Source organism: Salmo trutta, chromosome 9 (assembly GCF_901001165.1).
Source record: "Salmo trutta chromosome 9, fSalTru1.1, whole genome shotgun sequence".
NCBI classification, from domain to species: domain Eukaryota; kingdom Metazoa; phylum Chordata; class Actinopteri; order Salmoniformes; family Salmonidae; genus Salmo; species Salmo trutta.
The window spans coordinates 36,449,688-36,521,776 of record NC_042965.1 but is presented as its reverse complement, the minus strand read 5'-3'; the positions used below and the strand labels follow the sequence as shown (position 1 = coordinate 36,521,776).

At 41.2% G+C, this 72,089-nt stretch overlaps 4 protein-coding genes across 7 annotated transcripts in view; 2 read left to right on the top strand and 2 right to left on the bottom strand.

Moving 5' to 3' along the window:
- Positions 1–26,934: 26,934 nt before the first annotated feature.
- hscb (HscB mitochondrial iron-sulfur cluster cochaperone) lies at positions 26,935–35,378 on the bottom strand. The gene is made up of 6 exons (XM_029763599.1): positions 34,929–35,378; positions 33,358–33,454; positions 28,175–28,264; positions 27,594–27,738; positions 27,316–27,363; positions 26,935–27,182 (listed from the first exon to the last, which is right to left on the bottom strand). Exons 1-6 carry the CDS (start codon positions 35,282–35,284, stop codon positions 27,088–27,090), a joined length of 831 nt encoding a protein of 276 aa, XP_029619459.1. The 5' UTR covers positions 35,285–35,378; the 3' UTR covers positions 26,935–27,087.
- Positions 35,379–35,451: 73 nt separating this feature from the next.
- LOC115200487 (volume-regulated anion channel subunit LRRC8A) lies at positions 35,452–48,571 on the top strand. 4 transcript variants are annotated; one of them, XM_029763598.1, is made up of 9 exons: positions 35,452–35,555; positions 36,370–36,501; positions 37,452–37,831; positions 42,416–42,560; positions 42,757–43,920; positions 44,192–44,524; positions 44,708–44,893; positions 46,388–46,678; positions 47,570–48,571. In XM_029763598.1, the coding sequence occupies exons 4-9, from the start codon at positions 42,423–42,425 to the stop codon at positions 47,843–47,845; spliced, it is 2,388 nt and encodes a 795-aa protein (XP_029619458.1). In that variant the 5' UTR covers positions 35,452–35,555; positions 36,370–36,501; positions 37,452–37,831; positions 42,416–42,422; the 3' UTR covers positions 47,846–48,571. The 4 variants fall into 4 exon arrangements, with proteins under 4 accessions (XP_029619458.1, XP_029619455.1, XP_029619456.1 ...); XM_029763595.1 differs by having other exon boundaries at positions 36,370–36,464; positions 47,570–47,845; XM_029763596.1 differs by lacking the exon at positions 37,452–37,831 and having other exon boundaries at positions 36,370–36,464; positions 47,570–47,845.
- Positions 48,572–60,239: 11,668 nt separating this feature from the next.
- Positions 60,240–63,774, top strand: ppil3 (peptidylprolyl isomerase (cyclophilin)-like 3). The gene is made up of 6 exons (XM_029763594.1): positions 60,240–60,345; positions 61,776–61,850; positions 62,380–62,473; positions 62,793–62,860; positions 62,938–63,056; positions 63,368–63,774. Exons 1-6 carry the CDS (start codon positions 60,343–60,345, stop codon positions 63,492–63,494), a joined length of 486 nt encoding a protein of 161 aa, XP_029619454.1. The 5' UTR covers positions 60,240–60,342; the 3' UTR covers positions 63,495–63,774.
- Positions 63,775–67,548: 3,774 nt separating this feature from the next.
- Positions 67,549–72,089, bottom strand: part of LOC115199662 (collagen alpha-1(XXVII) chain B) — a 98,760-nt gene continuing 94,219 nt past the window's right edge. The window contains exons 54-60 of the mRNA XM_029761971.1: positions 71,656–71,709; positions 71,498–71,521; positions 71,321–71,386; positions 70,904–71,075; positions 70,499–70,608; positions 69,735–69,956; positions 67,549–69,469 (exon numbers count right to left, since the gene is read on the bottom strand). Of these exons, the coding sequence (XP_029617831.1) occupies positions 69,323–69,469; positions 69,735–69,956; positions 70,499–70,608; positions 70,904–71,075; positions 71,321–71,386; positions 71,498–71,521; positions 71,656–71,709 (795 nt within the window). The 3' untranslated portion in view covers positions 67,549–69,322. The remainder of the gene's footprint in view (positions 69,470–69,734; positions 69,957–70,498; positions 70,609–70,903; positions 71,076–71,320; positions 71,387–71,497; positions 71,522–71,655; positions 71,710–72,089) is intronic.

Here is a 72,089-nt window from a genome sequence, read left to right as displayed (position 1 = left end):
GATAACGCTACATTTCTTATTATCCAAATGTAAGATTAACACCTATTCCTACCCTCACACACTCTCATTTACATTCACACAGTACTGTTCCCAAAACATACTTCCCTCACACACTCTCATTCACAGAAAACACAAACAAAAAAACATAGAGGGGAATGAAACAGACGAGGAAAACCGGTTAGCACTGTTTTTAGAATTCAAAAACCCTGTCTATTTAAACAGGGAAACACATACCATTATCAAAATATTGCCTTATTAGTGGTCCCACTACGGGGTGTTGTATCCACACTGGGATATCGCCTACTGCGATTACTATGGTATAGATTATCTAATTGCGTGACACGGTCACAAAAATGTCAATCTTACCTCGTATTTTTTAAGTATCAGGATTAACAAAACACTTACAATAACACCTAACAATAGTAACCCAGGGCATACCTGTTTACCTCATTTAACAAAACATTTTATCAATTACATACACGTTATAATTAGACTTCGCCAGGGCCAGTGTCCTTTCAGGTGTCACTAGGCTCTGGTCCCTCGTTCCCACAAACCAGTCCTACTGTGATCAAATCAGTACCACGGATCTGGACTTTTGGTAGCCCGCAACTGGCTAATTAACAATCATGCCAAAGAATACCCCACTTAAGAACACTTATCAACTCAACTCAGTCCTGCTAGTTACCTCAGCTATGGTCCTCTTAAGGAAGACCTCGCTCTGAGCGTACCCTCAACGGGGGCTATTCTTTTTTTATTATTTGTATTTTTTCATTAGAATTTCATCACTAGTTGCTAGATTGTCCAAGCCTACCTCTCTCAGTACTCTGTCCGAGATCTGGTATCCCCCCGTGCCCGCTACCTCTCAGATCATAGGCGGCTCCAGCTGCTCAATAGTAAGCGTCCCAATTTCTGATCCCCTCTGCACAGTTTACGCAGATCTTCAGGAGCGGTCAACAGGTGAAGTTGCAGATCCCATCCTCGTCGCCAAAAATGTTGTGGAAATTCAGTACTGAGAGAGACTTAATCATTTCTTCAAACAATCATCTTTATTTAATATTGATTAATTATTGCAATAATGAAACTGTACAGTGAGTAAAGTTACATGTCACGTAAACAAGTCTGCATACTTGTAGCCTATAGTGAATTTAGTTTCAGTGTCCTGAATTGTGAATTCAGTGTTATAGATATTCATGAAAAAGTCCTTCTACTTACACTATATATAGAGAAGTATGTGGACACCCCTTCAAATTTCTGGATTCGACCTGTTGAGACAGCCACGAAGATAGGCCACACAAGATCACAGAACGGGACCACCGAGTGTTGAAGCGGGTAACCCATAAGAATCTTCTGTTCGCGGTTGCAACACTCACTACAGAGTTCCAAACTTCCTCTGGAAGCAACGTCAGCACAATAACTGTTCATCGGGAGTGTCATGAAATGGGTTTCCATGGCCGAGCAGCTGCACACAAGCATAAGATCACCATGCGCAATGCCAAGCGTCGGCTGGAGCAGTGGAAATAGGTTCTCTGGAGTGATGAATCATGCTTCAAGCAGTCCGACGGACTAATCTAGGTTTGGTGGATGCCAGGAGAACACTACCTGCCCGAATGTACAGTTGAAGTCGGAAGTTTACATACACTTAGGTTGAAGTCATTAAAACTTGTTTTTCAACCATCCACAAATTTCTTTTCAACAAACTATAGTTTTGGCAAGTCGGTTAGGACATCTACTTTGTGTATGACACAAGTCATTTTTCCAACAATTGTTTATAGATAGATTATTTCACTTATAATTCACTGTATCACAATTCAAGTGGGTCAGAAGTTTACATACACTACGTTGACTGTGCCTTTAAACAGCTTGGAAAATTCCAGAAAATGGTGTCATGGCTTTAGAAGCTTCTGATAGGCTAATTGACATAATTTGAGTCAATTGGAGGTGTACCTGTGGATGTATTTCAAGGCCTATTTCCAAATGCCTGAAGGTACCACGTTCATCTGTACAAACAACAGTACGCAAGTATAAACACCATGGGACCACGAAGCTGTCATACCCTTCAGGAAGGAGCCGCGTTATGTCTCCTGGAGATGAACGTAATTTGGTGCGAGAAGTGCAAATCAATCCCTGAACAACAGCAAAGGACCTTGTAAAGATGCTGGAGGAAACAGATACAAAAGTATTGTCATGACGTTGGCCTGTGGGTAAGGTTTATGACCCCCCCATAAATACCTTTCTCCCTTCCCCTCTCTTTCTGACCCTACTGAAGGACTGTTGAATAGCCTTTGTTAAATATAGAGAGTCTGGGAACATCAAACAAATGGGGAAAAGGAACCATATTTTGGTAATAAAACCAGTTGGAAATATGCTTTGGAACCTAATGAGTATGGATGTCAGTTCGGTTGTCATCTGAGACATTATGACTGACGACAGGACGACATAAACTGTACCTGGAAAAGTATACACCCTCTAGTTATCAGAGTCACATGGAATTGTTATGCAATTGAAATGTTTGATATTGAAATTGTTTGTTAGGAGATTAAATGTAATTTTAGCTTCCAATTGAGAGAATTGGGTTTTCATAAGGAAAGTGCCCTGCTTGATCAGTGGCCCGCCTCTGTGAAGAGACAGGGGTTATAAACGATGAAACACACCCTCCTCCCCTCACCACTATATAAGACAATGACGCAATGTAACCAGGAGTTCCACTACGTGAGGTCTGCAGCCTCTGTGTTACAAGGACACACATGTCAAGTACAGAACTAAGCCAACTTCGGCGTGAGCTTTGGTTGTGAATGATATGAACTTTGGACTTATTCACTACAGAAGTGATACTTCCTAGCTGTTGAGTTAGCAGCGGCCGCTGTAGACGTGGGCTAGGAAAGGACGGATGACAGATCCAGTCTAACACAAGACGAAGATACTACAACGTATCCAATTTACCAAAAGAGACATTCTTCCGAGGACAGGAAGATCCCTGTTGGCCAACACCGCCAGCATCTATGACCAACCTACCGAAGCGCAGCTCAGAGTAAATATTTATTGCATTTTCCTTTTCCAAATGGCCGGTAATTTAGAATGCATAGATAATGTATTTACGATAGCAAAGCTGTTTCTGTGTTCCTCAGTCTTCCCGCTCTTTCATTCAAGCCCAACCCCCTTTCTTTGTGTAACAAGCCGCCATGTCGTCTCCGTCCACCAGGGGAGTTTTCTGTATGACATAATTTGTATTCTTTGTATATGTAATTCTGTGTGATTAGTTAAGTATTTAGTAAATAAATAATTAAACCCAATTTTGTATTGCTGATTCAACTTGTTAGCCAGGGTTCGTGAAGATAACCAAGAATTTACAACTTTCACTATGAGACTGAAATAAGGTGAGGATTAAGATGACGGCTATCGATGTAAAATATACTAAGTCTTTTAAGAGTTTATTCGGAAGATAACGGCTCTATAAACGTTCTTCCGTGGTGCCCCGACTTTCTAGTTAATTACATTTACATGATTAGCTTAATCAGGTAATATTAATTACAGAGGAAGGATTTTATAGAATAGCATGTCATATCACTTAATCCGGCATAGCCAAAGACACGACAGTATCTATTTCCACAGTAAAACGAGTCCTATATCAAATAACCTGAAAGGCCGCTCAGCAAGGAAGAAGCCACTGTTCCAAAACTGTCATAAAAAAGCCAGACTACGGTTTGCAACTGCACATGGGGACAAATATTGTACTTTTTTGAGAAATGTCCTCTGGTCTGATGGAACAAAAATAGAACTGTTTGGCCATAATGACCATCATTATGTTTGGAGGAAAAAGGGGGAGGCTTGCAAGCCGAAGAACACCATCCCAACTGTGAAGCATGGGGGTGGCAGCATCATGTTGTGGGGGTGCTTTGCTGCAGGAGGGACTGGTGCACTTCACAAAAAAGATGGCATCATGAGGTTGGAAAATTATTTGGATATATTGAAACAACATCTCAAGACATCAGTCAGGAAGTTAAAGCTTGGTCGCATATGGGTCTTCCAAATGGACAATGACCCCAAGCATACTTCCAAAGTTGTGCCAAAATGACATAAGGACAACAAAGTCAAGGTATTGGAGTGGCCATCACAAAGCCCTGACTTCAACGCTATAGATATTGTCTGGGAAGAACTGAAACAGCGTGTGCGAGCAAGGAGGCCTACAAACCTGATTCAGTTACACCAGCTCTGTCAGGAGGAATGGGCCAAAATTCACCCAACCTATTGAGGGAAGCTTGTGGAACGCTACCTGAAACGTTTGACCCAAGTTAAACAATTTAAAGGCAATGCTACCAAATACTAATTGAGTGTATGTAAACTTATGACCCACTGGGAATATGACAAAATAAATAAAAGCTGAAAAAAATAATTCTCTCTAGTATTATTCTGGCATTTCACATTCTTAAAATAAAGTGGTGATCCTAACTGACCTAAGACAGGGAATTTGTACTTAAATTAAATGTCAGAAATTATGAAAAACGGAGTTTAAATGTATTTGGCTAAGGTGTATGTACGCTTCCGACTTCAACTGTATAGTGCCAACTGTAAAGTTTGGTGGAGGAGGAATAATGGTCTCGGGCTGTTTTTCATGTTTTGGGCTTAGTTCAATGAAGGTAAATATTAACCCTACGTCATACAATGACATTCGAGATGATTCTGTGCTTCCAACTTTGTGGCAACAGTTTCGGTAAGTCCCTTTTCTGTTTCAGAATGACAATGCCCTCGTGCACAAAGCGAGTTCCATACATAAATGGTTTGTCGAGATCTGTGTGGAAGAACTTGACTGGCCTGCACAGAGCCCTGATCTCAACTCGATCGAAATCCTCCAATCAGGCCCTTACGGTAGAGTGGAAAGATGGAAGCCACTTCTCAGTAAAAGGCACATGACAACCTGCTTGGAGTTTGCCAAAATGTGGAAAAAGTCAAGGGGTCTGAATACTTTCCGAATGCACTCTAGGTTGTAATGGCTTTTTTTCTGACTTGGCTTCTCCAGCGACTTTACCCATGCACCGCTACTGCAATGAACTTTTTCTAAACTAATTGTTGATAAACTAACACCATGGGGGTTGCAAATTCTGAATTAAATGAACACGTTATGAGAGCTGATGCTGTTACACTTTCTCAGTGTTAGGGAATGAACGTCTGTGGTGTTACACCAACTTATTCTTGGATGTTGATTTAACACTGAGTACATTTACATGAACCGCAATAATTTGATATTAAACTGAATATAGCAATATTCAGATTATGCAACTTTCTGCTTATCTCAATCGGCGAAATATCAAAATCAAAGCAAGCATACACCAATTAAAACACCTGGTTTTCTGAGCAATCTTTCAAATTATTACGACATGTAAACACCTTAATCGGTGTTCCAGTGACGTACTTTATCTGCTCATGTGCTAGCATCAGCTGAGCGAGCCTCTCTCTTTAGTGTGAGTACAGAGAGTTTGGAACAACTGCATATACAGTGGGGGAAAAAAGTATTTGATCCCCTGCTGATTTTGTATGTTTGGCCACTGACAAATGGTAGGTTTATTTCAACAGTGAGAGACAGAATAACAACAAAAAATTCCAGAAAAACGCATGTCAAAAATTTTCTAAATTGATTTGCATTTTAATGAGGGAAATAAGTATTTGACCCCCTCTCAATCAGAAAGATTTCTGGCTCCCAGGTGTCTTTTATACAGGTAACGAGCTGAGATTAGGAGCACACTCTTTTAAAGGGAGTGCTCCTAATCTCAGCTTGTTACCAGTATAAAAGACACCTGTCCACAGAAGCAATCAATCAATCAGATTCCAAACTCTCCACCATGGCCAAGACCAAAGAGCTCTCAGTCTCCAGACCTTAATCCCATAGAAAATCTGTGGAGGGAGCTGAAGGTTCGAGTTGCCAAATGTCAGCCTCGAAACCTTAATGACTTGGAGAAGATCTGCAAAGAGGAGTGGGACAAAATCCCTCCTGAGATGTGTGCAAACCTGGTGGCCAACTACAAGAAACGTCTGACCACTGTGATTGCCAACACGGGTTTTGCCACCAAGTACTAAGTCATGTTTTGCAGAGGGGTCAAATACTTATTTCCCTCATTAAAATGCAAATCATTTTATTACATTTTTGACATGTGTTTTTCTGGATTTTTTTGTTGTTTATTATGTCTCTCACTGTTCAAATAAACCTACTATTAAAATTATAGACTGATCTTTTCTTTGTTTACTTTTAAACTCGGACAAAACAGAGATGCTTGTTTTAGTTTCCAAGAAACAAAGAGATCTTCTGTTGAATCTGACAATTAATCTTGATGGTTGTACAGTCGTCTCAAATAAAACTGTGAAGGACCTCGGCATTACTCTGGACCCTGATCTCTCTTTTGACGAACATATCAAGATTGTTTCAAGGACAGCTTTTTTCCTTCTAAGTAACATTGCAAAAATCTGAAATTTTCTGTCCAAAATTGATGCAGAAAAATTCATCAATGCTTTTGTTACTTCTAGGTTAGACTACTGCAATGCTCTACTTTCCGGCTACCCGGATAAAGCTATAAATAAACTTCAGTTAGTGCTAAATACAGCTGCTAGAATCCTGACTAGAACGCCAAAATGTGATCATATTACTCCAGTACTAGCCTCCCTACACTGGCCTCTTGTTAAGGCAAGGGCTGATTTCAAGGTTTTACTGCTAACCTACAAAGCATTACATGGGTTTGCTCCTACCTATCTTTCCGATTTGGTCCTGCAGTACATACCTACACATACGCTACGGCCACAAGACGCAGGCCTCCTAATTGTCCCTAGAATTTCTAAGCAAACAGCTGGAGGCAGAGCTTTCTCCTATAGAGCTCAATTTTTATGGAATGGTGTGCCTACCCATGTGAGAGACGCAGACTCGGTCTCAACCTTTAAGTCTTTATTGAAGACTCATCTCTTCAGTAGGTCTTATGAATGAGTGTAGTCTGGCCCAGGAGTGTGAAGGTCAACGGAAAGGCACTGGAGCAACGTGAACCTAGCCGGTTCACCTCTCTCCACTGGGATTCTCTGCCTCTAACCCTATTACAGGGGCTGAGTCACTGGCTTACTGGTGCTCTTCCATGCCGTCCCTAGGAGGGGTGCGTCACTTGAGTGGGTTGAGTCACTGACGTGGTCTTCCTGTCTGGGTTGGCGCCCCCCCTTAGGTTGTGCCGTGGCAGAGATCTTTGTGGACTATACTCGGCCTTGTCTCAGGATGGTAAGTTGGTGGTTGAAGGTATCCCTCTAGTGGTGTGGGGGCTGTGCTTTGGCAAAGTGGGTGGGGTTATATTCTGCCTCTTTGGCCCTGTCCGGGGGTATCATCGTTTGGGGCCACAGTGTCTCCTGACCCCTCCTGTCTCAGCCTGCAGTATTTATGCTGCAGTAGTTTGTGTTGGGGGGCTAGGGTCAGTCTGTTATATCTGGAGTATTTCTTCTGTCTTATCCGGTGTCCTGTGTGAATTTAAGTATGCTCTCTCTAATTCTTTCTTTCTTTCTCTCTCTCTCTCGGAGGACCTGAGCCCTAGGACCATGCTTCAGGACTACCTGGCATGATGACGCCTTGTTGTCCCCAGTCCACCTGGCCATGCTGCTGCTCCAGTTTCAACTGTTCTGCCTGTGGCTATGGAACCCTGACCTGGTCACTGTGATTACTATTATTTGACCATGCTGGTCATTTATGAACATTTGAACATCTTGGCCATGTTCTGTTATAATCTCCACCCGGCACAGCCAGAAGAGGACTGGCCACCCCTCATACCCTGGTTCCTCTCTAGGTTTCTTCTTAGGTTTTGGCCTTTCTAGGGAGTTTTTCCTAGCCACCGTGCTTCTACACCTGCATTGCTTGCTGTTTGGGGTTTTAGCCTGGGTTTCTGTACAGCACTTTGATATATCAGCTGATGTAAGAAGGGCTATATAAATACATTTGATTTGAAATACATTTGATTTGAAATACAGGGCTTGAAGCAAAACAAAACCCCTTGACTCAAACTTAAGTCAATCTCAGATCGATTGTCTGTGGGACCAAGTTATCCTCCTCTTTCATGTATAAAAAGTCATGACCAACATGCATTTAGGGAAAGAGGATCATTTTGTACATGTATTAAACTGCAAGTTTTACCATTTCCTGTTCCTTTGCTTAGAGGGTTCGGGGTGCTCCCAGGAAGAATGTTTATGTAGATGGTCTGAGAAGCTCAGTTCTGGTGACTTTTTGAAAGGACATTCTACCCCCAAAAACGTATTAAAATACAATTATTCTGACCACATCTAAAATACAATTTCCACCTCCAGAAATGAGCCCAATAACATATTGGAAAAAATGATGTTTAAATTATTTTTACATATTGGACCATGCATATAGTGCATTGGTTGTGGCTAGATGGAGTACAGCTATAACTGGAAGTGACTTTTCGTTGCAGGTTAGGAGAGCATTTTAGATACGCCTAACCCTTTTCCTAACCTTAACGAAAAAGTAACTTCCAGTCGTAGCTATATTCATCTAGTCAGAACCCTATGCATTATCAATATTATTAGATGTGCCTATAGCAAAAAGCACTATCACCTGTAGCCCAACTGATTCAGCATAGTGACTATAAATATACTGATCAAAAATAGAAGCGCAACATGCAACAATTTCAAAGATTTAACTGAACTACAGTTCATAGAAGGAAATCAGTCAATTTAAATAAATTCATTGGGCCTAATTTATGGATTTCACATGACTGGGCAGGGACGCAGCCAATCAGAATGAGTTTTAAGATAAATAAGCTTATGCGTGTATGGAAAATATCTAGAATTGTTTATTTCAGTGTACATATATAGGCTAAATGCCAGTCATGATCGACAAATATAATGTAGGATAATTAACATTTACGTCTTAAGGAATGATTCTGTCGACATAGGCCTTTATGAGGCATGTCTTACTTTGTTTCAAAGAAGCCTAGCCAAAATCCAACCATAATGATTTAGGGAATTATATAAACACTTCCTCATATGCCATTGAAACCAGCATTTATCTCATGTTCTATTGGTTTTCAAATCAACTTTCTTTCATTGTCCAGTAGCCAAAGGCACAATCCTAGTCATATTAGCAACTCATGCTAGTTGTTGCATCTTTAGGTCTCCCCTCTTTCAAGATGTTTAACTGATATTTTCATATAGGTCACATGAAAGCACTAGCATTACTGCACTAGCACTACTGCTGCACTTATAATGTGAATAAATAATAGTTTATCGACATTAAGCTAGACATCTTCAGCTGTCGCATCAGCTTCATTGCTTTTCGCTTTTTTTATGTGCAGTGGTTTTATGAATTTGGGATCTATCATCCTACGGCTGTCCCAGAGTCTGTTTAGAATAATTATTTCTCACACAGAATGACACGTTTCTATGGGGGATAGAACATTGGCATAGACTAGTGATTTTGCTGTTCATTTACTCGTCTTGTCAGCTGAAGAAAAGTAAATGTGGACAGTTCTTCTAGCATATTCAAAGTGTGCCTCTGATTTTGATAAGCAGGATGCGCGCCGTTGCATCCCTGATGTGTCTGTCTTCACTTCTACTTCGGAGCTGCGAGGCCTGTGAGAAGTATCCGATCACGTGACGGGCATTGGCTAACAATAATTGAGATATCTGAGAGAGCCATTTGAGTGAAAGGTGCTTTGGTGCACACTGATTGGCAGCCATGAGAAGGGAATTATAATTATTATATTCAGCCTTATAAGGGCACAATGGCCACTTTGGCATGGATACCCCCCCCCCAAACTGGAGATTTTTATTGCAGATCTCATAAACAACCTCTCCAGAATTCCTGACAGAACTTTAACACCTGCATTTATTCCACCTTTCCTTAACTTTGTTTTTATACATTCTCATCCTCCCAGATCAGTAACAGACCAATGAAATTCATTAACAGCCTTTGGTGTCTATCGTGCTGTAAAGTTGCAGCAGAGCGGGGGCTGTGGTTGGCATGGAAACACGGGCTGTAGAAGGTTACAGTGGTGTCTAACCTGCTAGGACGCACGTACAAACAGGATAATTATTGTCTGGCTATCATCAGCACATAGAATGCAGGGGAAGTGTGTGTGTGTGTGTGTGTGTGTGTGTGTGTGTGTGTGTGTGTGTGTGTGTGTTGTGTGTGTGTGTGTGGTGGGGGGTTGTTGTTGATCTAAAAGCGAAACTTTCCAAATGAATGCATGGTGCTGACTGTAAATACCTGACTGTGTTGACAATGGCAAATAATGCAGAAAGATTACTATTCTCAGACACTATTAAAGTAATGCAATACCTTGAATACCAAAACACTTGAATGTGATTCAGCCTTTACTGCTCAAATGTTTGTATACTGATTTAATTTCAAAGCCACCAGCAACAACCGACAGTTCATCATTTCATAAGTGTGAGGTATAGTTTCTTCCTTTGCTATTGCTACCCCTCTAAGATGTAATCCAATACATGATTGCAACCGAAATGGCACCCTATTCCCTATATAGTGCACTACTTTTGACTAGCACCTGTCAAAAGTAGTGCACTATAGAGGGAATAGGGTGCCATTTGGGATAAACATGTTGACGTATTTACCTGAGACCACCACATGCACAGCATAAGAATTCACATAAACAGGTGTTTATCGAACTCCAGCTAGTACCACCTGCTGAAGTATCTTACAGGTGTGTGTGTGTGTGTGTGTGTGTGTGTTTTGTGAAAAGTGCCTGCACTTAAATGTATTCCAACAGACGTGGCACGGCTCTGAATGTGTCACTGATGAGATAACAAGCCAACCAGTAAACCATTTGCATCATTAGAGGCATGTGAGCTTGTCACACTCCCACCGTAAATGAGTCATAGTACATTGTGTGGCAACATTGAAATTCATCAGCCCCCTCAGTCTAGTAGAGCGGATATACGCTGTGTACAAAACATTAGGAACACCTAATAGTAGTATCCTTGTGTCTCCAATGAAAAACATTGCATCATGCTAAATAAAAGAGGTACAAAAGGCAACATCTGAGCCTGCTTTGAGAAATACTGTCTAGGTAGAAGGTGTCTGACGGAGCCTGACAGGAGAAATACTGTCTAGGTAGAAGGTGTCTGACGGAGCCTGACAGGAGAAATACTGTCTAGGTAGAAGGTGTCTGACGGAGCCTGACAGGAGAAATACTGTCTAGGTAGAAGGTGTCTGACGGAGCCTGACATGAGATATACTGTCTAGGTAGAAGGTGTCTGACGGAGCCTGACATGAGATATACTGTCTAGGTAGAAGGTGTCTGACGGAGCCTGACATGAGATATACTGTCTAGGTAGAAGGTGTCTGATGGAGCCTGACATGAGATATACTGTCTAGGTAGAGGGTGTCTGACGGAGCCTGACATGAGATATACTGTCTAGGTAGAAGGTGTCTGACGGAGCCTGACATGAGATATACTGTCTAGGTAGAGGGTGTCTGACGGAGCCTGACATGAGATATACTGTCTAGGTAGAAGGTGTCTGACAGAGCCTGACATTAGATATACTGTCTAGGTAGAAGGTGTCTGACGGAGCCTGACATGAGATATACTGTCTAGGTAGAAGGTGTCTGACGGAGCCTGACATTAGATATACTGTCTAGGTAGAAGGTGTCTGACGGAGCCTGACATGAGATATACTGTCTAGGTAGAGGGTGTCTGACGGAGCCTGACATGAGATATACTGTCTAGGTAGAGGGTGTCTGACAGAGCCTGACATGAGATTTCTGTCTAGGTAGAGGGTGTCTGACAGAGCCTGCCATGAGATATACTGTCTAGGTAGAAGGTGTCTGACGGAGCCTGACATGAGATATACTGTCTAGGTAGAGGGTGTCTGACAGAGCCTGACATGAGATTTCTGTCTAGGTAGAGGGTGTCTGACAGAGCCTGCCATGAGATATACTGTCTAGGTAGAAGGTGTCTGACGGAGCCTGACATGAGAAATACTGTCTAGGTAGAAGGTGTCTGACAGAGCCTGACATGAGATATACTGTCTAGGTAGAAGGTGTCTGACAGAGCCTGACATGAGATATACTGTCTAGGTAGAGGGTGTCTGACAGAGCATGCCATGAGATTTCTGTCTAGGTAGAGGGTGTCTGACAGAGCATGCCATGAGATTTTTGTCTAGGTAGAGGGTCTCTGACAGCCTGCCATGAGATTTCTGTCTAGGTAGAGGGTGTCCGACAGAGCCTGCCATGAGATATACTGTGTAGGTAGAGGGTGCCTGAAGGTAAGGAGACTAATCTCTCTCCAGAGGCTTGTGATTGCCACACCACTACGGTTAATATGAATGGTTGGTGGTTCTGTATTTATTCACACACCTCAAGTATCAATCAGTGTCTCTGCTTCCTGTCTTGCTTTCAAAGGCTCCCCCCAAAGCCCTGGACCACAAAGGCCCCTTCAAACAATATCTTCTAAGGTTTCAATGGAATGACCAAGGACTTTTACATCTCTGTGAAGTTTCCAGATCCACCAGAGAGCCTGCTGCTCTGCCAATCTTTAATTAAAATCTGACTATGCGCACCTGCAGGGAACACACATTCTTCAGAGGGAAGCGATATTGAGATATTGTCACCATTCCAGCTATTTGATAATTGTGATTATTGAATTTGCTGTGGCCATCTCACGTTTGGGATCGATTGCGGTTTAGCCCGCTATTAATTTGACTTAAGAATTCCATAGGATCTTTCTATTGATCTGAATGCAATGCAGGGTCACCCTGTGATCATTACCAATAAAGGAGGGAGAGAGAGCCAAGGAGGATGTTTTTGTGTTAACAGAAAGCATCCTAGTATTCATGGTGTGAGGACACGTGTGTAGCCTAGATGGTGTTAGTTGCCTGTATGCTGCAGTCTATTCTACTGTACCACAGCTAGCAGCTAGCAGGTGCTGTGTACATCCAATATGTAATCCAATATGATTTCAGGAGAAACACGCAGGAGATTTTGGAAAGGTAATTGATAAGGGGATTGCCTAACAACGGATTTTTTTGGAGGGGGATTACACGTTCCCGGGAAGCAAGAGGATTTAGAAATGAAGTGACGAGAGGATCTGAGTCACAGTGCACGCACACACACACACACACGCACGCACACACACACGCACACGTGCACGCGCACGCGCACACGCACGCACGCACACACGCAGACACGCACGCACACACACACACACGCACGCGCGCACGCGCACACGCACACGCACACGCACGCACGCACGCACACACACACACACACACACACACACACACACACGCACACACACACACACACACACACACACACACACACACACGCACACACACACACACACACGCAGACACGCACACACAGTGTCTTGTCTAACTGCTACCACATTCTGCCTAATATTGCTGAATGGGGAAAGAGGAAAGAGATTTTCCCAGAAATCTCTCAGTAAGACCCTTATCAAAAGCTTAGAGTTGCCTGCTTGCTGCAGTGAGTCCCTCTCTCTCTCCCTCTCCCTCTTTTTCTCACTCCCTCTTTCCATCTTACTCTCTCGGTTGCTCTCGCCTGTCTCTCTCTACCGCTATCTCAAAGAATTACTCTCCTCACAAATACACAACCTGCTGTGTAGAAAGGGGCCTGCTTGTGCCGTGTTTGGATTTGACATTATAAATATGTTTTAAAAGAGGAAGACACGACCCCACTATAGCCTTGAGATACTCACAATCCTCACAGCGCTGTTAACGAGCCAGGTCCTCTTCAAGTTAAAACAGACCCAGACGACGACATTACTTCCTACCCAAAATAAAAACAAAACAACTGCAGCCAGATAACTCAGCGAGAATGCAAGAAAGCGCCTGCAGTCATATCTTAAAAAAAAAAACAGCAAAGGAGAAACAACCCCAACAACAGGTGAACATGAGTATTTAAATGCGTTTGGCTCAGATTAATTTCACCTATCATATCACTGCATGTCAATGTTAATAAGCTTTCCTTGCCTACAGGGATCCATTTCAATGGCACTGGCAGTAAAAATAGTACTCTGTCAAACTGCCTATTCATCTTATGCAATGATCCTATCATCCCACTGCCATCACAAATCACAAAGCATTAGTCCAACTTCCTAGCTTTATTTAATGTTCCTCATTAGAGGGAAAGGGACATAGTATACAGGGTCATCAGAAAGTATTCACACCTCTTTACTTTTTCCACATTTTGTTGCATTGCATATTTTGTGTTACTGATCTACTCACAATACTCCATTATGTCAAAGTGGAATTTTGTTTGTAGAACATTTTAGAAATTAATTAAAAAAATTAAAAGCTGAAATGTCTTGAGTCAATATGTATTCAGCCCCTTTATAATGGCACGCCTAAAAAGTTAATGAGTAAAAATTGGCCTAACAATGAATACGTTGCATGGTGTTTAATAGTGTTTAACATGATTTTTGAATTACTAACTCATCTCTGTACCCTACACATAAGGTCCCTCACTTGAGCAGTGGATTTCAAACACAGATTCACCCACAAAGATCAGGGAGGGTTTCCAATGCCTCACAAAGATCAGGGAGGGCTTCCAATGCCTCACAAAGATCAGGGAGGGTTTCCAATTCCTCACAAAGATCAGGGAGGGTTTCCAATGCCTCACAAAGATCAGGGAGGGTTTCCAATGCCTCACAAAGATCAGGGAGGGTTTCCAATTCCTCACAAAGAAGGACCTCAATATGTAGATAAAAAAAAGAAGCTGACATTGAATATCCCTTTGAGTGTCATGAAGTTATTAATTACACTTTGGATGGTATATCAATACACCCAGTCTCTATAGCTGCCAGAGAGGAAAGAAACCGCTGAGGGATTTCACCTTGAGGCCATTGGTGACTTTAAAACAGTTGCAGAGTGTAATGGCTGTAACAGGAGAAAACTGAAGATGGATCAACAACATTTGAGTTACTCCACAATACTAACCTAATTGACAGAGTGAAAAGAAGGAAGCCTGTACAGAATAAAATATTCAAAAACATGCATCCTGTTTGCAACAAGGCACTAAAATAAAACTGCAAAAAATGTGGCAAAGAAATGAACTTTATGTCCTGAATACAAAGCATTATGTTTGGGGAAAATCCAACACAACACATCACTGAGTACCACTCTTCATATTTTCAAGCATGGTGGTGGCTTGTGATGGGTATACTTGTCATCGGCAAGGACCAGGGAGTTTTTTTTAGATAAAAAGAAACAGAAAAGAGCTAAGCACAGGCAAAATCATAGAGGAAAACCTGGTTCAAACTGGGAGAAAATGTCACCTTTCAGCAGGACAATAACCTAAAACACAAGGCCAAATATACACCAGAGTTGCTTAGTATGACGTCATTGAATGTTCCTGAGTGGCCTAGTTACCGTTTTTTACGTAAAATCAGCTTGAAAATCAATGGCAAGACTTGAAAATGGCTGTCTAGCAATGATCAACAACAAACTCGACAGAATGATCAACAACCAACTTGAAGAATTTTAAGAATAATGTCCAAATATTGTACAATCCAGGTGTGCAACGCTCTTAGAGACTTACCCAGAAAGACTCACAGCTCTAATCGCTGCCAAAGATGATTCTAACATGTGACTCAGGGGGTTGAATACTTATCTAATTAAGATATATTAGTGTTTTATTTTTCATAATATTTTTTACATAATATTGTCTTCCACTTTGACGTTACAGAGTATTTTGTGCAGATTCTTGACAAAAAAATGGCAATGAAATCCATTTTAATCCCACCTTGTAAAACAACAAAATGTGGAATAAATCAAGGGGTGTCAATACTTTCTGAAGGCACTGTAAATAGCTCGACATGTGTTCTAAATGTTGTTGTTGTTGTTTGTTGTTTGTAAACAACAACAAGGTCAGGGTCAACAAAACTAAGAACATTGTATTTGGCACAAATCATTCCCTAAATTCTAGACCTCAGCTGAATCTGATAATGAATGGTGCGACTGTTGAACAAGTTGAGGAGACTAAATTACTTGGTGTTACCTTGGATTGTAAACTATCACAGTCAAAACAGATAGATGCAATGGTTGTAAAGATGGGGAGAGGTCTGTCCATAATAAAGAGATGCTCTGCTTTTTTGACACCACACTCCAAAAAGCAAGTCCTGCAGGCTCTAGTTTTGTCTTATCTGGATTATTGTCCAGTCATATGGTCAAGTGCTGAAAGGAAAGACCAAGTTAAGCTGCAGCTGGCCCAGAACAGAGCAGCACGTCTTGCTCTTCATTGTAATCAGAGGGCTAATATTAATACTATGCATGCCAGTCTCTCTTGGCTAAGAGTTGAGGAGAGACTGACTGCATCACTTCTTCTTTGTAGAAGAAACATTGTGTTGAAAATTCCAAATTGTTTGCATAGTCAACTTACTCACAACTCTGACACACACCCTTACCCCACCAGACATGCCACCAGGGGTCTTTTCACAGTCCCCAAATTCAAGAAAGTGTACAGTATTATATAGAGCCATTATTGCATGGAACTCCCTTCCATCTCATATTGCTCAAATGAACAACAAACCTGGTTTCAAAAAACATACAAAGCAACATCTCACGGCAAAACGGCTCTCCCCTATTTGACCTAGATAGTTTGTGTGTATGTATTGATATGTAGGCTACGTGTTCTGTTCTGTATTATGTTGTTTCATGTTTTGTGTGGACCCCAGGAAGAGCAGCTGCTGCTTTCGCAACAGCTAATGGGGATCCTAATAAAATACCAACACTACGGCTTGAGTCCAGTCTAGCGCTGGCAGGAGTTCAGATCTTTGGCCTAACACTGTGTTGGGGGCCAGGGCCTAACGGCCAGAGCTGGGGTGGGTGGAATAAGAAAGAGGACAAACAGGTACTCAGGAAGAGGTAGTGCCATATTCAGGAGAAGAACATAACAGCGAGGGAAAACATTTTGAAGAAAATAACATAACAGCGCGGGAGAAGAGAATAGGTTAGAGGCAGCATGGAACATTTAACAGAGATAGATAATGGAAATATTAGAGGCAGCATGTAACCTTTAACAGTGGTAGATTATGGAAATATTAGAGGCAGCATGGAACCTTTAACAGTGGTAGAGAATGGAAATATTAGAGGCAGCATGAAACCTTTAACAGTGGTAGAGAATGGAAATATTAGAGGCAGCATGGAACATTTAATAGTGGTAGAGAATGGAAATATTAGAGGCAGCATGTAACCTTTAACAGTGGTAGATTATGGAGATATTAGAGGCAAGATGAAACCTTTAACAGTGGTAGAGCATGGAAATATTAGAGTCAGCATGGAACATTTAACAGAGATAGATAATGGAAATATTAGAGGCAGCATGTAACCTTTAACAGTGGTAGATTATGGAAATATTAGAGGCAGCATGGAACCTTTAACAGTGGTAGAGAATGGAAATATTAGAGGCAGCATGAAACCTTTAACAGTGGTAGAGAATGGAAATATTAGAGTCAGCATGTAACCTTTAACAGTGGTAGAGAATGGAAATATTAGAGGCAGCATGGAACATTTAACAGTGGTAGAGAATGGAAATATTAGAGGCAGCATGTAACCTTTAACAGTGGTAGAGAATGGAAATATTAGAGCCAGCATGGAACCTTTAACAGTGGTAGAGAATGGAAATATTAGAGGCAGCATGGAACCTTTAACAGTGGTAGAGAATGGAAATATTAGAGGCAGCATGGACCCTTTAACAGTGGTAGAGAATGGAAATATTAGAGGCAGCATGGAACCTTTAACAGTGGTAGAGAATGGAAATATTACTCCCTCAGAAAGGCAGAGTAGACACTCGCTCACACACAGAAATATACACACGCGCTGTGTAGCTAAGGTAACACACATCAGAGACTGAGTGACTATTAGCTGATAATGAGACTGGTGGAGGACCAACCACAGCTCAATTCACACTTGTGAACCAGAGGACCAAATTCATTCTCCATTGGTCCAGACCTCAATCATATGGTTTCTCCATTGGTCCAAACCTCAATCATAGGATTTCTTCATAGAAATATGATTATTTTACATTCCTTTTCCTGACAAAATGTACCATGTCAGATTGTGAGCCATACTGGCAGAATCTGTCAGTTTGGGACCAGGCTGATAATTAGCTGTTTCACCTTTGGTTTCTGTCAGAAACTTTTGTGAGAAACTTACAAGGTTACAAGAGTTAAAAAATGTTTTATATCACCCTCAGCTATAACCCTCAGCTTCCAGTAGCAGAACCAAGGAAGCGACTAAAGGGATTAGACAGACAAGCAAACAGTGCCCAAATGTTTTCCCTTTCCACTTTAAGCCCAGGTGCCATTAAAGCAGCAGAAAAAAAGTATATTTTTGCTCCATTTCCTTTCCCACTCATTGCCGCTAACTAAGCCTGCCTTTCTTAATCTAAAACCACATGTAGCTAGTTCATTCCACCATGCATTCCCATCCAAGTCAATTTCTCTTGCTATGCTGCAGTTAGTGTTTTCTACCCCTTCCCTTTTCTTTCAAACTCAATTTCAAAGAGTCCCTGGAGACAGCAGTGGCCTCCGAGTTGGTCGATCACATTTTCTCATTAATTTAGAGGCGGTAGATGCCTTCCGATTACAGCATGAATAATAAATAGGCCTGTGAGTCTCACTGCAGTGGGTGTGCCAGGCAGACCTACTGTTTAATTTACTGTCTATCCAACAGTAATAGGGAAGCAGCTTCTCCAAAGTGGCAGCAGGAACACATTACATTGTTGTTCCAGACTTAATAAACAACCAGTCAAGTCCTGTTACTGTATGGATGGATGTTCCCAGAGAATCCCAGTCAGGGCCCCTAAGAATAGTCCTGTGGCATTTTACATGCCGTTTCTGTTTGACATAGATTGGAGAAAGCAAGTTGTGTTCCCTCTAATACTACTTTCAGATTGCTGTGTGAGGAACTGCTTCACTAATTAGTAGATCTATGTGATGATGGTTCTGTTTCTTATCGTTGCTTAAGTGTCCCTGTGTATCACTGATCTATACATGTAATCACTTTTCATTTGAGTCTAACAAATTACATAAAATAGGCTAGTAGTGTCAAAGCTCCCTAGGAGAGGTGGGTGTGAAGTCAGGCGCATGAGAGTAAATAATGTAGAGAAGGTGTTTATTCAAGAGTCCATTATTAGCACAGGCACAAATACAGCAGCCCACTAAATGATCCGGAACACACTCCAGAAAAATACACCTGTCTAAACGAACAAAATTAAACCGCAAACCAACGACAGGTACACAAACAATCCAGCATGAAACCAACCTGGTAGGGCGAGATTAAATACCCCACTAATGAACCTAAACTCGACACAGGTGAAACACAAGACAGACAAAACCAAACGAAAAGGAAAAGGGATCGGTGGCAGCTAGTAGACCGGAGACGACGACCGCCGAGCGCCGCCCGAACAGGGAGAGGATCCACCTTCGGTGGAAGTCGTGACAAGTAGCAAGGCCTCCAAGTTTGTTAGATACCCCTACCCGAGGTAGAACAAAGCACAAGCTTGTTTTTTCACATCTCTAATGTCTCCCATTTATTAAATGGATGGTTGTGTACAAATATCTTACTGTAAAAGTGGTTAAATGTAGCGATAGTGTGACACACCCCATAAACTCAAAAAATACAGAATACCACAAACTCATGTAACCCAATACTACATGCTCTGATATTGCTAACATTTGGAATACAAGTAGTCAGTTGTCTACCCTACATACACAAAACAGCATTAGGATGTCTTAATGCATCTAGGACATATAGAAAAGTAAACACAGAGATACAATAGATGGAAATATCAACTATGAATATTTCATGAATGTAAGCTTTACTTTTTGTAGCTGATTAATAGACACATGTGCTCTCATTCAGACCTGCATGGTAGCTGGCTCACAAAAACACATACAGTTACACGTCTTTTGATGCTGTGGTTATTGTAATTGGGTATAAGATGAACAAGCGTGCTCTTACATCGAAAAAAAATAATTGGGGATCCAAGGTTCTTTGAAGGATTTTGTGTCTTTAGCCCCTACTCATGCAATTTAGTCAGGGGGCCACCACAGATTAGCTTTGGGGCCACCCTGGATTTTTCCTCAAATCCCATAGAGCTGCCATAATACGATTTGATGGAGGTCAAATCATCTCTTGGTATAACTAGGACTGAGTGGCACTGGAATGACTAAGTTTTGTTTGAATAGCTGAAGCCGAATAAAAAACATGAGCTGGCGCACACCTAGAAACATTATTTTGTGTGGAGATGCTGACTAATGGCGAATAAACTATAAACTATAAAAATAAAGAGAGTTGCACACTCCATATATAAACTCCCAGTAGTTTATTGGGTAAATCACCAACATTTCAGCATCACTGTGCCTTCTTCAGGGTAATGTCATGAATACTTGAACCAGGTTATGTAGACAAACAGAGTACTTAGTGCAACCAATGAAAATATTGAGGATGTGTCATAATAATTAAGTTAATTAGAATTAATTAAGAGAACATTTTCAAAAACAATAGTTTATGACATATTAAATATATTAGGCTATTGTTATCATATGGAAACATAATTGAATATTGTACATAATATTAGCATCAACATACATTTTTGTTTAATTAAATTTCACATATTTAATTGTTTCCTATTTAATTTCATATTTGTTACATGTAAAATTTTGGTTCAACCTTAATGCATAATAAGCATCATCAACAGGGGAACATATTTGGTGTATGCTAATAAGCTGTAGAAAGAATATATCAATTTGTAAGACTTGTTCATAAAAGAGAGAATTGTTCATAAGAAGGGCCAATATTCAGACCACTAGGGGTCAATGTTTTTAGATAGGATATCCAGTAAGCCTCCCTTTGCAGTAGAAGGATCTCGATGTTACCTCCTCTCCTTGGTAGAGCAACATGCTCAATGCCTGTGTATATGAGGGAGGAGATTGGATGGTTAGCTTCAACAAAGTGAGCTGCTACTGGATAGTCAATGTTCTTACACCTGATTGAGCTGCAGTGTTCAGCTATGTGTTGTTTTAATTGTCTTTTTGTTTGTCCTACGTAGGCTTTTCCACATGAACAGGTGATGAGATAGATTACTCCCTTGGTCTTGCATGAGATGATGCCCCTAACAGGGATTTTCAGACCTGTATGTGGGTGTCTGAAGAATTATGTTTTTATAGTGCTATTGCACTGTGCACATGAGCCACATTTGTAGTTTCCATTTGGAATGGGTGTCAAGAGTGTCTGAGTGGGCTCAGGGGGCATGTCAGATCTCACCAAGATATCTCCAATATTGCAACCACGCTTATAGACCACCAGTGGGGGTTCCTTGAAGAGGTGTGCAATTTTTTTTGTCTGATTGCAGAATATGCCAGTGCTTTTTCAGGATTGCTTTCATTTTCTCCGAACCCTTGGTGTACTTGGTGCAAAAGATGGTTGCGTTGTTTTTCTTCTTTGGTTGAGTTTTTAGTAATTCCTCATTTGGTTTTTGAGATATTTTCATCATTGCAGCATCAAGAGTTTTGTCTTTGTAGCCTTTCATTTTGAATCTATCTGTCATTTCTTTAGCATTACTGTCAAAATCTGTCTGGTGGCCACAGATTCGTTTAACCCTGCATAACTGTCTATATGGTAGACCATTCCTAAGGGAAGGGGATGCATACTATCCGCTAATGGCAGGGTATTGCGGTATGTGTGTAATGCATCATTCTCTTTGATTATCCATACTTTCAGGTAGTTTGGAATTAATTTAGTTCCTGCTGACTTCCTTCCCAGAGCACAAAGACATCATCTATGTATCTCTTCCATAGGAGGATTTTAGAAAGTAGTGAGTGTGTCTGTTTTGTAAAGGAGCGCTTGCTCAAGTTGTCCCACATACAGGTTCACATAGTTGGGGGAAAAGGGGGAGCCCTTGGCTATACCCCGAATTTGAAGGAAAAAGTCTGACTCAAAGACAAAGTAGTTATTGGATAATACCAGTTCAGTAAGTTGTAAGATGCAATCATTGGATGGAGCAAGGGTAGAGTCTCTCTGCTGAAGAAAGTGTTGCAGCGCCTGCAAGCCTCCAGTGTGTGGGATGTTAGTGTACAAGCTCTCCACATCAAAAGTGGCCAGCAGGTTGCCCTCTGGGATCCTTCGTAAACCCTCTATCAATGAGATCATGTGACTAGTGTCTTTGACATAAGATGGAAGATTCTCAGCCATCGGTTTAATGTGGTAATCCACAAACTTAGAAATGTTGGATGTCACAGAGTCGATTGCTGCTACAATGGGTCTAACTGGAGGAGGAGACACTTGTTTGTGTAATTTAGCGACTGTATAGAAAGTTCGTATTTTAGGAAATTTCACACAGAAATTCAACTTACTTTTTGGTGATTAAATGGTTTTTCCCCCTCATCAATTTAGGTTTTCATCAAGGAAATCTCTGTACATGGCCCCGTTCATCTTTCCCTCGATCCTGACTAGTCTCCCAGTCCCTGCCTCTGAAAAACATCCCCAGAACATGATGCTGCCACCACCATGCTTCACCGTAGGGATGGTGCTAAGTTTCCTCCAAACGTGACGCTTGGCATTCAGGCCAACGGGTTCAGTCTTGGTTTCATCAGACCAGAGAGTCTTGTTTGTCAAGATCTGAGAGTCCTTTAGGTGCCTTTTGGCAAACTCCAAGTGGGCTGTCGTGCCTTTTACTGAGGAGTAGCTTCCTTCTGGCCACTCTACCATGAAGACCTGATTGGTGGAGTTCTGCAGAGATGGTTGTCCTTCTGGAAGATTCTCCCATCTCCACAGAGGAACTCTGGAGCTCCCCTGATTGCTCAGTTTGGCCGGGCGGCCAGCTCTAGGAAGAGTCTTGATGTTCCAAACTTCTTCCATTTAAGAATGATGGAGGCCACTGTGTTCTTGGGGACCTTCAATGCTGCAGAACACCAGATCTGTTCCTGGACAGAATCCTGTCTTAGAGCTCTACGGACAATTCCTTTAACCTCATAGCTTGGTTTTTGCTCTGACATGGACTGTCAACTATGGGACCTTAAACAGACCGGTGTGTGCTTTTCTAAATCATGTCCAATCAATTGAACTTACCACAGGTGGACTCCAATCAAGTTGTAGAAACATCTCAAGGATCCCTCCCGAGTGGCGCAGTGGACTAAGGCACTGCATCGCAGTGCTAGCTGTGCCACTAGAGATCCTGGTTTAAGTCCAGGCTCGGTCGCAGCCAGCCGCAACCGGGAGACCCACACAACTGGCCCTTTTTCTCCCCAATTTCACGGTATCCAATTGGTAGTTACAGTCTTGTCTCATCGCTGCAACTCCTGTATGGACTCGGGAGAGGCGAAGGTCGAAAGCCGTGCGTGCTCCGAAACACAACCCAACCAAGCCGCATTGCTTCTTGACACAATGCCCACTTAACCCGGAAGCCAGCTGCACAAATGTGTCGGAGGACACACCATACACCTGGTGAGCGTGTCAGCGTGCACTGCGCCCGGCCCGCCACAGGAGTCGCTAGTGTGTGATGGAACAAGGACATCCCTGCCGGCCAAACCCTCTCCTAACGACGCTGGGCCAATTGTGCACCGCCCCATGGGTCTCCCGGTCGCGGCCGGCTGCGACAGAGCCTGGACTCAAACCCAGAATCTCTAGTGGCACAGCTAGCACTGCGATGCAGTTCCTTAGACCACTGCTCCACTCGGGAAGCCAGGATGTTTAATCAGCTTCTTGATGTGCCACACCTGTCAGGTAGATGGATTATGTGGGCAAAGGAGAAATGCTCACTAACTGGGATGTAAATACATTTGTGCACAACATTTGAGAAAAATAAGCCTTTTGTGTGCATGGACAATTTCTGTGATCTTTTATATCAGTTCATGAAACATGGGACCAACAGTTTACATGTTAGGTTTATATTTTTGTTCAGTGTATGTATAGCTCTAACTTTCCCCACTGAAACTAAGTGTGCAAGGTTGATTCAGTCTTAAAGGTGACCAGGGCAAGAGTATGTCCTAAAAGGTTGAGGACACAAAGTACCCAGTAGTGGTTGTAGTTCTGGAGCCTGACAAGGTTGCACAGCTAACTGGTCATTCTGGGCAAGCTGCAGCGACAAGGGCAGTATCCTTCCTGTTTGACTGGCAGGGTATTCAGGGCTGTGTTGTGATCAGTTTCCGTTTCTACAACAGTTTGGTGCAGGCACTCAGAAGATGCAGCTTTCATGCCGACGAGACCCATTTATGAACTGGAATGTTATCTCAGCCTGAATGATGCTGGGGATACTACAGCAGTGGAATGGTTGGTTGTCTGGTTGTGAAGGAGAGACTGTGAAAGGGCTGTCACAAACAAACCTGCCCTTAGATCTTTCTAAAATCTAATTGACCTGTGGTTGGAGTTGTTTTATGTTGAATGCGGCAAAAAGTCCTACATGTCACATCCTACTTATTCCTTTATATTCCATTGGAAGTCGGGTATGATTATTATTTGGCCAATATTTATTGTGGGTGGTTGGCTGTGATTACAGTCTGGGACAGGCCCAGCAGATGATGAGGAGAGTGACAGAACCTGAGGGTGACTTCAGGTTACCTTGAGGTTACTTAGAGTTTAGGTCATAGACTATGACTATGAAGCCTTGGTTATGATGGACCCTTAGTCAAGCACCTGGTTATGATGGATGTAGAACAGCTCCACACACACATATATCTGAAGATGATCCCTGGGATTTGATGGACAGTAAAGAGGTTGCAGAGGTGGTGGAACTGATCAGGCATGGTGCACAAAGACTGCTATCTCACAGGTATTCCATTGGTTCAGGGAATGAAGCCATAAGTTCCCTGACCGGTAAAACGTAACATTTTTTTAAGGTTCTGAGAACATTTTACTAAGGTTCCCTGAAAGTTTTCCTGGAAAGTTTATTAATGTTCTGAGTATGGAAATTATAGGTTAATTGAATTAAATAATCATGTTAAATAATATTCTGAGAACATTTCAATAAGACTGCTAGCTTATATGAACCGTTTTGTACTCCAAGCACAGATAGGACACATGGAAATGAATTTGCTTAGGCATAAATCACACAAATACATTTCTTTATTATTGTGGCACGGCGTCAGTGAGATTCAAACCTATGATCGTCTGTTCTCTATCCATGAAATTAGTCCACTGCGCCACCAGGATAGAGCTAGCATGTCATGTTTTTTTTAACTCATACATCATTTTAGTCTATTCAAATAGACCGAATTTCAAAGGAAACAAGCACTCATTAAGATCAGGTGTGGCCAATTAGTGGGCGAGGCCAACACACCTGAACAGACAAGATCGAGGATAGAGTTTTGTTAATGCTGAAAATGGAATGTATGTTTTTAAATAAAATTCTTAGAACAGTCTCTGAACATAAAGATTTTTGTGTGGATTTTATTAAAGTTTTCTTAATGTTCTCAGAACAAGATGAGAACATGACTTTAAATATAATCATGAGGAAACCTGTAGGAAACATTATGATGAAGTACTGAAATTTCCATAGAAAGTTGTTTCTTAACATTCTCTAATCTATTTGAGAACATTCCCAATGTCAAACCAGTTGGGGAACGTTCCTAGAACATTACCAAAATGTAAATGAAATGTAACGTTCTGTTAAAGTAATGAAATCCCAAGTAAATAACGTTTTTTTGTCAAGTTCCTTAGTGTGCAGACAATGTACCAAAGACAAGCAACTATCCTGCACTATTCCCAGAAAGTTGTGGGAAAGTTGTATGCAAAATAACCGTATTAAAATCCCGCTGTCACCAAGCTCTAAGAAAAATGTGGTTCTCAGAATGTTCTGTGCTAGCTGGGTATTAACTTTGAGTTCCATAAATGCATGATGAATAAACAAAAGGGGGGAAAATGGAAGCTTGATTTTCAAATATTCAATCCACTGTAGATTTTAAAAAAAAATGCTTTAACAAATTGTATGGGAGTGATCTCTAAGGGACGCCATGACTGGCACAACTTGCCATTCTTCTTGAACTAACAATTACAACGATGAGAGATCCGAGGCCCTACTGAACAGGCAGCTTAATCATTATTCAATAGCGCCCATCTGACTAGCATAACATTGTTTTCTATATGTGTGTATTTGGCATACATAAATAACTTTCTAATTCTGTGAAGGGCATCCTCTTGGTTCATATGAGCTACTTTTCTTCACCCTGTATTTTCAAGGTAGTATGTCTCCCTCTACAGGTTACGAGGTGCATATTCACACTCACATTTCCCAGTGACTCAACCAGAGGACCTATTAATTACATGCTGTACTGCCAGGCAGGATAATCATGTAAATGTTGTTTCCGGTATTTCAATCAGTGCAATTAAATGTCTGTTTCTGTCATATTACATGTATTCAGTTGAAATACACCATCCTGACCCTCCAATGCCCTTAATACTGTATTATTTACAAATATTTCAAATCAAATTTTATTGGTCACATACACATGGTTAGCAGATGTTAATGCAAGTGTAGCAAAATGCTTGTGCTTCTAGTTCCGACAGTGCAGTAATATCTAACAAGTGATCTAACAATTCCCCAACAACTACCTACTGTAATACACACAAATCTAAAAGCGGTGAATGAGAATACGTACATAAATATATGGATGAGTGATGGCCGAGGGGCATAGGCAAGGTGCAATAGATGGTATAAAATACAGTATCTACATATGAGTAATGTAAGATATGTACGCATTGTTTAAAGTGACTAGTGATCCATTTATTAAAGTGACCAGTGATGGGTCTCAATGTAGGCAGCAGCCTCTGAGTTAGTGATTGCTGTTTAGCAGTCTGATGGCAATGAGAAGCTGTGGGGAGATCGAGGGAGTAAAGGATGTCATGTTTTGATTTGAATCAAACTAGATAATGTAACTGTCTTTTTAACTGACCAACTACACACACAAAAAGGAAGGCAACAAGTAATCAGTAAATATTTGACATTTATTTGTATACCTGAAACTTACTTGCATGCGAATAGATCTTTAAAACCTTCTATTCAAATGTGGCATTGTATTTTTTGAAAGACTCAACAACCTTAAAATGACCCTGGAAGCATCAAAAGGAAGTCAACACAGTTTACATTAGCTCTGAAAGTTTTTCCTTCACCTTCTCTTCAATGTTCGCAAAGTATTTCATTTGGGCGAGAAGAGCTTTGGCAGCTTGAAGCTCTCCTGTTGAAAAGAAATAGACGTTGAGTGAAAGTTGAACCATGTCTCAACAGGGCAACAGCAAGCATCTCCGAAGACTGAAGACAGAGGAGGGAGAGTAACAAAACACTTTGCTATCTGAGACAGTGCAGCATACCTTTGTGCAGGGATGCATCTATTTGTTCAGTCAAGTCTTTCAACTTCTCTGCAAGTAAAAAAGGGCAAAATAAAACTTGAATACATTTTGCATTTAGGGGCCATACGGTACAATTTCATCATCCCGAGAAAATCTAATCCGTGAGCATGTCAAAGTCATTACCGGAAAAATAAGCAAAACACTGATCCGTTTCATTAAACTCACATCCTGCCGACTCAAATCAACATACTCAAATACAAAAACGAAGTAGCCTGAGTAAAATGACTTTCAACCCACACCTTTCATAGAGGCGCCTATCATGGCCGACTCTTCTTTGCTTCGTGCCTCATCCAGTGCTTGGTTGATCTCCATCAACTCCATAAGGAACAGAGGATCAGCCCCCGCATCAGTCCCCTCCTCTATCCCCATGCCATTCAGCTCCAGCTGAAATAGAAGCAGGAAGTCAATTTAAAAAACTTTGACATTGAAGGGAACACAACATTCCACCATGTTGTCACATATAAACATATCACTGACCGTCTGGCATGCTATAAAAACAAACAAGTACAGTAGACAAACTGATGGGGGGGGGGGGTGTTGTGCTGTTGATTGCTCTTAGGGGTTCTAGGCTAGGTTAAAAGGGTTCTTGCTACGTTAATACTATTTGACTGATTGAATTGGTTTGAGAAAAAGGGACTGTTAAGAAAAACTGTGCTAACCACCGAAGGTTGGTAGCACCTTAATTGGAGAGGACGGGCTCGTGGTAATAGCTGGAGCAGAATACGTGGAATGCTACCAAATACATCAAACACATGGTTAATTCAAAGTGTGTCTATATAAATAATACAAAAACTTTTTTAAAAAAGGACATCAAACTCACCATGTAAAGGCCACGACTCAAAGGCTTGAGCAGGGTCCTGTATGCTTTGTTTACTAGGGCTGACTGGTATTCAGAGTACTCTTGTTCTTTCTGACAAAAGAAATAGCCAGCTTTAACTTACAAGTAAAGAATCGGTATACCAGTACATTGATCACTGTACTGTAGTTAGTCTATATGCCGAGACTGACATCACATAATGGTAACATACAGTCACTTCCAAAATTATCGGCACCCTTGACAAAGATTAACAAAAAAGACTGTATGAAATAAATAATACAAATACTGAGTTTTATTGTTAAGGTCAATGGCATCATGAACGTCACCAAGTAGCATGACATTTTAGCCAAAAACCTGGTTGACTCTGCCAGGAGGCTGAAACCTGGCCCCAAGTGGATCTTCCAGCAAGACAATAACCCCAAGCACACATCAAAATCCACAAACAAATGGTTAACTGAGCACAAAATCAACATTTTGCAATGGCCATCTCAGTTTCTGGACTTTAACCCCATTGAAAACCTTTGGTTTGAATTGAAGAGAGCAGTCCATAAGCACAGACGAAGGATATCAAGGATCTGGAAAGATTCTGTACAGAGGAATGTCTAAGGTTTTATTTAGATTTATTAGGAACCCCATTAGCGACAGCTAGTCTTACTGGGGTACAACACATGAAGAAAAAATACATTACAGACAAAAGACTTTACATACATTTAAAACATTAACATGTAGTGTGTGTGTGCATCTATCAGTTCCACATACATGTCAGTACACACAACAATTAGATCATATGGGGGAGAGGAGTTGTGCCGTGAGGTGTTGCTTTATTTGTTTTTTGAAACCAGGTTTGCTGTGAATTTGTTCTGGATCTGGGGACTGTGAAAAGACCCCTGGTGGCATGTCTGGTGGGGTAAATGTGTATGTCAGTGCTGCGTGTAAGTTTACTATGCAAACAATTTGGAATTTCCAACACATTAATGTTTCTTATTAAAACAAGAAGTGATGCAGTCAGTCTTTCCTCAACTCTTAACCAAAAGAGACTGGCATCCATAGTATTAATATTAGCCCTCTGATTACAATTAAGTCGGGCTGCTCTGCTCTGGGCCAGCAGCAGCTTAACTAGGTCTTTCTTCAAGATAAGATAAAATTAGAGTCTGCAAGACTTGCTTTGTGAAGTGTGATGTCAAATAAGCAGAGCATCTCTTTATTACAGACAGACCTCTTCCAATCTTTACAACCATTGAATCTATATGTTTTGACTATGACAGTTTACAATCTAAGGTAACACCAACTAACTTAGTCTCCTCAACTTGTTCAACAGCCACACCATTTATTACCAGATTCAGCTGAGGTATAAAACTTAAGAAATTATTTGCACCAAATACAATGCTGTTAGTTTTAGAAATGTTCAGGACCAGTTTATTACTGGCCACCCATTCCAAAACAGACTGCAACTCTGATCTAAGATCCCTCCCAGTGTGTTCTCCAATCGTATAAAACATTTCAGAAAAAGGGTCAGTGCCATTATCCTCGTAAGCAGAGGGTGCCATAGTATTGAAAACAGGGGTGCCAATAATTCTGACCCCTATCTAAATGTATTACTTGTTAAACAAAATATCTTTCTCTGAGCAATTATATTAGTATTAAATAATCTAATTGCCAAAAATTTTTTGCATACAATATAGCTGAGTGTTTTTATTAGTTATTTTACAGTATTTTTTGCTCATCTGTGACTGTATATAGAGAATATTGGACGTCAGACAGACAAAAATAAACAAACACATTTAACACATCTTTCCTCAAACTGTCAAACTGTCACAAATGTGGGAAAGACCACGTCACCATGGGAATTACATTACAAGTTATTTCACACATTGCCACCTCTCCGATTCAGAGGGATTGGGTTGAATGCAGAAGACATTTCGGGTTGAATGCTTTAAATTGTGCAACTGACTAGGTATTCCCCTTTCCTCTATATCCATTTATCTTTAAAAGCCAAACCATGGGTGATAATTAGATTCTTCGACAGATCTTGACACTTTACAGCGGGGAAGAGGGTTGGGATGTGTCTGGATCCATCAGGGAACAGGTATAAGTGAGATGTAGCGGATGGGTGTAACAGTGGATACAAGCTTAGGGTGCATCCCAAATGGCACCCTATTCCATCCAATAAAAAGTAGTGCACTACAAAGTGAATAGGGTGCCATGTGGGATGCAGATTTGGAGATGGCTGACAGGCAGAGAGGATTTGCAGCCGTCAGGTCTTTCAAACCCAGGCAGGATCAATAGCCTCCAGTGGTGGCCAGAGGGGCTGTCATGTCAGCAGTATGCCCTTTGTCTTTACCTGGATGCCTCAAATGCAACAGGAGCATCCTGGAAACCTTGTAATTGTAAGTAATGAGTTTTACCCCCTGTAGGACTGAGTCAAATTATGGGAATGTAGCCAGGGGTGCTGATTAATAATATAATCGGAAAGTTGTGTAATGATTTGGTTGTGGTAGAGGAATCCTTGGCAGCCTGTTTTGCTTTCAGTCCCATTGTGCAACAGTATAAGGTCAGCTAATTAGGTGATAACTGTCTAGTCCCATTGAAGTATAGTGGGTAATTTAAATGATATCATTATCCCAGCCTATGTAGATTATAACTGTCTAGTCCCATTGAAGTATGATGGGTTATTTAAATTATATAATTATCCCAGCCTATCCAGATTACATCATTATCCCATGATATTACAGGGTCTAAAATGGTTTCAATTGTGAAATGCAAGCACCCATTCCTAGTATTGTCCATCCTTAGTACTGTCCATTCCTACTACTGTCCATAGTCCTACTACTGTAGAGGCCTAGTATTATCCATTCCTAGTACTGTAGAGGCCTAGTATTGTCCATCCTTAGTACTGTCCATTCCTACTACTGTCCATAGTCCTACTACTGTAGAGGCCTAGTATTATCCATTCCTAGTACTGTAGAGGCCTAGTATTGTCCATCCTTAGTACTGTCCATTCCTACTACTGTCCATAGTCCTACTACTGTAGAGGCCTAGTATTATCCATTCCTAGTACTGTAGAGGCCTAGTATTGTCCATCCTTAGTACTGTCCATTCCTACTACTGTCCATAGTCCTACTACTGTAGAGGCCTAGTATTATCCATTCCTAGTACTGTAGAGGCCTAGTCCTGTCCATTCCTAGTACTGTCCATTCCTAGTCCTGTCCATTCCTAGTCCTGTCCATTCCTAGTCCTGTCCATTCCTAGTCCTGTAGAGGCCTAGTACTGTAGAGGCCTAGTATTGTCTATTCCTAGTCCTGTCCATTCCTAGTACTGTCCATTCCTAGTCCTGTCCATTCCTAGTCCTGTAGAGGCCTAGTACTGTAGAGGCCTAGTATTGTCTATTCCTAGTCCTGTCCATTCCTAGTCCTGTCCATTCCTAGTCCTGTCCATTCCTAGTCCTGTAGAGGCCTAGTACTGTAGAGGCCTAGTACTGTAGAGGCCTAGTACTGTCCATTCCTAGTACTGTAGAGGCCTAGTATTGTACAGGCCTAGTAGGCCTATTAACCAATTTTCAAAACCTCTATTCAAACATTAGCCTTCATGAAAGTCCTAGCGTAAACCTAACCCTAGCACTGGACCAATTTGTCAAAACCCTGACCCCCGCCTTTTCTCTTATCCCAGCCTTATCCTTTTGCAAAACTAGGGCACACTTATTATAATATTTTAATATCCGAACGGACGTTAGAATTCAATTAGCCTACTTCTGGGAGTATTCAAAACATGACATAGGCCTATTTGAATAAAAAGGCTAAAATGTAATTCAATTATGTATGTGACATTTTCGACATACAAGGATAGACCATAACATTTTTATCAAACAACAGTTTTAGGACAGTTTTTATGACCGTGTACTACTAAAAAATAAAAATTCACAGGTGTACCTTGTTATTGTCAGTCAATCAAAGCTGCACTACTGTCAGAGGCTCCATGTGTAGCCCCTTGATCAACACTCTCAGTTCCATTATACTACACATAAGAGTCATTAGACGAAGGCGTCTTCTGTATGGGGGAGTTTGTAAAGGGACCCAATGCTCAGTCTGAACATTAACACGTTTTGGAAGCATATGTACCTTATCTTTCATATCAGCTAGATTAAGGTTAAATTGATACACACCTTTATAGGGTTAGGGTTCCGACACAGCCATATTTCCATGTTACAGTGCTTGTTTACGGAAAACAGACAGAAGACAGAATGGACTACCTGTGCTAATTAGCCATCTGCGTCTCCAAACACCTGTGTGAGCGGAAGACGGACACCAAGTGTATTTTACAATTGTGCAATTAATTTGATATGAAAGTAAAAGGATTTATGTTTCAAGAAACGCACCGCAATTGAGAATGGAATCACGTTTAGATGGAGTATTTGGCTGTTTTGGCTTCCAGAGCCAACGCGCCTTTAAACAGAAAATGTAAGGTCCCTGGACTATAAAGACTAATGTTAGGCTCCTTTAGTCCATTATTGGGCTACTCCATGTGTAGCAAGTGAAGTGGGAGATTTCTAATCAATGCAAAATGGAATTACAATTACGGAATAAAGTTGGCTAAATGAGAAGGAATAGGCTACAATGATCAACCAATAGGTAGGCTGTTGTTTAATATGAATAGAGCTGTTGTGGATAAGAATGTGGAGAACAGCAAAACAGCCTCAATTAGCCTTACTAACTGGCTAACTTAACTGGCTAGTGTAGCTTCTTTACATCGATTTAATGGTCATCACAAGTTACCACAGTCACAAACCTAGCCTATTTCAAAAAAAATTCTGCATAAAACGTTAGCAAATAACATTAACCACACTGTTAACCTTATGCCTAAACTTAAATTAAGACTCAAAAGCTAATTTTTGTTTTCATGAATTTTTACGATAGAGACCATTTTAACTTTGTGTTTGAGGTAACGATTAATGATAACCCGATTATTTGACAAGCAAAGAGTGCACCGCCTCACCTGAGTCACGCGAGCAAGTCCCCATTGAAGTTTTTAAAACTTTAAAACAAATGTATTTCGAATACCCAGATAACCGCCCCCAAAATTGTATATCATTCTAATAGCGAAATCATTAAAAATGCCCATCCCTACTCAAAACCCAAGTGGTCCCAGCCTTATTGCTCTCAACTGACAAACCCTGAGCCCTCCATCCATACCACAGTTTTCTGGCTGAAGTTGTCAGGGTGAAGAGACCGCTGGAGCTTCAAGTATGTTTTCTGCAGCCTCTGGGTATCCAGTGCAAAGGTCTGGTCACTTAAAATAAGCAATAACAGAGGTTAAGCATCCATTGCACTGTAGGCTACTTTAGGGTGAATCTATGTCCTATTAAAGGCCTTGTTTTTTTTAACTGATTGCGATTCCTACCCATACATTTATTCCACATTTTGTTGTGTTACAGCCTAAATTCAAAATGGATTAAATACATATTTTTTTTCTCAACCATCTACACAATACTCCATAATGAAAAAGTGCAAACATGTTTTTAGAAATGTTTGGAAATGTATTGAAAATGAAATACAGAAATATCTCATTTACATAAGTATTCACACTCCCTGTCCTTTACACTTGTGTGTATAAGGTAGTTGTTGTGAAATTGTTAGGTTAGATTACTTGTTAGATATTACTGCATGGTCAGAACGTGAAGCACTAGCATTTCGCTACACTCGCATTAACATCTGCTAACCATGTGTATGTGACCAATAAAATTTGATTTGAAATTTGATTTGATTGCACCCATAGTAAGTCCATGCAATTATTATGTGACTTGTTGAGCACATTTTTACTCCTGAACTTATTTAGGCTTGCCATAACAAAGGGGATGAATAATTATTGACTCAAAAATGAAAATATTTAATGTCTTAACAGTGGTGGAAAAAGTACTCAATTGTGAAGATACTTTTTATAGAAAATGACTCAAGTAAATGTCACCCAGTAAAATACTACTTGAGTAAAAGTTTTTAAAAAAGTGTTTGGTTTTAAATATGCTTAAGTATCAAAAGTAAATGCAATTGCTAAAATATAGTTAAGTATCAAAAGTAAAGGATAATTCATTTCAAATTCCTTATATTAAGCAAACTAGATTTCTCAACTTTCTGGTTTTTAATTTATGGATAGTCAGGGGCACACGCCAACATTCAGACTCCATTTACAAATAAAGTATTTGTGTTTTGTGAGTCTGCCAGATCAGGAGGCAGTAGAGATGACCAGGGATGTTCTCTTGATAAGTATGTCCTTCTAAGCATTCAAAATGTAACGAGTACTTTTGGGTGTCCGGGAAAACGTATGGAGTAATAAGTACATAATTTTATTTAGGACTGTAGTGAAGTAAAAGTTGCCAAAAATATGAATAGTAAAGTACACTACAGAAAGTAATAAAAAAAACGAAATAAGTAGGACTTTAAAGTATTTTCACTTAACACCACTGATTTTTTATTAATTTTTTAAGTTTTCTAAAACCATAATTCCACTTTGAAATTATGGGGTATTGTGTGTAAGCCAGTGACACACAATCTCAATTTAATACATTTTAAACTCAGGCTGTAACACACAAAAAAAAAGAAAAGTTAAGGGGTGTGAATACTTTCTGAAGGCACCGTTTGTGATGAGTGCAAACAAAATAGTGAATACAAACTAAATGAATAATAATAATGATAATAATAATAATAGGTAGCCTAATGAGTGTGTAAACATAATGTAACATTTCAATTGAAAACGTCATATCACTCACCACTCCATAATCAGGAAATAGGATGCCCTCTCATCTGGAGGCTGGACAAAGTTACACGATAAACAGAAGAAGGCCGGAGTTTGTTCGACAGACTGGCCACAGTTCCAACAGTGTAGCTTCGCAGAGGCTGTGCAGAAAGTCCTTTGCAGTGAACTGACATGTTTTACTATACTTTCGTTAAGTAATCTGAAGCCTGTGTGCATCCTTGTGCCCTTACTGCTGAAGGTGATAGAGTTGTTGCATAGCGTTGCACGAGACGAAGCTTTTGATAAGCATTGCCTGATAGCTAATAACTTTGGTGAATGCTGAAGAGCCTGGGAGATGCAAATAACGCCTAAATTATTCAGTGACAGCATTGTTGACAGGTGAAAGCATAGGTTAGTTGTCTACATTTTATAACGAAGCACTTCCTGGAGAATGATGTTTCTTCTTCTACTGGTGATAAGCGACAAAAAGGCGCACTACTGCCACCTATCGGAAATGGGCATAATTGCAGGCTGCAATGCTCAACGACAACAGATGAAAAGAAGGCAACACTAGCTAGTTAACATTAGCTAGCCCCACACCATCATGTTTTTCTGTTAGCCTGTGGTGTTCGCCAGCCTTGCTGCAGTGGAGCAAAACTGAGTAAGTTGTCTAGTAACTAGACTATAGTTAGTTAAAACGATTGTCATGATGGGCTTTACTTCTCTGAGAGTTGTTTATGGTAATGCCGGTCGAGCTAACATTTTCTAAGAAATGTCAGCTAGCAAGCTACGCTAGCTAACGTTATAGCTAGCTAACCAGTTTAACTATAACTGGTGTATGTGTTTCTAAGATAGCCATCACTGATAAGATAACATCAATAGCTACACACTGTCTAATTGATACTCGATTATAGGCTATTTAGCAGCTGAACTTCTCAATCGTCTGCATCATATACCGGTTTCATCTGGCATGACTTGGCCAACTAGCTACCGTAGCTAGTTAGCTATCGTTAGTTACCTAGCTAGCTGTCATTAACGCTAGTTACTAAATGTATATGACAAGGCTAGATAGTTAGCAGGGTAAATAATGTAGCTAGACTGTCTAGCTAGAGTATTTCACCATGGAGATTGCAATTATCTCTTGAATTTCATGAGATCATCCATGTGTCATGTGTTTTGGACTTTGCAAACTCCAGAATAAGCCATGTCATGTAATGTGTATGTGTGTGTCACCCTTTCAAGTGCTTAAATCCACGTCATCCCAGCATGTGATTTCAACTTTGGGAATGGGATGTCAGACTTATGTAAGCTTAAGCTGTTAGTGTTGTATACAAGCCTACATCTTGCCAGTCTGTTTGCTAGCTAGTGAGTTTGTCTGATAGGTATTAACCCCAGTGCTACAAGACCAGACATTAAATAGTTGCATGCTAGGCCTAATTAGGCTTATTCCTCTTCCAATTTCCTTTCGTTTTCAGATTAGCCACCCATTCCTATGGAGATAGAAGAGACTTGGGCTCATGAGGATCGCTGGGCTATCACTGAGTGGGATATCCACCAACGACCGCACCAGGTACCGAAGTACAGATCACACCAGTACCAACACTGTGGTAAGAGCTCCAGAGTGGAGCAGTGGTCTAAGGCACTGCATCTCAGTGCAAGAAGCGCCACTACAGGCCCTGGTTCGAATCCAGGCTGTAACACATCTGGCTGTGATTGGAAGTCCCATAGGGCGGCGCACAATTGGCCCAGCGTAATCCGGGTTTGGCCGGTGTAGGCCGTCATTGTAAATAAGAATTTGTTCTTAACTGACTTGCCTAGTTAAATAAAAGAAAGAGCAGATGCCTAGATACCTGCACAGTTCACAGAAATTAGGCTAATCTCCCAGAGATGTCATCTAGCCATGTTTCTAACTCTTCAATTCTCTGTGCAGTACTCAGAATTCTTGTGTACTGCATATTACATAAGAATATGAAGTTTGGTCATATATGTGGCTACTGTCACTCACTGAGTGCTGTCTTTTTGTGCTTCTATTGGCCCTGTAGAAAGAAAAGTTTTACCAATCAGTGTGTTTTGTCAGTACTCTAATGGGTTGTCTGGTCTCTGAATTGGGCTGAATTGTTGTGACAATGACAATGTGTGTGGTAGTAGGTTGGAGGTCTGACTGGGCTGGGCTAGGCTGTAGTGGGGCTAGGCAGGCGTCAGACCTCTCATCTCCACAGGAAGTCTGTCTGTTTTATCTGTCTTCCTCACTGAACACAAGCAGCGACAGATCGCCAACTCCCAGTCTTGTGGGAATGAGTGAGGAGGGCAGGGATGGTAGCCTGTATTCTCAGGAATATGTTCTTTAGAATATGTTACAAAATAAACGTTGCAAGTAACAAAGTTGGCAATAACGAACTCATGTGGATTCTTCAATCCTAAGCTTTTTATGTGCTTTATTTATTACTTTGCAGCAGAATTTTTGGAACACGTTCTAAAGAACTAAATAACATATTCCAGAAATAGAATGACCATCCAGAGAGAAGGGCTATTAGGTTCCTTCCAATGTTCCTTTTAGGGAGACCACCAGGAGCAGGAGACACGGGGTATATTGTTGAGCCTACTGGGAGACAGGAGCTGGAGACACAGTGTTGAGCCTACTGGGAGACAGGAGCTGGAGACACAGTGTTGAGCCTACTGGGAGACAGGAGCTGGAGACACAGTGTTGAGCCTACTGGGAGACAGGAGCTGGAGACACAGTGTTGAGCCTACTGGGAGACAGGAGCTGGAGACACAGTGTTGAGCCTACTGGGAGACAGGAGCTGGAGACACAGTGTTGAGCCTACTGGAGACAGGAGCTGGAGACACAGTGTTGAGCCTACTGGGAGACAGGAGCTGGAGACACAGTGTTGAGCCTACTGGAAACAGGCAGCCAGCGCCACCTCCTCCTCCTCTAAGGTAAACAGGATCTCCTCCTGAAGGTCGCTGGGAGACAATACCCTGGGTATTATTATGGGAAACGACTAAGAATAGATAACGAAAGTGAGGTGGCTGTCGTGCCTGTGGTTTGTGTTTAGATCAGACGAGCCAAAACGGAAGATTCGTCTATAGAAGTGTTACAGTTGTGAAGATAATGTTCTTGGTGAGAGTGGCACGCAAGTGAAAGAGTGGGGCACATGGTAAAATGTCAGAGGTTTGTCAGTCTTTCTATCTTCATGGTAGTTCAGTATTGGAGTTGAAGGCCTAAATAGAGAAGACATATTTTGTATGCTGTTCATAAATGGAGACTTACTGTTCTACTGTATTTTATTCCAGATTTTGTAAGTATTATTTATTTTACTTTAAAATGTGGAATATTGTACATGTAGGTTAGCTAGACTGCATCTTTTTTTCTGTTAGTTTAGATTTTGTCACTTGTGCCTCCTATCTATTCTGGAATGTTTTTATTCTGGAATGTTTTAATGATCTGCCAACTACCTTCCCCATAGCTTTTGTTATACATTCATCTCACTACCCTGTTCTTCTCACTGCATGTAAACACTTCAATATTGTACCTCTTCTATTTTCCAACTAGGTTCATGGCCAGGTCTCTGCGTTTCTTTCTTCATATTTGAAGTGATTTAAACACTTAAATTACTAATCTAAGCGCTGATTAATTAGATTACTGCTAAACTGACTTTGGTCTTCTGAGACATGGTGTGTGTTTTCCAGGGTAACCCAAATTAGTTATGGGGGGAGGGAATTGATACAGTTAAATATCGCAATAATATTTAGGATTATATCAATACTTTGACTCCAAGTATTGATTTGTATTTTTTGTTTTGTTAGGTAGCTCTAGTCGGCTGTACCTGCACCGAAACTATTTTTCATCCTATAGCTTGTTCTCCATTTTCTTTTTAAATAGTGAGCCATCATGTTTTCATCACTTTTATTTCCCTGACAGATCAAGACTTATTTTCTCATGTTCTCTCTTGGTCTTTCTGCAGCAGACATACAGTCAGGTCCATAAGTATTTGGACAGTGACAGAATTTGCATCATTTTGGCTCTGTACTCCACCACAATGGATTTGAAAGGAAACAATCAAGATGTGCTTTAAGTGTAGACTTTCATCTTTAATTTAAGGTTTTTGTCCAAATTATTGTGTTAACCGTGCAGGAAGGAATTGCAACTATTTTTATACATAGCCCCTGAATTTTAGGGGCTCAAAAGTATTTGGACAAACTGACATAATCATAAATTAAATTGTGATTTTTAATACTTGTTTGCAAATCCTCTGTAGTCAATGACTGCCTGAAGACTGGAACCCATAGACATCACCAGATGCTGGGTTTCTCCCCTGGTGATGCTCTGCCAGGCCTTTACTGCAGCGGCCTTCAGTTCCTGCTTGTTCTTGGGGTGTTTTGTCTTCAGCAGTTGAAATGCATGCTCAATTGGATTCAGGTCAGGTGATTAACTTGGCCATTGCAGAACATTCCAATTCTTTGCCTTAAAGTGTTGGGTTGCTTTCGCAGTTTGCTTCGGGTCATTGTCCATCTGAACTGTGAACTGCCTTCCAATGAGTTTTGAAGAATTTTGCTGAATCTGAGCAGATAATATAGCCCTAAACACTTCAGAATTCATCCTGCTGCTTTTGTCAGCAGTCATCAATAAATACAAGGGAACCAGTTCCATTGGCAGCCATACATGCCCACACCATAACACTACCTCCACCATGCTTCACAGATGAGGTGGTATGCTTCAGACCATGAGCAGTTCCTTCCCTTCTCCATACTCTTCTCTTCCTGTCATTCTGGTATAAGTTGATCTTTGTCTCGTCTGTCAATAGGATGTTGTTCCAGAATTGTTCAGGCTTTTTTAGATGTTTTTTGGCAAACCTCTAATCTGGTCTTCCTGTTTTTGAGGCTTACCAATCGTTTACATCTTGTGGTAAACCCTCTGTATTTACTCTGGTGAAGTCTTCTCTTGAATGTTGACTTTGACACAGATAAGCCTGCCTCCTGGATGGTGTTCCTGATCTGGCCAACTGTTGTGAAGGGGTTTTTCTTCACCAGGGAAATAATTATTCTGCTCACCAGTGTGTTTTCAATAAAGAGAGTGTAGAAGGCGAAGAAATGGTCAGGGAGGGCACTTCCTGTAAGGAATCTTCTCAGCTTTTTGCCTGCCATATGAGTTCTGTTATACTCACAGACACCATTCAAACAGTTTTAGAAACTTTAGGGTGTTTTATATCCAAATCAAACTATTATATATATATTCTAGTATCTGGGCAGTAGTAATAACCAGATTAAATCGGGTACGTTTTTTTATCCGGCCGTGCAAATACTGCCCCCTACCCTAGAGAGGTTAACAGCAACAGATTCCAAATGCAAATGTGACACTTGAAATCAACTCTAGACCTGGGTGATCTGAAAAGTCATAGTCAAATCGATCAATAATTATTTTACCCCAAAAAATATTTTCAATTTATAGTCTGTAGAAACCATGAGAATAAAGGTTCAGAGCTTCTGTGAAACAGCACAGTTGAAAAATATATGGCAAATAGAAATCCAAAATGGATGGTGTTAAGCGATAGATGGGAGGGGTTGAATGGAGCTGAAGGTTGGGACTAATAACAACAAGATAACTAATGTAAAACCTACTGTGTCCTTATAATAACAACAAGATAACTAATGTAAAACCTACTGTGTCCTTATAATAACAACAAGATAACTAATGTAAAACCTACTGTGTCCTTATAATAACAACAAGATAACTAATGTAAAACCTACTGTGTCTGTAAAACATAAATAGGTTTAGAACTTTTGTGAAAGAGCACAGTTTGAAAGATATGGCAAATAGAACCAGATGGACATCAGAAATAGATGGGAGAGGTTGAGGGTAGAGGAAGGGCAGGAGTAAAAACAAACTAAATAAATACAACTATTGTAAAATAGATTGTGACCAAAAAATGTATATAGTATGTATAAGCTGGAAATACAGGCGTATGTATGTATGATTGGAAATGATGCAGACAGTTACATTGATGGAAGCTACAATGTATCTATAATATAAAAGCTGATCTACCCCCTAAAAAAATGCCTCTAGACCGTTTATCTGCTTGCTTGTAAATTAACTAATGAGGGAATAAAACACACCTGGCCATGGAACAGCTGAGCAGCCAATTGTCCAATTACTTTTGGTCCCTTGAAAAGGGGGGGACCACATTAAAAAGTACTTTAATTCTTACACCGTTCACACGATTTGGATGTAAATACCTCAAATTAAAGCTGAAAGTCTGCACTTTCAGCTGATATTCATTATTTAATTTGAACTCCAATACGCTGTGATTGACCAAGTTATTATTATTTTAGCTGTCTATGTCCAAATATTTATGGCCTGACTGTATAGTGAGCAATATGTTTGGGACATCAAATAGCAATCAAATCGCAATATTCAATCAGGAGAATCACTATATATAGGGTATTGCGATTAATATAGTATTGTGAGGTCCCTGGCAATTCCCAGCCCAACACACACACACACACATCCTGCCAGCCCTAATGAAAATGCTGTCCCAAAACCTGCCCTGTGGCAGCTAGATTAACTGGCCCTGTTTAACAATAGTGAAATCAATAGCAAACCAGCCAATATAATGCATCAGAGATTCAGGTAGTCAGTCTATTCAATTACTACGCCTCTTCAACTGAATCCATCTGGTTGCCTATTATCGGATGCATGACCCTGTTAGCATTGCTGCCATTGATTCAGAGGGGTTGGGTTAAATACGGAAGACCTATTTCGGTTGAATGCATTCAGTTGTGCAGTTGACCAGGTATCTCCCTTTTCTGATGCCGTCAGTACAGAATATGTGTTACACATCACATTCATTTGACATAGGATGCTTGTTTTGTTCATGGAGTTCCAGAGGCAAGAGCTATGGTAGTCTTCATTGATTTGAGTGTTAAATGAAGACGGGAATGGCTGTTACTAATTGCGGTAGCTAATCTATATATGTTCCGGATGCAATAGATTTTTCTTTATGGCATAAAACTGATTTCCCTATTTTAATGTAGTAGACAATTTATTAGTGGCGAGTGCACCATTATTTTATTGGACCTGAAGGCTCCCATTTTTAAATGCCAAGTATTTCAGAAATTCAGAATTGCTCTTCTGCAATTTGATCATAAAAAAATGTTGAATTTGAGATGAAACCTCCTGTCTGTCATACTATGGGTGGCAGGTAGCCTAGCGGTTAAAGCGTTGGGCCAATAACCGAAAGGTCGCTAGTTCAAATCCCCAATCCGACAAGGTCGAAAAATCCATCTGTGCCCTTGAGCAAGGCACTTAACCCTAATTGCTCCAGGGTCGCCATTGGTAATGGCAGACGCTGGCCGTGACCCAACTCTCGTAGGGTGTCTCAGGGAGAGTTGGGGTTTGCAAAAAAACACATTTCCAATTCACACATGCGTGTAATACATACTTGTACATGTGTGAAACAGGATAAATATAACCACCCACCTAATTATTATTATTATTATTATTATTATCTCTCCTCTTCCCAGATAAGCCATGATCCCCATCACTGAGCTGCGTTACTTTGTAGACTGCCAGCCGGCCTACCGCATCCTGAAGCCATGGTGGGACGTCTTCACCGACTACATCTCCATCGTCATGCTCATGATCGCCGTGTTCGGGGGCACTCTGCAGGTCCGTTAGAGGACTGTCCCTTTTTTTTTTTTTTTTTTTCCCTATGTACTTTATCTTATTTTTGTTCAGCTTCTGTTACAAATCAATTTAAGGTGTTATGTCATATGCACAGGAGACAGCATAGTATGCACACACTACAGTGAAAGGCTTACTTTACTATTGTCGATGTACTTAAAATGCTTTTGTTTCACTCTAGGTCACCCAGGACAAGATGATCTGCCTGCCCTGCAAGTGGGTGGTCAACCAGACATGCAGGAGGTATTTCAACGCTACTCTGTCAGCCCCGCTCTTGTTGGAGCCCAAAGGGATCCAATACAACCTGGATCGCCACCAGTACAACTACGTAGACGCTGTGTGCTACGAGAACCGCCTGCACTGGTTTGCCAAGTACTTCCCCTACCTGGTGCTACTGCATACCCTCATCTTCCTGGCCTGCAGTAACTTCTGGTTCAAGTTCCCCCGGACTAGCTCCAAACTGGAGCACTTTGTGTCCATCTTACTCAAGTGTTTTGACTCTCCTTGGACCACCAGGGCTCTGTCTGAGACAGTGGTGGAGGAGCGCGACCCCAAGCCCCACAAGATGAACGGCTCCATGGATAAGAAGGCGTCGTGTGTCAGCGAGGACGTGGAGGCCAGCGTCCCCATGCTGCAAAAGACAAAGTCTCGCCTGGAGCAGGGGATCGTGGACCGCACTGAGACAGGCGTCCTGGATAAGAAAGAGGGGGAACAGGCAAAAGCTCTGTTCGAAAAGGTGAAAAAGTTCCGCATACACGTGGAAGAGGGAGACATTGTGTACAGGCTTTACATCCGACAGACTATTATCAAAGTCATTAAGTTCATTTTTATTATCTGCTATACGGGGTATTATGTGCACAATATTCAGTTCAGTGTGGACTGTAGTGTGGATATAGAGAGCCTCACAGGGTACAGCATGTATCGTTGTGCCCATCCTCTGGCCACGCTGTTTAAGATCCTAGCCTGCGTCTACATCAGCTTAGTGGGGGTTTACGGCTTAATTTGCATGTACACTCTCTGTTGGATGCTGCGGCGCTCGCTGAAGAAATACTCCTTCGAGTCGATACGAGAGGAGAGCAGTTACAGCGACATACCGGACGTGAAGAACGACTTTGCTTTTATGCTGCACATGATTGACCAGTACGACCCTCTGTACTCCAAACGCTTTGCTGTCTTCCTGTCCGAGGTGAGCGAGAACAAGCTACGGCAGCTCAACCTGAACAACGAGTGGACTCTGGACAAACTGAGGCAGAGAATCACCAATAACTCCCAGGAGAAACTGGAGCTGCACCTCTTCATGCTGAGCGGCATCCCAGACACAGTGTTTGACCTGATGGAGCTGGAGGTAGTTTGTGTAGAGTTGGCTGTATTCCATGTTGTCCACGTGCCTTGATTAGGTCCATTTTTGAATGCACACACTGTAGAAACTTTGTGATTTGATGTACATTATAGGAAAAGTACTCGCACATCTGAGTCGCAGGTGTGTCAGAATAATTACAGGATGTCTTAAAAGAAGAGAGAAACGTGTACACTGCTCCTGCCAATGTCACTTCAGTTTATTGAGCTTAGATATCGGCCTCTCGGTCCAAATGTATTATTTTCTGTTATTATTGTAGGTGCTGAAGCTGGAGCTCATCCCAGACATCACCATCCCTCCTATCATCGCCCAGCTGGTCAACCTGAAGGAGATGTGGCTGTACCATACCCCTGCTAAGATCGAGGCTCCCGCCTTGGCCTTCCTCAGGGAGAACCTCAAGTCCCTCCACATTAAGTTCACCGACATCAAGGAGATCCCTCTGTGGATCTACAGCCTGAAGAACCTGAGCGAGCTGCACCTGACGGGGAACCTGAGCGCAGAGAACAACCGATACATTGTTATTGATGGGCTACGGGAGCTGAAGAGGCTCAAGGTGCTCCGGCTGAAGAGTAACCTGACCAAGCTACCTCAGGTATTTGTTTCTTTATTTTTTTTCTCACTTTCTTTTTCTCTTGTCTTTGTTTGTTTTTCATGTCATTTATAGTTTGAATCATTTGTTTTGGGAGAGGAGCCCCTGTCAAACCCTGTTGTTTTTTCCCCCCCTCTCCCTGCACTGTAATGTTTCACCTTTTATGTATGATGTTCTTCACCTCAGGTGGTGACGGACGTGGGGGTGCACCTCCAGAAGCTGTCAGTCAACAATGAGGGCACCAAGCTGATGGTCCTCAACAGCCTGAAGAAAATGGTGAACCTGACTGAACTGGAGCTGATCCGCTGTGACTTAGAACGCATCCCACACTCCATCTTCAGCCTGCACAACTTGCAGGAGATTGACCTCAAGGTTCGTTTGTCATTGCTGTTTATTACGTTCCGTTAAGGTTGTAACATTCTTGTAACTTTCCCAAATTTCCCTAGTTTCCCAGAAATCCTGGTTGCAGGATTTGAGATTGTGTGCTTATTCTCTCCTCATTCCTGGAATTTTCCAATTGAGATTTCAGGAAAACCAGGGAATTTTGGGAACGTTACAGGTATTTTCAGGAAAACCAGGGAATTTTGGGAACGTTACAGGTATTTTCAGGAAAACCAGGGAATTTTGGGAATGTTACAGGTATTTTGCAACCCTGCGTTCAGTGTACTTTTAATTTGTGTTCTCACCAATTTTATTACGTGATTGTATTGTTTTTATTCATCTTGCTGATTTTATTATATAAAGTGACTGGTTTCCCGGACACATTAAGCGGGCTCTCACACCAAATTGGTTTGAAGTGTTTTTTTTCTGAATTTTGCTGCTTTTCCTCCCTTAGTTCAGTTAGTTTGGGCTAGTGTGAACACTCTATCTGCACTCAGGAGGGCACTAAACAACGCACATGGTTCGCTCAAAAAGGGTCATCTCAGTCTGATTCAATTCGTACCGTGGTGCGGTTCCGTGCCGGTGAGAATGCAGTCCAGACCAAACGCAGGAAAATAACCAGAGTTGCGCAGTATTATTGGTTGATTGACTGAGAGCATTTGAAGTGCATGCGGTACCATAACTTGATATCTCTGAAACATTCTGTGAGTCGCTGCATATTTATGACCACATCCGATGCAGATCAGGGGGACTGGGGCTATACCGGGGATATAGGCTACTGAATATAGACTATTCAAATCAAATTTTAATTGTCACATGTGCCAAATACAAGCGGTATAGACCTTACAGTGAAATGCTTACTTACAAGCCCTTAACCAACAATGCAGTTTTAAGAAAAAGTAAGTATTTACTAAATAAATTGAAGTAAACAATAATTAAATACAAATGAAAAAAATTATAAAATGGGATTAATTTTCACGTCACAGTTAGAGGCTTTTACGCCGTTTGTTTCCTCCGGATGTTGTTGAAAAACTCAGTGAAAGTAGTATGACATACAAGTTATGCTTTTGATTATCATAGATGGATTTACTGTGATCATTTCTCTCCAATAAACAAATGACTTGCATGAACAGGTGGTTTTGTTTAGGCATTTTAGTTAGTTTGACATTTTGGCAGTGTGAAACCAACTCGACCCCAAAGAAATAGTGTGTGTGTGTGTGTGTGTGTGTGAGGCCCAATATCAGCAACCATCACTCCTGTGTTCCAATGGCACAAGAACATTTCTAAGTGACCCCAAACTTCTGTGTGTGTGTGTAACAAATAATCAAACTATGATTCGAACTACAGCTAAGTGAAAACCTGTGTGAAAATGCCCCAAATCTTGTCCAGGACTAAGCTTAATCTGTGTCAGGGAAACTGGCCCTGTATTTATTAAAACAAAATTGTATGTATGAATAAAATGTATTATTATTGTCATCATTGAAGGACAACAACCTGAAGACCATCGAGGAGATCATCAGCTTCCAGCACCTGCACCGGCTGGTCTGCCTTAAACTCTGGTACAACCAGATCGCCTACATTCCCATCCAGATCGGCACCCTCAACAACATGGAGAGGCTCTATCTGAACAGGAACAAGATCGATAAGATCCCCAGCCAGCTGTTCTACTGTCGGAAGCTGCGCTTCCTGGACCTGAGCCACAACAACCTCACCTACATCCCAGCAGACGTGGGATACCTGCAGAACCTCCAGTACCTGGTAGTCACTGCTAACAGAGTGAGTGCTTTCCTTTTCAGATTTGGTTTGTTGTGCAAACATTTCTGAGGGTGTATTCTGGATTAGTTATGAAGAACGTGTTGTCTGTAGCCGTGTTGACTCATCTGAGAACTGTGAATCAAATCCCATTAACACATTGTGTAGTGATGGTCACGTCCACCTGACACTTTAACACATTGTGTAGTGATGGTCACGTCCACCTAACACTATAACACATTGTGTAGTGATGGTCACGTCCACCTGACACTATAACACATTGTGTAGTGATGGTCACGTCCACCTGACACTATAACACATTGTGTAGTGATGGTCACGTCCACCTGACACTATAACACATTGTGTAGTGATGGTCACGTCCACCTGACACTATAACACATTGTGTAGTGATGGTCACGTCCACCTGACACTATAACACATTGTGTAGTGATGGTCACGTCCACCTGACACTATAACACATTGTGTAGTGATGGTCACGTCCACCTGACACTATAACACATTGTGTAGTGATGGTCACGTCCACCTGACACTATAACACATTGTGTAGTGATGGTCACGTCCACCTGACACTATAACACATTGTGTAGTGATGGTCACGTCCACCTGACACTATAACACATTGTGTAGTGATGGTCACGTCCACCTGACACTATAACACATTGTGTAGTGATGGTCACGTCCACCTGACACTATAACACATTGTGTAGTGATGGTCACGTCCACCTGACACTATAACACATTGTGTAGTGATGGTCACGTCCACCTGACACTATAACACATTGTGTAGTGATGGTCACGTCCACCTGACACTATAACACATTGTGTAGTGATGGTCACGTCCACCTGACACTACCTCTCGATCCCACTTTTTTTTTCTTTTTTCGCCCCACTTAGATTGAGACCCTGCCCAACGAGCTGTTCCAGTGTAAGAAGCTCCGTACTCTGAACCTGGGTAACAACTGCCTGACGTCTCTGCCGTCACGCTTCGGAGAGCTGACGGGCCTGACCCAGCTGGAGCTGAGGGGGAATAGACTGGACTGTCTGCCCGTGGAACTGGGGGAATGCAGGCAGTTGAAGAAGACGGGCCTGGTGGTGGAGGAGGACCTCTTCAACACCCTGCCCACCGAGGTGAAGGAGCAGCTGTGGAAGGTGGACAAGGAGACTGCCTGAGTAGATAGGGGGTTGGAGGATGGTAACTCAGTCGAAACAGACACAGGCCGGACACCTGGAGGACTGAAGAGGACTAGAGAGGACTACACAGACTCGGACAGCTCGCTAACAGAGCAGCCCCTGCTCACTGACTGTACTCTACTCTACTGCAGGGATGCTTTTCAAGGGAATCAAAGTCCCACTGCCATGCCACTTTTTTTTTCCAGACGTAAAAAAATATACAAAAAAGTCTGCCATGGGATACATTTACATTTTAGTCATTTATCAGATGCTCTTATCCAGAGTGACTTACAGTAGTGAATGCATACATTTCATACATTTTTTGTTCCGTACTGGTCCCCCGTGGGAATCGAACCCACAACCCTGGCGTTGCAAACACCATGCTCTACCAACTGAGCCACACGGGACACGATACAGTGTGTGCTTTGAACAAGATGAGAGATGTCAGCTCGACTGTGTTGCACGTGAGGATACAAAATGTAAATGCCATATTCCTGTAAGAGAAGGGACTCTGCAGGTGGGCAGTGTAAATGTCATTCAGGCAGGGTATATTATCCTGTTACATACAGTACAATAGGCCCCCCTTGATAGATTCTAGTCCATAGGGTGCTAAGTGGCAATAGTTAGTTGCCCACTCTCACTCAGTAGGTGCCATGAGAGATGGTGTATAGCTACTGTCAGCAATGACAGGAGGAAGAAGCTCCATTAAAGGAGGATTCTCCAAGATCTCTGGTCCTGTGCTCATTACTCTAGTGTGTGTGTGTGTGTGTGTGTGTGGTCCATTACTTAAGGAATTCATAACAGAAAATATCTTAAATGGGGAATTTTCCACTCAAAATTTGACAGACCTAGCTGAATTTGTCAAATCAAATAATGTTGTAGCGGCCAGGTCTTTATTCCTTGCTCACTGACTGACATTTTAGTTAACACGTTTTATAAAGTGCTTAAGAACAGCCCTTAGCTGTGGTATATTGGCCATATACCACACCCCCTCGGGCCTTATTGCTTAAATACACGTGTTTTTTTTTTTTTTTTCCAGTGGCAATTCGGCAAATTGTTGTTTTATCAGTAAGTTATGTCAGAGTAAACGTAGCCGACGACTGCTATACAATCCATTTATATTACTCCTCCTATGCATCAGCACTGGAATGTGCTGCTTAAATTAGATAAAATGTCTGTAAGCAGCTGAGGGATGGGGCTGGAGAATTGTAACCACTCTCAAATTCATTGGCGGAGCCATGCAACCATGGACTAAGCATTCTCAGTCTCAATGGAAATTCTCCTTTTGAAAGAGGTTTTTATTCCAGGACTAATATTAATCTGAGTTATATTATTCAAGAATCAATGGGTGTATATCATTAATTTATAAGTCCACAAATAGATATAGCAATTGCAGATAGACCCTTTCCTCAGCAATCCACTGCTGATGACATTGACAATCAACTCTTATTTCATGGTGTTATCTCAGACATACTTGTCTCTTAATGGAATTATGCAAATATTCATGCTAGACTAGATAGTGAGACAAGACTAACAGAAGGGATCTGTTTTTTAGACACAGATTAGTCCAGGCCTAAAACCATTCTCAGTCTCAATGGAAATTCTCCTTTGAATTAGGTTTTTATTCCAGGACTAAGCTTAATCTGTGTCTTGGAATTGGAGTTATATTATCCTAGAATCAATGGGTATATATCATTAATTTATAACTCCACAAATGGATATAGCAATTGCAGATAGCCCCATTAAGCATATTTCATAGTTATGTTGTCAGGGATCATTTTTGTTTTTTTGCGTTCAAAGTAACCACACATACAAAATATATTGTACTGAACAAACATATATAAGCAACATGTACAACTTTCAAAGATTTGACTGAGTTACAGTTCATATGAGGAAATCAGTCAATTGCAATAAATTCATTAGGTCCTAATCTATGGATTTCACATGACTGGGGATACAGGTATGCATCTGTAGGGGCGTGGATCAGAAAACCAGTCAGTATCTGGTGTGACCATCATTTGCCTCATGTAATGCGACACATCTCCTTCTTCACATCAGGCTGTTGCCTGTAGAATGTTGTCCCACTCCTCTTCAATGGCTGTGCAATGTTGCTGGACATTTGGTGGAAACTGGAACACGCTGTTGATTCAGAGCATCCCAAAAGCCACCACCACAATGGGGCACTCTTCACAACGTTGACATCCGCAAACCACTCGCCCACAGGACGCCATACATGTGGTCTGAGGTTCTCAGGCTGGTTAGACCTCCTGCCAAATTCTCTAAAATGACATTGGAGGTGGCTTATGGTAGAGAAATGAACATTCTCTGGCAACAGCTCTGGTGGACATTCCTGCAGTCAGCATGCCAATTGCACGCTCCCTCAACTTGAGACGTCTATTGCATTGTGTTGTGTGACAAAACTGCACATTTTAGAGTGGCCTTTTATTGTCCCCAGCACAAGGTGCACTGGTGTAATGATCACGCTGTTTAATCAGCTTCTTGATATGCCACACCTGTCAGGTGGATGTATTATCTTGACAAAGGAGAAATGCTCACTAACAAGGATGTAATCAAATTTGTGCATAAAAAAATATGGAATATTTCTGGGATCTTTTTATTTCAACTCATGAAACATGGGACCAACACTGCATCTTGCATTTATATTTCTGTTCAGTGCATTAACAATAGCTACCTGGATGGCATCAGCATTACGTGGATTAATGGCAGTATTTGAATAGAATGGTCATATAAGGTTGAATTCAATCAAACCCACATTATAGTATTTCCAGTTCTGTGCTCTATATAATACAGCATATTATAATTGAGGCTACTGAATAAACAAGATGAATCACAATAGACAGATTTGATTCAATCTGTCCCTTTGTCAGGCTACCCGAGTGGAGCATAGCCATCACTCTGAAGGGATCTTGCTGACTACATTATGTTCATTTTCAGAATTAAGGACCAAAATTGAGTTAGGATTTGAAATAACATTTTATTGGTCACGTACACATATTTAGTAGATGTTTTTGCCAGTGTAGTGAAAAGCTCCAATGGTGCAGTAGGATCTACACATACATTTAAAAAATGAAATTAAGAAATATATCAAATTTAGGACAAGCTTTGTCGGAGTGGCATTGACCAAAATACAGTATATACATATGAAATGAGTAAAACAGGATGTAAACATTATTAAAGTGATTAGTGTTCCATAGGTACTTTGGCCTTATTAACTTGTACTTAAAGATGGGGATCGATGTTCAAGTTGATCCTTTATGTGTGGGTGCCATATTGAGCTACCGGTTACTACTGTTCATTAGTGTTGATACGCAACCATGAATGGGGCTCTATGCTCTAGTTAAGAGGTTGTTAGTGTGCAGCTGAAATGGCACCCTAAGTAATGCACTGTAGGGAATAGGATGCCATTTCAGATGCCCCCTTCAGTTGAGTTTTTATTTCAAACTAGTCATTCTAGCTGTTATGAGTCTGACAACCAAATATCTGATCCTCATAGGTCATTCCATATCCATCTATTTGTTCTTCAACTTCTAACTTCTATTCAATTTCTATTTTTGTGAGTAAAATTCTATTACCCCCCCCCCCCCCCCCGGTATTTCTGGGTTTGTCTCAGTGAGCATGATGATGTTGCGATGATTGCGGACTTCTGTATGCAAGGTCAACGCATGGCTCTGTCGTGTCTTTGGCTATGCCGGATTAAGTGATATGACATGCTAACTTATAAAATTATTTCTCTGTAATTAATATTACCTGATTAAGCTAATCATGTAAATGTAATTAACTAGAAAGTCGGGGCACCACAGAAGAACGTTTATAGAGCTGTTATCCTCTGAATAAACTCTTAAAATACTTAGTAATATTTTACATCGATAGCAGTCAATTTTAACCCGTATGTTGTTTCAGTCTCATCATGAAAGTTGTAATTCTTGGTTATCTGCACGAACCCAGTCTTTACTAAAATCATCCATACATCAATTGTCTTAAAATCATTTATTTACTACACTAAGTAATTAACAGAAAACATACAAACAGTAATTATCGTCACCAATGATGGGTAGAGGAATGTGCCCTACTGGCTAACAAGCATGGCTGGTCTGTTAGACAATGGGTCATAAAACGGTAAGCTGAGAAGTTACACAGAGTTCATTAATATTAACAATTGACAATTGAAGGCTCACTCATTCGGGAACAATTGCAATATCAATATATATTTACGCTCATGTGTCGTCGGGATTCTTGTTGGAGAGTTTTGTTCTGATGGAGAGTTTGTCAGCGTTCTCTCTCTCTCTCTCGGTTAGAATGGTTCGTTCAGAGCGACATTCATGAATGTCGTCATAGAATGGATGTGGTTGGTCTTCGCGTTCGATGATATAATTTACTTAGCTGCAGACTAATAATTAATATCAAAGACTTGTTCTTATTCTGTCGGTCTCGATAGTAAAAGTTAACCACGTGGTATAGTTCACTTTCAGTAGAGTACTTGGATGGTCAAACCTTGGTTACAGAAATATAATTCTATCACATTAACATCAGTACATAGCATCTCAATGTATTACAAATAGCTTTATCCTTAATAATACATTGTATACACCCATGTGGATTCAGTCTCATCGCTGAGGCTATCATGTAGACCGTTTTAGGGTAATATGGCTATATTGTCTCTTCTGAGTATCACAAAATTGTACCAAGCGGATCAGTTCGTAGCTGGAGTCTTCATCAATCTTCCATATCTTCTCCAGAACACACATGTCGCTAGGTTCTCCAATTCTATGAGTTGGAAGAATTTCCTTTGTCTCTCTATGAAACATGTTGTAGTAGATTCTCCTCTTGGAATTTTTACAACCCTGGGTTGGGGGGGAAGGTAGGTTGGGTGATGGTACAAAGGGGAGGGGGTCAACTGTCCTTCCTGTACCCAAAGAGGCCAACGTCATGACAGCTCTGACACAGCAACACACCACGTGCATAGAGGAGCTGTCTTGTCATCAGGAAACAGGGATTATAACACAACTGCAAAGAACATTGCTGTGGATGACATGGAGATTAACAAAATATGCACAGTGATTTTATGACTGAAGGACAACACAAACAACACCGGAATGATGGCTGGCTATGTAAAGCTGTTCTGCAATTGCTTGTCTATCGCACTTGATGATGGCCAAGTGCAAGAAGTTAAGATGTAAAGCTATAGGAAGATAGGCTCGTTGTAATGGTTGGAATGGAATTAATGGAAACCACATGTTTGACTGCATTCCATGAATTCCAGTCCAGCCATTACAATGAGCCCATCCTCCTATAGCTCCTCCCATCAGCCTCCACTGGTATTTATGTTCTCAATGACATGCACGTTTCCTCAGCAATCCGCTGCTGATGACGTCGACAATCAACTCTTATTTCATACTTGTCTCTTTATGGAATTATGCAAATATTCATGCTAGACTAGATAGTGAGACAAGACTAACAGAAGGGAGCTGTTTCCTAGACACAGATTAGTCCAGGACTAAAAAGCATTCTCAGTCTCAATGGAAATTCTCCTTTGAAAGAGGTTTTTATTCCAGGACTAAACTTAATCTGTGTCTGGGAAACAGCCCCTAAGACTGCAGCCCGTCATCAAGTGTGAGGTGTCTTGGAGAAAGTGTGTCCCCCTTGTATCCTGTGCACCGCTTGTGATTGGATGGTCAGTATGGAAACTATGCATTCGGTGCACAGTTTGTGTTGAAGTCTGTTAATCGTATTGTCATCCCATAGAAATCTATTTAAATAAGGGGTTTTATTTGTTTTAAATCTATTATCACTCAAATTAATCTTTTTGAAGCCATTAGTATTTTTGTAGATTTTCAGAGCATGTCTACATTTTTTATTTTCAATTTTATTTTGTATTTTGTGTTCTGTATAGGGTAGCATAATCAAGTGGTGAATGCAATACCTAATTATGATAGTTATTCATTAGAAAAATAGTTGCACTTACACATTTTTCTGACCATTTTTTTTAAAGTGTTGACAGTTATTATTAGTACAGTACACTATAACCTCGGGAAATGTACATTTCAGTTTTATCCTTGCATATTTTTGGTGTTGCTTTAATAGCATATTTTTTTTATTCCACTCATTATTTTTATGTTCATTTAAACAGTTGTTATACCACACATTTTTTATAATTATATACGTTTTGAAAAATGTTCTCGTCAATATGATTTAATATATTTAATATTAATTGCAGCTTCAAAATTATATTTAGAACTTTGAAAAATAAAAATAAAACACTTTTGTTTCTGAAATCATACATCACATATGTGTCAATCGATATATTTGTATTGTTTCCTATGTTGCTCACTTTAATTAAGAGTATGGAAGAAATTGATGTGTACAGTATATGATTTAGAGCCATCATAGATGTACAGTAGACCCTACTCCTACCGCATCCCATGTAGTTCTATTTATAAACTGGAATGTCATCCTCCAACATGTTTTTTTATACCATATTTTGTTTTTAAATCAAATTCCTCATCTAAGAGACTGACAAACCCCATTTTACTACTAGTAAGTAGTGTATCAGCAGTATTAACTTTGTTGCCAAAAAAATCTCCCAGCACGTCAGGAAAATAACATTGCTATTTTGTTTACATGACATGATGTTGTGAACTGTCTATTTGATCCTAATTATGCCCTAAAGTATTATCATCATTCCTCTTGTGAAATTACAGTATAATAAACTTAATTACGCACATATACTTGTCTCATTTTAGCATTTGCTTCCTGGATCAATTTGTGTTGATTTTGATCAATTAAGTGGGCACTTTACACTGCCTAACCACAACAATCAAGAGGCTTGATATGGATATGAAGTACTACTTTATTGTAATAATATTGGAATATGAGATCTTTCCGATTTTCTAATAGATATTTGAGCACAAGTCTGGAAGTAATTATGTTGACCTTCTCTAGATGAGAGAAAAAAAGTTCCATCATAACAGTAGTAAGAAAGGTCATGTGAGGATGTGACAGAACCAGGTGACAATGGTCGTGTTCCTCTGCTCAGAGCTCCTGGTGCTTTCAAAACAACTTGGAACCTCTGAGTTAGCATTTGCATAAATTTTTTGCATAGAGCTTTCTATTAGTTGATTGTAATTCTTTCTTTCCAAGTGGGAAACTCGGAGCTCATCCTTCTACAATGTGATTCCAAGTCGGTAAAAAAATAGGAGTTTTACGAGTTCAAAGTTGTCTTGAACTCGGCATCAGGCGTTGCATGCATTAACCGTCGGGCACCAGACTGCTACAACATATGATGTAGTAAAATACCTATCCAGGCATTGTAAGATCTGCCAAGCGTAAGCAATGTATGAGCAGAGGAACACAACCTTTGTGTACAGAGAGAACCAAAGGGGGCCGAGCTTCAGGGACACCACTAGTGATGGCGCTTTCAAGACAACTGGGAACTCTGAAAGAAAACGAGGTCAAATCATGTCAGTGATTTTCAGGTCGGAAAGTGGGAGCTCTAGAAAAATGTGTTTCCGACTTGAAGTTTTTTGTTCTGAATTCCTTGTTGTCTTGAACACACTGAAGTTGGAAGTCTGAGATTTCCCATTTCCCAGTTGTTTTGAACAGGGCATGAGGGGGGTAACAGAGATAGATAGAGGACTCATCTTTGTATCTGTGCCATTATAGTATCTGTGACAGCATGGGCAGCGCCACTGAGGCAATCTCCATTTTGAAGTGATCAATTTTCTACTTCACGATTGGCTGATCCCTCCTGATGACACAGTTGGACATGACTCCAACCGGGTGACTAGGATAGTACCATGGCGCGGGAGAAGATGGCTGACGTTTTACGTGCTCCTAACGAATGTGTTTTTTTCCCACGTTTTTTTTCTGTTGTTTGTAACTTATTTTTTTACTTATTCTGTACGTAATGTTGCTGCTACCATCTCTTATGACTGAAAATAACTTCTGGACATTGATTACTCACCATGAACTGGCAGAAGCTTTTTTTTCCTTTAACGAGTCGGACGAGCCCGACGTGAAGGACATACTGCTTTCCCGGGAACAGACCCAAATCCCCGTCATTTGCGTGAAGAGAAGATGGAGAAAAAGAGGACAGAAGTCGGGCTGCATTCTGAGAATTCGTAGGCGATCGAATAAACCCCCACTGCCTTCCGTTCTACTAGCTAGCATGCAATTGGGAAATAAAATCGACGACTTACGAGGAAGATTATATTACCAAAAGGACATTAAAAACTGTAATATCTTATGCTTCACAGAATCGTTGCTGAAGGACGACATTATCAACATACAGCTGGCTGGTTATACACTGTATCTGCAGGATAGAACAGCGGGGGACGGACAATGTATATTTGTAAACAACAGCTGGTGCACGACATCTAAGGAAGTCTCAAGGTTTTGCTCGCTTGAGGTAGTGTATCTCATGATAAGCTGTAGAACACACTATCTACCTAGAGAGTTTTCATCTGTTTTTTTTGTAGCTGTCTACATACCACCACAGACCAATGCTGGCACTAAGACCGCACTCAATGAGCTGTATTTCGCCATAAACAAACAGGAAAACACTAATCAAGAGGCGGCGCTCCTAGTGGCCAGGGACTAATGCGGGGAAACTTAAATCCGTTTTACCAAATTTCTATCAGCATGTTAAATGTGCAACCAGAGGGAAAAAAACTCTAGACCACCTTTACTCCACACACAGAGACACGTACAAAGCTCTCCCTCACTCTCCATTTGGCAAATCTGACCATAATTCTATCCTCCTGATTCCTGCTTCCAAGCAAAAATGAAAGCAGGAAGCACCAGTGACTCGGCCAATAAAAAAGTGGTCAGATGAAGCAGATGCTAAGCTACAGGACTGTTTTGCTATAAGTTACGGGATTCTTCCATTGGCATTGAGGAGTACACCAAATCAGTCACTGGCTTCATCAATAAGTGCATCGATGACGTTGGACGCTCGTCCAATGTGGCAGGGCTTGCAAACCATTACAGACAACAAAGGGAAGCACAGTCAAGAGCTGCCCAGTGCCACGAGCCTACCAGAGGAGCTAAACTAATTATATGCTCACTTCGAGGCAAATAACACTGAAACATGCATGAGAGCACCAACTTTTCTGGACGACTGTGTGACTACGCTCTCCACAGCCGATGTGAGTAAGACCTTTTAAAAGGCCAACATTCACAAGGCCGCAGGGCCAGATGGATTACCAGGACATGTACTGTGAGCATGCGCTGACCAACTGGCAAGTGTCTTCACTGACATTTTCAACTTCTCCATGTCCGAGTCTGTAATACCAACATGTTTTAAGCAGACCACCATAGTCTCTGTGCCCAAGGACACTAAGGTAACCTGCCTAAATGACTACCGACCCGTAGCACTCACGTCTGTACCCATGAAGTGCTTTGAAAGGCTGGTCATGGCTCACATCAACATCATTATCCCAGAAACCCTAGACCCACTCCCATTTGCATAGCTCAGTTGTCCAGAGTCTGCACAACACTGCCAGGACCTAGGATCAAGGGAAACACTCAAGTGATGAAAATAGTCATGGCCTCTAAACCTTCAAGCTGCTGGACCCTATTCCAACTAAACTACTGAAAGAGCTGCTTCCTGTGCTTGGCCCTCCTATGTTGAACATAAAAAATGGCTCCCAATCCACCGGATGTGTACCAAACAAAAAATAAAGCTGAAAAAGCCAAACCTTTACTCAGAAAATATAAAAAGCTATTGGCCTATATCGAATCTCCCATTCCTCTCAAAAAAAATGAAAAAGCTGTTGCGCAGCAACTCACTGGCTTCCTGAAGACAAACAATGTATATGAAACGCTTCAGTCTGGTTTTAGACCCCATCATAGCACTGAGACTGCACTCGTGAAGGTGGTAAATGACCTTTTAATGGCGTCAGACCAAGGCTCTACATCTGTCCTCGTGCTCCTAGACCTTAGTGCTGCCATCGATCACCACATTATTTTGAAGAGATTGGAAACCCTAATTGGTCTACAAGGACAAGTTCTGGCCTGGTTTAGATCTTATCTGTTGGAAGTTTGTCCCTGTGGATGGTTTGTCCTCTGCCAAATGAACTGTACATTTTGGTGTTCTTCAAGGTTCTGTTTCAGGACCACTATTGTTTTCATTATATATTTTACCTCTTGGTGATGTCATTCGGAAGCATAATGTTAACTTTCCCAGCTATGCGGATGATACACAACTGTACATTTTGATGAAACATGGTGAAGTCCCAAAATTACCCTCCCTGGAAGCCTTTGTTTCAAACATAAGGAAGTGGATGGCGGCAAATGTTTTACTTTTAAACTCGGACAAAACAGAGATGCTAGTTCTAGGTCCCAAGAAACAAAGAGATCTTCTGTTGGATCTGACAATTACTCTTGATGGTTGTATAGTCGTCTCAATAAAAAACTGTGAAGGACCTCGGTGTTACTCTGGACCCTGATCTATCTTTTGACGAACATATCAAGACTGTTTCAAGGACAACTTTTTTCCATCTATGTAACATTGCAAAAATCAGGACATTTCTGTCCAAAAATGATGCAAAAAAATGTATCCATGCTTTTGTCACTTCTAGACTAGACTACTGCTACCTGGATAAAGCACTAAATAAACTTCAGTTAGTACTAAACAGCTGCTAGAATCTTGACTACAACCAAAAACTTGGATCATATTACTTCAGTGCTAGCCTCTCTACACTGGCTTCCTGTTAAGGCTAGGGCTGATTTCAAGGTTTTACTGCTAACCTACAAAGCATTACATGGGCTTGCTTCTACCTATCTTTCCGATTTGGTCCTGCCGTACACACACTACCATTCAAAAGTTTGGGGTCACTTGGAAATGTCCTTGTTTTTGAAACAAAAGCACATTTTATGTCCATTACAATAACATCAAATTGATCAGAAATACAGTGTAGACATTGTTAGTGTTGTAAATGACTATTGTAGCTTGAAACGGCAGATTTATGAAATATCTACATAGGCGTATAGAGGTCCATTATCAGCAACCATCACTCATGTGTTCCAATGGCACGTTGTATAACTAATCCAAGTTTATCATTTTAAAAGGCTAATTGATCATTAGAAAACCCTTTTGCAATTATGTTAGCACAGCTGAAAACTGTTGCCCTGATTAAAGAAGCAATAAAACTGGCCTTCTTTAGACTAGTTGAGTATCTGGAGCGTCAGCATTTGTGGGTTCGATTACAGGCTCAAAATGGCCAGAAACAAAGACCTTTCTTCTGAAACCCGTCAGTCTATTCTTGTTCTGAGAAATGAAGGCTATTCCATGTGAGAAATTACCAAGAAACTGAAGATCTCGTACAACGCTATGTACTACTCCCTTCACAGAACAGCGCATACTGGCTCTAACCAGAATAGAAAGAGGAGTGGGAGGCCCCGGTGAACAACTGAGCAAGAGGACAAGTACATTAGAGTGTCTAGTTTGAGAAACAGACGCCTCACAAGTCCTCAACTAGCAGCTTCATTAAATAGTACTGTCCCAGAGCTACTGGTAGTGGTTGTAGTGGTTTCGTTTTCAACCATAAATGTGTGTTGTCCAAAAAATGTATTCCCTTTAAATATTCCTGCTGTAATGACGTTTTCCATTTTCACCAAAAACACCAGTCTCAACATCAACAATGAAGAGGCGACGCCGGGATGCTGACCTTGCACTCAGTCCTTGGGCCTCCCAGTTGCACGTTTAAAAAAAAATGTTTTTGCCCATACACTACACAGCTGATTCCAATAACAAACTCATCATCAAGCTTTGACTCTTTGAATCAGCTGTGTAGTGCTATGGCAAAAACCAAAACGTGCACAGGGGGGCAGGACCAAGTTTGGGAAACACTGGTCCAAAAAGGTTACTGTCCCAGAGCTACTGGTAGTGGTTGTAGTGGTTTCGTCTTCAACCATAAATGTGTGTTGCCCAAAAAATGTATTCCCTTTAAATATTCCTGCTGTAATGACGTCTTCCATTTTCACCAAATTAACCAATCCAATCTATCTGTTTCAACGTTGATCTCGTGTATGTAATTGGTATCAAATTTGTATCAGTTGATCGAAGCCGGTGGCAACCATAGAGATAATTAGAGGACACAACGTCGTATCTGTCCAATTATGGAATCTATGAGATCATGGGCAGCGCCATTGACACTAAAGCCTGCTGTGGGGCACTAGAGTCCTCTATCTATTTTTATGGCGGCAACAACAAATATGTGATTTCACTTCTTTCCACTGTGGGTATTACATATAGTTTCGTGGGGTATTCAGATTCTTCGGTAATCAAGCACGGGCGATTGAAATTCATGGTCTTGTATTTTTCGGCTAATACAAAACACCACGGTAATTCGTAATTTTAACGTCCGATAAGTAGGCTAATCGAACTATAGACGCAGCGGAACCTTTGTGCGTTCAGTGTATAACGCTAGTCGAATCTATTTGTCTGATGCACCATCTCACCTTCCGGCGTTAAGAAAATGGTGAGAATATTCAATCTTACCACGCATGTTTCATGTATAATCTTTGACGAAATGCACATAACATGTAATACAACGCCTGTTATCACTGAACACAGTCATCTTTGTTTGAAGTAAATATTTTGCAGCTGTAAGCTTAGGGAGCAACACATTAGTTTACGCGTCTGCTTCAATGCCAATTTCCACTCCCTGCCAATACAATCTACCTAGCTATTTAGTCAACTTCTTGTGAACAAATAATTGCATGCAATTATTAATACGTAGATATTAAGGATTAATTAAACAAATATTTAATAATGGTAAGTTACAGTTCGTATAAGGAAATCAGTCAATTAAATACATTCATTAGGCCCTGATCTTTGGATATCACATGACTGGGAATACATATCAGAAAACCAGTCAGTATCTGGTGTGACCATTTGTTGCATGCAGCGCAACACCTCTCCAGCACAGAGTGGATCAGGCTGTTGATTATGGAATGTTGTCCCACTCCTCTGCAATGGCTGCGTGAAGGGGCTGGATATTGGCAGGAACTGGAACATGCTGTCGATCCAGAGCATCCCAAACATACTCAATGGTATGCAGGCCATGGAAGAACGGACGGACATTTTCAACTTCCAGGAATTGTATACAGATACTTGCAACATGGGGCCTTATGCTGAAAGATGAGGTGATGGCGACAGGTGAATGGCACGACAATGGGCCTCAGGATCTTGTCACGGTGTCTCTGCATTCAAATTGCCTTTGACAAAATGTTATTGTGTTCGTTGTCCGTAGCTTATGCCTGCCCATACCATAACCCCACCTCCACCATGGGGCACTCTGTTCACAACGTTTACATCAGCAAACCGCTCACCCACACGACGCCATACAAGCTAAGCTTTCTGCCATCTGTCTGGTACAGTTGAAACCGGGATTCATCCATGAAGAGTACACTTCTTTTGCATGCCAGTGGCCATCGAAGGTGAACATTTTCCCACTGAAGTCAGTTACGACGCCGAACTGCAGTCAACTCATGACCCTGGTGAGGACGACAAGCGGTTTCATTAGCTGTCTGGGTGGCTGGTCTCAGACGATCCCACAGGTGATCAAGCCGGATGTGAAGGTCGTTGGCTGGCGTGGTTACACGTGGTCTGTGGTCGAGGCTGGTTGGACGTACTGCCAAATTCTCTAAAACAACATTGGAGGCGGCTTATGCTAGAGAAATAAACTTTAAGTTCTCTGGCAATGGCTATGGTGGACATTCCTGCAGTCAGCATACCAATTGCACACTCCCTCAACTTTAGACACCTTTGGCATTGTGTTGTGACAACTTGACTTGTTGCATTTATATTTTGCTTTATTTTAGTTCAGTATAGTTAATGAAGAAAACAATTCACAACTTTGTGCCTTTTGGGCAATATTTAATTATTATTTTCAAATCCCTTTTACAGGCAGTGACACTGCACACAGACCTTGGGGATTTAAAAATCGAGCTGTTCTGTGAACGTGCCCCGAAATCATGTGAGGTGAGTCATACACTGTGTTTGTGCATTTGCTCTGATCCTGGTGTCCCACCGGTCTTTGTTCTACCTCAATACTATCCCTGGATTAGTCACCTCCGTCGGTAGAGGACTTAATATTCTACAAACGCATGTCATACAGCAATTTGCTGCTACGCACTAGCTCAGCACCAGGATTAAACACACTTGTCAAGTCAAACAGTAGTTACCTAGCCATATCCATCTACTACAGCCATCTTCCACCTCTGCACTGTTTTGAGTGGAAATGTCATGCTATTCACTGCAGTTGACGTGCTTGTCCTAAAGCCAGCCGGGCAAGTAGCCTTCCCGCCCGCTTTGAGCCACTGGCATTGGAATGATTTTAGTAGCCTATTTTAAATTTGATGTTGAACTAGCATACCCAATCAACGTCCCTGCTTTACATCCTTTGGGTCTCTAGGACCAGGATTGAAGAACACTGCTCTACACTAGCATGTCATTACAGTTGGCTGTAACCAATAGATTGCTCTAATCGGAACTTTGTTTGTGTTGACAGAATTTCCTAGCTCTGTGTGCAGGTGGGTTCTACAATGGCTGCATATTCCACAGGAACATCAAAGGCTTCATGGTTCAGACCGGCGACCCCACAGGTAGCTTCATCAGAACTGCATTACCGTGTTGGAAGGCTTCTTGTTTTTAAAGGACCAATAGCCCAATGTACAAGTCAATTACTTTATCAGATACCAATTGTCAGCATGCCACTCCAAACCCATGGAATAATTCAATTACTTTATCAGATACCAATTGTCAGCATGCCACTCCAAACCCATGGAATAACTCAATTACTTTATCAGATACCAATTGTCAGCATGCCTCTCCAAACCCATGGATTAATTTTCTTTACATGATCAGAAAACAAACTATCTGCCTCTCTCTTGACAACATGCATTACTTTTGTAATCTTGGAAGGCACTGGAAAAGGAGGGACGAGTATTTGGGGACGGAAATTTGAAGATGAGTTGAGTGAACACCTAAAAGTGAGTACCTCAATGGGACAGGTAGCAACAATTCTGGGTATATATTATCTGACCTTTTTTCATTTATTTCCGTGCAGCATAATGTGCGTGGCGTGGTTTCTATGGCGAACAACGGCCCCAACACTAATGCCTCCCAGTTCTTCTTCACCTATGCCAAGCAGCCCCATCTGGACATGAAGTACACCGTGTTTGGAAAGTAGGTCGTTGTTTCAGCACTTAATGTGGTTGTCTGAAGTTAGCCAACTAAGAGGATTATCAAGAATGGCTTCAGCCACAATCTGCCGTTGTTTATTTGGATCCCCAATGACATACAAACAGTGTCAGTATTTAATGTGGTTGTAAGTGATTGCTAGCAGATCATGACTTCAATCTGTTATTTTGACCTAAGGACACATTCTCTTGACTGTGCATATTATGTGGTTTGTGTTAACTCCAACATTTATTGTGAACTAATGCAATGCTACAATACTCCCCCCCCCCCCCTGTTTATTTTCTTTCGATAAGCAGAATAATAGATGGCTTGGAAACACTGGATGAACTGGAGAAGCTCCCTGTCAATGAAAAGTCATTCCGGCCGCTGACTGAGACTCGTATAAAGGACGTGACTCTTCATGCCAACCCATTTGCAGGATAGACTGTCTTAAGCACACGAACACACACCCATAGACCTGACATCTGCCAATTTAGGTGAAATCTTAATTTAAGCCTCTAATGTTTAGACCATTTATAAACCAGAGGACGGATTCAGTAAGGCAACTAAAGAGACTGTCAATGGAGTGTAAAATATATTTCCCTTCTCATTGAATTTGGCATGTGTCCTCAATGCTCGGCCCTTGCAGCTATGTGAGCTCAATATGTTGGTTTTATAAATAACTTTGTTTAATATTTTGTACCAAATAAAAAAATGTAATACATTGTGTTTATTTTTTTTACACCATGATAACTTGACATGGCCTGGGTTTGTGGAATCCTTAAAGAAAACTGCATTCGTGGAGTTGCTGAGCACAGCCAACGATGGTGGATCAGTTAAGATTAGTTCACTCAGGCTGTTTACCATTGGAAACAATAGTTAGATCCGGTCTAATTAACTTGGTGTCTCCAACACACACCAATCCAATAGCAGCTGGTTCTGGTCTACTTAGTAGTTCGTTGACTTTAATTTAACTGTCTCTGGCACAGCCACAAGTGAACTTGACCGATATAACAATATAATTGTAATAGACGTTCTGAAAGCAGTTACGCCTCGGAAGGATTTCATGTGAGTCGGATTTCATTGCATGTTACCCCTCAATCACAACGATCGTAAATGCACCAGAAGTACATTAATTTCCAATGGAACGCTGGGTTTGCCTCGCAGTGCGTTCTGTGGTACATACATTGGATTTATCGAACGTATGCCTCAAACTGACGGTTTGACAGTAGCGGTATCTAATTTTTAACTATGAAAATAGTTTTGTCAAACAGATTGTGAACCCAAAAGTGTACGTTTTATTCTAGAGGGGGGATTATAAACATAATTTGGTTGGGGTGAAGGGGCAGATTTATGTTATCTTGTCTTCAGAAGATTTGATTTACTTTATCTAGTCTGATCAGTGGAACAATTCTTATATCAATGGGCTAAAATAGAGGGTAATTACTGTGCTTGTCTGCAAGAACTCTACTGTTATTCCCCACAATTATTTTATTATTCCACTTCTTCCCAATTTTGCCAGTGGTATCACATATTTAAAATCTGATATGGCTACTGTCTTTGAAAATGAATTATGAGGCTATGTATTTTTGCAGCCATTTATCGGTAGTTTTGAATAAGTCATACAAATAAGCATTGGATATTATCTCCAGGAATCAAATATAATTTTGTACATTTTAGTATTATGCACATCCTAGGCAGAGATGGTAGGGGTACTCACAACTCATAAACACATATTCTGTCCATGTAGAATAAGATAATGGCAAGGATCTTGCAAGTAGAAAAAACATCTTGACTAACCCTACTTGTAGAGAAACGCCAATGCCATCCTCTCTTTCATGTTGCCAAAACGGTCTATGACTGTCCTAGGCTACCTGGCTAAAATGCTTGCTCGCTAGCCTAATTTCCTTTCATGGGCAACAATGAGCCAGCTAGTTAACATTCGCCTACTGTATCTAGCTACATATTGAACTTCCATCCTCTCAGGCAAGGGGCACAATGTATGAATTTATGGTTGGATCAGAATCGCTGTTATAATTGGCCAGTATGGAGAATGATGTAAAACCACCAGTCCAAATCCCTATCTCCATCCATGGCTAATTTAGGAAAGGGCACATTTTTTGCTTGCTAGTTAGCTAGCCACCGGAGGACAACAACACAAGGAGATGCAACAATTCAAATTATTTCTGTAAATTATGTTTGGCTTTTGATGTGATTGGTGTGAAGCCAAATCCAAGCTGGCTTCCCTAAACACTTTTTTTGGGGTGTGCCAGGACCAGTCACAGTTGAGCTCAACGCTGATTGCCTATTATTATATATAATTGAAGGACAATTCTGAAACACAAAGAGGCAAAAGATACATTTGTTTTTTTGTCTTTTTTTCTTAGTCAGTTTTTGGTATCCATGAATACACGCTACTGCGCTCCTAATGGCATCACTATATCAAAATATATATTGAGTGAGTGACATGATATCATATCCCTGTCCAATTCTGTCAATGCATCCCTTGCTTGTAACAGGAGACCTGACCCAACGAAATGAGGACACAGTAAAGAAGACGGTGGAACAGACCATCGCCCACTTGGGCCGGCTGGATATCCTCATCAACAGCACTGGCATCCTGGTCATGGGCAGCATTGAGACAGGTGACCTGGCTCAGTATGATGAGGTCATGAACGTCAACGTCAGGTAGAAGATAATAATAACCTGAAGTTTTACGTTTTGAATGACATACAGTGCATTCGTAAAGTATTCAGATCCCTTGACTTAAAAAAAATATATACTTTTACAGCCTTATTCTAAAATAGATTCAACAATTCCCCTCATCAATCTACACACAATACCCCATAATGACAAAGCAAAAACAAGTTTATAGAAATGTTAGCAAATGTATATATTTTTTAAAACTGAAATATCACATTTACATAAGTATTAAGACAATTTACTTAGTACTTTGTTGAAACACCTTTGGCAGTGATTACAGCCTTGAGTCTTCTTGGGTATGACGCTACAAGCTTGGCACACCTGTATTTGGGGAGTTTCTCCCATTCTTCTCTGCACATCCTTTCAAGCTCTGTCAGGTTGGATAAAGAGCCTCGCTGCACAGCTATTTTCAGATCTCCCCAGAGATGTTCTATCGGGTTCAAATCCAGGCTCTGGCTGGGCCACTCAAGGACATTCAGAGACTTGTCCCCAAGCCACTCCTGCATTGTATTGGCTGTGTGCTTAGGGTCGTTGTCCTGTTGGAAGGTGAACCTTCGCCCCAGTCTGAGCTCCTGAGTGCTCTGGAGCAGGTTCTCATCAAGGATCTCTCTGTACTTTGCTCTGTTCATCTTTCCCTTGATCCTGACTAGTCTCCCAGTACATGCCTCTGAAAACATCCCCACAGGTTTCCTCCAGACGTGATGCTTGGCATTCAGGCCAAAGAGTTCAATCTTGGTTTCATCAGACCAGAGAATCTAGTTTCTTATGGTCTGAGAGTCCTTTAGGTGCCTTTTGGCAATCCCCAGGCGGGCTGTCATGTGCCTTTTACTAAGAAGTGGCTTCCGTCTGGCTACTCTAACACAAAGGGCTGATTGGTGGAGTGGTGCAGAGATGGTTATCCTTATGGTTATCCCCATCTCAACAGAGAACCTCTGGAGCTCTGTCAGAGTGCCCATCGTATTCTTGGTCACTTCCCTGACCAAGGCCCTTCTCCCCAGATTGCTCAGTTTGGCCGGGCGGCCAGCTCTAGGAAGAGTCTTGGGGGTTCCAAACTTCTTCCATTTAAGAATGATGGCGGCAACTGTGTTCTTGGGGACCTTCAATGCTGCAGAAATGTTTTGGTACCCTTCCCCAGATCTGTGCCTCGACACAATCCTGTCTCGGAGCTCAAAGGACAATTCCTTCGGCCTCATGGCTTGGTTTTTGCTCTGACATGCACTGTCAACTGTGGGACCTTATATAGACAGGTGTGTGCCTTTCCAAATCATGTCCAATCAATTGCATTTACCACGGGTGGGCTCCAATCAAGTTGCAGAAACTATCTGGTTTGTGTCATTTTTGTAACTCTGGACCCCAGACAGATAGATTAAGTGTAGAGTATGCTCTATTCTAGTGTAGAGAAGGAAAAAAAGAAGGATTGTGTGAGGAATAAGACCCTTAGCTAAATGTTCAACTAGACTTACATTTTGTTTAAAAATGAGACAAGAGGGCCCTCATGTGGCGAAGAGGTGAAGTGTATAGAGATGAGTCGCTTGCTATTCTTTCAAGATACATTTTTCAAAAGGCATAACTATTCATATATGCAGTATTTAAGTCACAATAACACATGAGCTGTTTTACAATAAAAGCCTCGTGGTTCATGTACTACGATAACTATTAATAATGCATTAAATATTCCACTTTTATTGAGAACTAAACTCTGCTCAGTGTCTTTGAAGCTGACAATGACAATTTTACTGGATAGATAAGTATCTTTTTTTATAAGAGAATGAGAACCAATGGAAACACACATCTACTTGGGTTTCAAATATTTATTGAACACCTGAATGTTGAAGAAAATGAAAGTGTTGAAAACTACAAGCTGTATTATTATGATGCTGACAGAGAGGACCTGCAGAGATGAATGGATGAAGTACACGATGACCACTAATATCTGTTCCTGGCCCTAAACAAAGATGTCAGATGTCAGACTCTTTGGATGTGTTATGGCTATACGAATGTAAGAACATGATGGAGGGCTGTTTAAGATGTGTGATATGAGAGGTATTCTGAGTTTATAGGTTGGTTGGTTGAGCTGACCGCCTGTACAGAGATTTCACAAACATGGTCAACAATAAAGTAAAACAGTAAGGCATAAAAGCATTGAAAATGGTTCCAGTACAGTTATGATTATAAAAAAACAAACCTATAAAACAAAATCGATGAAGCCCCAAATTTATAAAAAATTAAAAATGCTCTGCTAATGATGGGTGTCTGGCTTAAAGTTTACAGAAAGTCGCAAAACCCATGGACATTAAATAACATAAATTAGCATGTTGGGATCCACTGTATACAACAAAGCTTTGCATAATTATACACATTTATACATTTCAACAAGTCAAAAATAAGACCTAAATCTTTCAATAATAGCTTCAGACTCATACAAAGGGGAGTACAATAGCGATGCAGAGAAAGAAACGCTGTTTTGCTAGCTTGTTTTGCTAGCTTGGAAAGTGAATTTGAACATTTTTCCTTCTTTGCATTCATACTGTGTAAAAAAATATTCCCTTTGCTGTAGAAAAGGTTTATATGTTCTGTCAGGATTAAACAAGACCGCCTCATAACCCACCACAGGAATTATTATAGCACCAGGTATCAGGTGTCATCATCTCTGGTTCAGCTCGTTGAGAGATGGGAGGTAGACCGACTCTTCTGACACTCTCTGGATTCACTCTCTTGCTGCAAGCTTCAATTCATTTGACTAGGGAAACACACATCAGGAATGCAATAGCGCAATAGTTCTTCGTAGACCGGTGGGCATTTCTTCAGCACCTAATCACCAGTACAAGTAGATTCATACGTCATCTGCAGACCAGGCAGGAGAAAATAGCTGGACAGCACACACCTGTGGATGTATGTTGGAAACTAAGCCTAAGCCTGAATATTATGATAATATTATATCCAATTGTTGGGTCTCACTGTAAACCTTAATTGCTTTGAAAACGAGATATGTTTATTGCACTTTTATATTAAGATATACATACAACATGTATAAATAATACATGTGTATGTGTGACATTTAGAAGGATAAGTAATGCATTCATAATATGCAAATGCATTTATAATTGTTCCCTATTACTTTACACATTTCATAACATGTTGAGAGTTCATGACCATAGAAAGTAATAAGTTAAAAATGTTGTCCAAGAGTGATGTTAGAGACTCATTATTTTTTATCTCACTCGGGCATCCAGGGCTCGTGCCGTGCGACAGTAAAACAAGTCCCTGAAAAAAGCCAAAGCTTATCTTCTCTTCAGGCAGGCGGTAGGAACTAGTGCGAGACTTCTCAGTATCTCTGCAGTTTCTCCTGGTCCGTCCCTCAATGGCGCCCCCTGCCTGTTTCTGCAGTCCGAGCATATGCTGGAGGGTTAGGGGCCTGGTCTGGCCTGCCTCTCCTGAAGGGCCCCAGTATATGGGGACAGGAAGATCCCCTAACCTTCCCCATCCCCCGCAAGTCACTCCTATGAGGAGGCTGTGTATGTACTGTATCCTGGGCCTCTATAAGAACAGGCCTCTATAAGAACAGGCCTCTATAAGAAGCACACGGGGCCCACCTCTAGGTGGTAGTGCGAGCCAGGCTCTGTGGCCGGTAGGTTATACACGTCCAGGACGGGGAGTAAGTTGGGGTCCTGGGTCTGGAAGACAAAATGGGTCTGGTGCCAGCGGCCATCTTGGATCTGAAAGACAAGGGGATTTTACTTTTTAGAACCTACAGAGACTGATTTGGTCAGACTGTGCAATACATTATCTTCAGTTGGTGTACAATTTACTATAATTAGAGCTTAAATACATGGTAGCCTTAAATACATGGTAGCGTTAAATACATGGTAGCCTATGTAACAACATGTAAAGTGTCATCCACTATTTCATCCATTATTCCACCAGCTGTATGTTCAGTAGGAGAGCAGCCTGTCACATGATCCAGGCTGGAGGTTGACATACCCAGCATTCGTCCTTCACTACGTGGGGCTCCAGGAGTCCTCCAGCCTGGATCATGTCTCCTCCGCTCCAGGCCTTGAAGCGCACCGCGGTGGGGGAGGGCTCCAGGGAGGAGCTGTTGGCCCACACTGGGATATTCAGGCAGTGGATGGTGACGTGCTGCACCGCCTCAGAGCTCAGTAGATGGAGGAAGTTCATCTGGATACGACCCACCCCCATCTTCAGCTGCAGACAGACACACATCAATTACCGTTACAATTGAATCCCTAATCTATTGTGTCAGACAACACCAGTGGACATGCAAGATTTGGTTCTGGATGCCAGATACAAAACCTGTCTGAAGTAAAAATGTAGGATGTGTCAAAAGAAACAGAAGACAGGAAATTCAAATGAGCTAAATAGTAAGAATGCTATTCTGTAGTACAGTACGACGGTTGTGTGTGGAAACATACAGATGTAGGATCTTCATTTGAGCCAGTTTGCTACAGCAGGAAAATAATCCTGCAGCAACAGGAAATGTGAATTATTATGTGGATCCTAATTAATGGGTATTTTTGTAGGGGTTGATACATATTTCGTAAGGGAAAATAAAGTCTGAAATTTCAAAGTGTAAATTGCAAACTTCAGAAGCCTTTATAAACCTCAAATACACTACATGTTTTACAGTTCCTGAACATGTTCTCTGAAAACCTGACTAAAATATTGGCTTCCTATTATCAGTTGTTTTGACTGGAAATGGCTGTGTAGTAGTGGAAGTTGATGCTAACCTTGGATACTGTGATGGGTTTCAGACAGGTCTGGCCACCGCTGGTGAAGTTACACGTCACTTCGATGGAGTCAGCAGAGCAGCCGAGGTTTGGGTCGATCCAGTAAGTTCCTTGGGGAAGGAGAACAAACTGAGTGAAAAAGGAGTCTGGATACAGGAGTAGTGTACTTTTAGCAGAGTGGACAAGTATGTAATGCTTTAGGAAGGGATATCACTGGTCAGGTGTATAGACTTCATATTTATCACTATAGATTACAATTTATAGCTTAGTTATAGCTTATAACTAGTCAGGTCCACATAGTCTAGAACAACTATTGGACCAAGTATACTGTAACTGAAGGATTGAACCCAAAATGTGAATCTCAGGCTACAGTGTGTCCTGTATCTCAGACGATGCCTTCCTCACCATCATTCATCCTCTGTTCACAGTCCTTGAGGTCTCTGCAGATGCGCGCAGGGTTGTCGTGGGTTCCTAGTGGGTTCTTCAGGCTCTGGATCAAGGTGCTGAGGTAGTGGAGGGTCTTGAATATCTCTGTACCCTGGTGGTCCAACATGGGCAGGTCCATGTCATGGTAAGTCTAGAAATGATAGAAATGATAGAGACAATCGGTCACACACTGAGCACCAAATCTCCACCATTGGAGAGTGATAAATGACAAAATCCTGGCATGAGAAGCATGAGGGTAACCGTACTTTTGCTATGGATTAATACTAATGGAATATTTGTGTAAGAGTTGGTCATACATATTATTAGGGACATACAATTATTCTCTGTATTGTACTGGGTACATTGGGACCAATGATGCTTCTCACAGTGACTCACCTCTGACCTCAGCGCAGCATGGGAATCAATAATGAGCTGAAAAGCAGCACCAATAGCCTCCCTTCTCTAGAAGAGAAGACAAAAAGACAAAAGTATGAACTCTGAAACATTCTCCCACATTCACTCCTTCACTCCATTGCTTCTGAGAAAGACCAATTGTAAATAGAGGAGACTTACGAAAGGCATAGAACCAGGGAGACCCTATAAGACAGTGGAAATAGAAGGGGGGGGGGGGTTAATGCATGGTCCAGTCATAGTGCAGCATATAAAGAAAATACTGAAAAACGAGTGATACCACTATTGCAAAGTCTACATAAATAACAGAAAATACTTACTGGGGGTCCCGGTGGTCCACGAGGACCAGGAGGGCCCCTTGGTCCTTGTACCCCCTGTTTGTAAAAAAGCAAGAACACTATTGGATTAACACCCCCCTAGACCATAATGCTGCAGCTTGACCTCTCAATATCAAGATCCTCTTCATCTAAACTCCTCTGCCAACAGACGGTAAATCAGCGGCAAGCAGTAAGTAGCCTTTCTGTCTCAACTTATTCCTAGTTGTCATGGTGAGTGGAACAACAAACAGAGAAGCACTGAGGGAAATGAAAAGTGCTTTAGGGGTTGAGGCTGAATCCCTTCTAAGCAGTGTGCTCTACATACTAAGCACCCTATCCTGTCCTGTGATAAGTAGTGTGCTCTCCATACTAAGCACCCTATTCTGTCCTGTGATCAGGTCGCAAGTTGCAAAGGAGAACTTGTTCTCAACTAGCCT

Coding starts and splice junctions, on each gene's coding strand:
- hscb (XM_029763599.1), bottom strand. CDS start 35,284: ATGCTGTCACTGAATAATTTAGGCGTTATTTGCATCTCCCAGGCTCTT. Junction 33,455..34,928: donor TATTTCCTGATTATGGAGTG/GTGAGTGATATG, acceptor GCTTATTTTAAG/TGACCAGACCTTTGCACTGG. Junction 27,739..28,174: donor TGAGTCGTGGCCTTTACATG/GTGAGTTTGATG, acceptor CTTCTATTTCAG/CTGGAGCTGAATGGCATGGG.
- LOC115200487 (XM_029763598.1), top strand. CDS start 42,423: ATGATCCCCATCACTGAGCTGCGTTACTTTGTAGACTGCCAGCCGGCC. Junction 43,921..44,191: donor TTGACCTGATGGAGCTGGAG/GTAGTTTGTGTA, acceptor TTATTATTGTAG/GTGCTGAAGCTGGAGCTCAT. Junction 44,525..44,707: donor ACCTGACCAAGCTACCTCAG/GTATTTGTTTCT, acceptor TCTTCACCTCAG/GTGGTGACGGACGTGGGGGT.
- ppil3 (XM_029763594.1), top strand. Junction 61,851..62,379: donor GTGCCCCGAAATCATGTGAG/GTGAGTCATACA, acceptor TTGTGTTGACAG/AATTTCCTAGCTCTGTGTGC. Junction 63,057..63,367: donor AAGTACACCGTGTTTGGAAA/GTAGGTCGTTGT, acceptor TTCGATAAGCAG/AATAATAGATGGCTTGGAAA.